Genomic DNA, 71,595 nt, shown 5'->3' with positions numbered 1-71,595 from the left:
GTGAAAATAGTCCACGTCAGCCATAGGATGAATTTGAACCAATGATAGAAGCTCTTATCCTATCTCTTTATCGTTACAAACACTACATACCCATACCCATACAAAATATAGAGTTCCATCTCCGCCTCCAATCAAAGAATCACCACATAATCATGGCAACGTCATCATTACAGGCGGCCGCCACCTTCATGCAGCCCACCAAGGCTGGCCGCAGCGGCCTCCATTTCCGCCCTGCTCAAGGCATCAGCAAGGCCTTCGGAGTCGAAACCTCCGCCGCCAGATTGACTTGCTCTCTCCAAGACTTTGCTCACAAATGCACCGACGCAGCAAAGATCGCTGGCTTCGCCCTCGCTTCCTCCGCCCTCCTTGTCTCGGTATTCATCACACCTCCTTCATCTACGATGTTGTTATAGTTATTGTTGTTTAATGTACCCGTTGCTATATTATTCATTTTTTTCCGTCCAATTATACTGCTTGGTTAATTAAATTTAGCTTATAGTCTGCGATATCATGATAGAAATTTATAGGATTCTATTCTAATTAAAACCAATTTAGCGATATGAACTTATATAGCAGTTTCAGTTCTCTTTTGACATGACATGTGATATGATGTTGGTATACATGTTGTTAGGGAGCAAGTGCTGAAGGTGTGCCGAAGAGGCTAACATTCGACGAGATCCAGAGCAAGACCTACCTAGAAGTGAAAGGCACCGGCACAGCCAACCAGTGCCCCACCATCGACGGCGGCGTTGAGTCGTTCGCCTTCAAGGCGGGCAAATACAACGCCAAGAAATTCTGCCTGGAGCCAACCTCGTTCACCGTGAAAGCGGAGGGCGTGAGCAAGAACTCCCCCGCAGAGTTCCAGAAGACGAAGCTGATGACGAGGCTGACCTACACGCTGGACGAGATCGAGGGACCCTTGGAGGTCTCCCAGGACGGCACGCTCAAGTTCGAGGAGAAGGACGGCATCGACTATGCGGCCGTCACCGTCCAGCTCCCCGGAGGCGAGCGCGTGCCCTTCCTCTTCACCATCAAGAATCTAGTAGCTTCTGGGAAGCCAGAGAGCTTCAGCGGGGAGTTCCTTGTGCCGTCCTACCGGGGCTCCTCCTTCCTCGACCCGAAGGGCCGCGGTGGGTCCACTGGCTACGACAACGCCGTGGCGCTGCCGGCTGGGGGCCGTGGGGACGAGGAGGAGCTGGAGAAGGAGAACAACAAGAATGTGGCGTCGCTGACGGGGAATATTACGCTAAGCGTGACGAAGAGCAAGCCGGAGACGGGGGAGGTGATCGGAGTGTTTGAGAGCATTCAGCCGTCGGATACGGATTTGGGATCAAAGGCGCCCAAAGATGTCAAGATCCAGGGCGTCTGGTATGCCCAGCTTGAATAGTCTTAGTTTTTTATGCTTGCCTACTCTTTTCTTTTTTCGAGTTTTGTTGTAAGTGAAAAGGGATCATCGAACTCCTCGATTTTAAGATGGTGTCATGGACATGGTGTACATTAACAATAATTATCTTCAGTATTATTTGTCACATACAACTTCATGACAATTGGGACCAGTGGCTAAATGTAAAATACTCCTTACGTCCCTTAAAATAAACCAATAAGCCATTTTGGGATATTTCTTAAAAATATATCAATTCTATTTATGAAATTTTTTTCTCTTGATGCGATAAGTCTCGTTCTCTAATAACAATACTCCAATCATGTTTCTATCTATCTTCCTCTTACTTACCGATTATGCGTTAAAAATTCATGTCGTTTTAAATGTTATCTAACTACGACTACGATTTGAACAAAGCCAAATTTAAATTATAAATATAAATTCTATAATTTCAGAATGAAAAAAAATTTGAGGATAATTTACTATTTTTTTAACTCAATTCAACTTTGATAAAATACTCACTATGACTACCATTTAAAGAACATTGTCTATAATTTAAAGAACTATTTACTCTATTTGGTATGCCAACCTCACGTTGTACTAACTTTTTATACTCACGATCTATTACAAAATTAATACTCCCTCCGTCCCCTAATAGGAGTCGTTCTTTGACCGGGCACGAGTTTTAATAAATGTAGAGAAAAATTGGTTGAAAAAGTTGGTTGAATGTGGGACCCACATTTTTATATTGGTTTTATAATAAAATGTGAGTGTAGTGAGTTAGTGGAATGTGGGGCCTACTACCATTTATGGTAAAAATGAAGAGTGACTCTTAATGAGGGACGACCCAAAATGGAAATTAGCGACTCTTATTCGGGGACGGAGGGAGTAATTTTTTAAATGGTACTGAGCTAACCCGGGGCTAAACCTTGTAAATCTTAATGCCATAGAACTACTGAGTATTGTTGATACATTGGCTTGCAGATTGTTACTCGCTTCATATGCGATAATAAAAGTGGATATAGTGAGACATATTTATGTTTAATCGCCAAAATTATGAGGAACATTGAAGAGTAGTACCAATGCTTAAGTTTTCCAAACAACTGACTGTTGTAACATACTTCAAACTTACTTTCCCAACAACTCTACACACTTCCGCCGCGCCAAACTCTTCACTAAACTTGGATTGTTTGATCGAAAAATGCTCGTCGATGAGCCACCTGAAAGCTCTCCAGGCCCAAATCACCACCCGTGGCCTCGCCGGCGACGCCGTCTCGGTTAGCAAGCTAATATCCGTCGCTGCTCTATCAGCCTCTGCCGACCTGCAATACGCGCACTACCTGTTCGACAGAATTCCTCAACCAAATAGGCACATTTACAACACCTTAATAAGGGCCTTTTCCTGTCGGATGCACTCAGATAAGGCGATTTCTCTTTACCTAAAAATGTCGCGTTTCGGTATAACGCCGAATGAGTTCACATTCCCTTTTGTCCTAAAAGCTTGTGCTTTTCAGAAGGCGTGTATGGAAGGGATTTCGGTTCATTTACAAGCTGTCAAATTAGGGTTTTTTGAGTGTTATGTGATGATTCAAAACGGGTTTATAAACTTCTATGGTAATTGTGGGATGATTGACTGTGCCGGGAAAGTCTTTGATTTGATGGAGTTCACGAATCTTGTGTCGTGGAACTCTATGATCAATGGTTATGCAAAGATTGGTCTGTGGGAAGAAGCTTTCTTCCTTTTTAGTGGAATGAGGGAAGATGGGATCCAGCCTGATGGCCACACGTTTGTCAGTTTGCTATCTGTTTGTTCCAGGATTCATGATGTGGAGCTGGGAAAGTTTATTCATTGGTACATTGAGATCAACGGGGCTACGTTCGATATTCATACGAAAAATGCGCTTCTTGATATGTATGCTAAGTGTGGGGATCTGCAGATGGCTGAGGCAATTTTCATACGGATGGCTGACAAGAATGTCGTTTCTTGGACTTCCATGGTCAGTGCATATGCCAAGCATGGCTTGATGGAACCGTCTGAGAGAGTTTTTAACCGCATTCCTGTTAAAAATGTGGTTTCCTGGAACTCGATGATCTCGTGTTATCATCAAAACGGACATTATAAGGAGTCTTTAGAGTTGTTTTACAGAATGTGTGATTCTTGTGTGAAACCTGATGAGACCACTATGATTACTGTTCTTTCATCGTGTAGTCAGCTTGGTGATTTAGTGCAAGGAAAGAAATTGCACGACTGTCTGCGTGATAATGGCAAGCTACCTAGTGCTACTTTGTGCAATGCCCTCATGGACATGTATGCCAAATGTGGTTCTGTGGAAGAAGCGTTGGAAATTTTTCTCAACATGCCGGAGAAGAATATTGTTTCATGGAATACAATCATCAATGCTCTTGCTTCACATGGATCTGGATATCGAGCTATTGAGATTTTCCAAGAGATGGAGGCAAGTGGGATGCAACCTGATGCAGTTACCTTCTCCGGGTTGCTTGCTTCCTGCTGTCACTGCGGTCTGGTTGAGATTGGGAGATACTACTTTAATAATATTAGTCGAGTGTATAAAATACAATATGATATTGAGCATTATGCTTGTATGATTGACATATTTGGGCGGCAAGGGTTGTTGAAGGAGGCAGTTGAGCTGGTTGGGGAAATGTCAGTGAAGCCGGACATAGTTATCTGGGGCACATTGCTTGGCGCTTGCAGAATCCACCAGAATGTTTGGATTGCAAAGCTCGTCTTAAAGCACATACTAGAGGTGGAGTCGTATGTTGGAGGGTTGTATGTGCTGATATCGAACATATTTAGTGAAGCTCGGCAGTGGGAACAAATGAAGAAGATGAGGAGGCTAATCAAGGACTGTGGTCTCAGGAAGACTAATGCGGTTAGCTCCATTAAAGTTGATGGTTGAGTTTGTGAGTTCATGGTTGACGACAAGAAACATGAGGGTGCTGATCTAATCTACGCGATGCTCAACCAGCTAAAGGGTCACTTAGAGTCTGAAAGTGATGTCTGTGGCTCTCTTTTGGAGGCTGTGGAAATTTAGAACAAGATTCGTGTCAATGGCATTCTCCTCACTGCCTCGCAGCAGAGCCAAAACTGGTTCTGTTTTTGGGATCCATGAGACAGTTTTGAAAATCAAGATTGCAATATTGTTCATTTAGGTGACAGTTGGTATGCTAGAGTGTAACATAATGTACAAATTACAGTATTGTTCTTTGACTATATTTATTCTTTTGACTATATTCTTTCGCCCTTCATTTCGAGATATTTAAAATCGGTGTATTTGAACATAATTAATCAGATGTGTACTAGAACAAATAGGATAATTATAATGTTAAATATAAACATTTTCCACTTTTATCATTTATATCATTAATTAGCATAAATATTAAACTATTGATTTTATATTAGTTGTAACTTTCTAGCAACTAAAATAATCGGATTGCCGGTGTGTGGCACATGAAATTTACAAATAACTAGTGTAAGCAGGGGTGGACGCAGAAAAAATTGGCTGTAGGGGCTGGGCTCCACTATATATATATTCCCTACGTCCCATATAAATAAGTCATTTATGATTGACATGGGTTTTAACGCGTAATTAATAAAGTGAGAGACATGGAGAAAAAATAGTTGAAACTGTGTCATAGATAGTGGAACATATAAATAATAAAGCAAAAGAGAAGGAGAAAAAAATCGTCAATCGCAATCCTAACAACTACTGTATAAAAAAATGCATATGTATTTACAAACTAGTCCAAAATATATCTAATAAAAATAACAAAAAGACTATATCATTAACTAAAAAAAATAAAACTCAACTTCAAAATAACCATTGTTATAATTGTTTTACAAGCTTGCAACTATTCTCTCAATTTTTTAAAAATAAGAGATGGAATACAAAATTAACAAGTTTAATAAATTCTTTACCCCACAATTTGTGTAGAATTTGAAATTTAATTCTCTAATGTCTCAAAAGGCTAAAACCCTCCTTTTCACCATTTTGTATGCCGCTGCTCTAAACCCTTTGCTTTTTTTAAATTGCAATATACAAGTAGAGTACTTAAATTTTATTAAGAAGACAAATATAATTGAAAAAGGAACAAAATTGATAGCACTTTATAAGTTTGAAGTCTCTTTTCAAAAATTAAAATACTTGTCAAAGTTATTAATGTGGGTCAATTTGACTTTTTTTTATATTAGTTAATTTAATTTTAAGTTAGTCATCTTCTTCCTCACATCCAGCAGCGCTATTATTATACATTTTCTCTGCAATTTTTCACTTTTTCCTTCTTTAAATTTTCAGCCCCTTACAATCATTCGTTTCAAGAGAATTTGTTCTTCAGTAGCATTATTTGGTAAGGGTTTAACATCAATTTCTAAAATTTTAAAAAATTTAGAAGTAGAAAATTACAAAAAATGAAAATTGGGTAAGGGCTTAAGCCCTACCCTTCTCACCATGTGCGTCCGCCCCTGAGTGTAAGCACCAATGAATTTTTGAAGTATAAATATGAATTGACAAATTTTGAAAAAAATATTATGACAATTAAAGGATCATGGTTCAAGGTTAACAACATTTGTAAATACAAACAACAAATAAAATTAATCATAAAACAAAGATTTGCAATAAATAATAAGTTCATAAGTAACGAAGACAAAAAACAAACACTTTAAAGAGACTTATAAACATTCAATATCATTTTAAATCTCAACTATCAGTTGTATCATGAACTATAAAAATATTTTTGAAATTGCATGATAGTATCTTGGGTCGACTTGTTACAAGCCCAAATCATACTAAATAAACCCAACACTCAAAAGTCCATGTTACTACCATCTTGATAACCAAACCAAAAATAAATCAAGGCCCATAACAATCGATACGTGTACATGAATAAAAAAAAAAAGGTAATTACATATTTCATGCAAAATGTTTTATCTTCGTTTTAATTTATATAAAATGTTTTACCTTTATTTCAATTTAGTATAAAAAGTATTAAGTTTACATATTTTATACAAAAAATTATATTAATGTTTTAAATTAATACATTCAATTAAATATTTTAAACACTGTTAGTTAATTTATAATTTGTCCCATTTATCATCATAATAAAAGAATAATTAGAGATTTAATACAATTAATCACTCAAAAAAAATCTCAATCAATATACTCTATTTTTTATTGTATTCTTTATAGAACACAATATAAAATAAGTCCATATTTCATCTTTACAAAATGGCTAATTTGAGTTTCAAATAGTCAATATTTAATTTTTTTCAAAAAAGATTCAATATCTTTTTAGTTGTATTCTCCATTGTTACATGAGAAAACTTCGACAATAAAATGCAATTCGCAAATTTGATAGTGAAGAGTGGTGGTTTTTTTTCTATGTGTTTTTCATTTTTGCAAGTAATAAAAATAACTGTATTTGAAATAATTAATGGAAAGTTTTAATTATAAACTTTTTGCACAAATTTGAAACATTGATGAAACTTTTTGTATGTATGAAGTAATTGGAAGTAACGGTGTTAGTAGGGACTTAACGGAATGTATTATTTTGTAACACTAAGTAAACTTTTTGTATGAAATATGTAAACTTAATACTTTTTGTACTAAATTGAAACAAAGGTAAAACATTTTGCATGAAATAAGTAATTACCCCAATAAAAAAATGTAGAGTGCAATTAATAAAAAGTGAAATTCGGAAATGAATTACAGAATAGTAATTGAGCCCCAACCCAAATAGGAATTGAGCCTATCCACTCTCAGTCGGTCAGTCTATCTTCCGCCGCTTAACGCCTGAACTGACTCCCACTCCGCCGCAGCGCCGCTTGAATCCTAGAAGGTAAGATCTCAATCTTTATATTCCCCTTTTTTATGGCGTCGTGTGGTTCATGGAAAATTTACGAATGGGTTCATGGTACCGGTCGGTCGCGGAGGGGGATCGCACCTCCTGGACCCCTGATCCACCACTGACGTGTTCAATAATTTTGCGAAAACAACTTTATTTTTGCCATGTAAATTATTTAAACAATTGTTTAATACATTGTGGCAACCCGATATCCAACGTTGCGTGACTTTGTGGTTAAAATTTTCCAAATTTGATGATATATATTTCCTCCTTTCTATGTTATTAGATTCACGTTCTTTTTTAGACGTTATATTTGTATGTTACTAAATTCACATTCCTTTTTGAGACGTTATAATATAATAAATTCATTTTTATATTTGACAAAAAAACACTACACTCTCACACACAGGGGCGGGCGCACGCTAGAAGAGGGTGGGGCTTAAACCCTTACCAAATAATTTTTGTTTTGTTTTTAGTTTGTAATTTTTTTGAAATTTTTGACAATCATCCACTTAGCCCTTACAAAAATAATATCTTTGAAGACTAAATCATTGCAAATTGATTGATGAGTGGAGTTGAATTTAAAATTCTGAAATAGTTGAAGAAAAGCAACAATGGTGTAAATTATTGGAAATTGATTGATGTGTGGAGCTGAATTTAAAATTCTGAAATAGTTGAAGAAAAGCAACCATAGTTGTAATGGTTTGAGGAGGAAGAAAATAATTAAATATTAAATAGTATAATAATTATATACTTAAAAGATATGGACTTGATTCTAGCCTTGTTAAAGAGCCTCCGCAATAGCGGATTAAAACACGGACTAGCGGCTAGGGCGTGGAGACGTCCACTATTGGAGTCGGCTAATGGGCGATGGATGAACAAGACGGACGGGCGGTAGGAAGTCGGTGGGGGCGGTTAGTGGATCGCTCGTCCGCTATTGTGGTGACGCGATCGGCGAGCGATCGGCTAACGCATTTTTTTATTTTTTATTTTTTTTAAAATCTCTATATATACGTTTCGTTGCACTTCATTTCATTCGCACCACTTGTGTTAACGAGTTTCTCTTTCTTATCTCTTTATTTCTCATTTGATCTGTAGATAAAAAATGGCTAGTGGTGGGGATGCTAACGACTCGCGGTGAATTAAAGAAGAGTTGCGGGCCTATACGTACGCGGAGATAAATCGATTGGTGCAAGAGCGCTTGCGCCAGCAGCAGCCGACTGTTTCTCGCCCCATTCATCATCGAACTGTAGTCCTCGGCGACCACCTTGATGCCCACCAATGCTTGTTTGACGACTACTTCGCTGAGCAGCCGCGGTTTGGGGATACTTTTTTCCGGCGGCGTTTTAGGATGCATCGACCGCTATTTATGAGTATCGTGAATGCTTTAGTACGTCGGTACATGTATTTCCAGTTCAGGGATGATGCGAGTGATAGACCCGGTCACTCGCCTATACAGAAGTGCACCGCCGCAATCTACGGAGGCGCGACCGACATGTTCGACGAGTACCTTCACATAGGCGAGACGATTGCCTGCGAGTGTCTGCAGCATTTTTATCAGGGAATCATTCACATATTTGGGGAGAGGTATCATCAAAAGCCTACCCCCGAAGACTGCTAAGGTCTGATGGATATGTAGGGGAGGGTGTATGGGTTTCCCGGAATGTTGGGCAGCATACATTGTATGCATTGGGAATGGAAGAACTACCCCACCGCCTGCAAAGAGATGTACACGACCGGCTTCAAAGGCAAGAATCCCATGATGATCCTCGAAGCCGTAGCTGACTACCGGCTATGGATTTGGCATGCGTATTTTGGGGTAGCCGGGTCGAACAACGACGTCAACGTCCTCCAGTCGTCATCCCTTTTTAACGAGCAGTGCATGGGCGTTGGTCCGTCCATCAGTTTCATCGCCAACGACAACCAACATGATATGAACTACTATTTGGCAGATGAGATATACCCTAGGTGACCCGTCTTTGTGAAGACAATCAGATGCCCAACAGATCCAAAGAAGATTTACTTTGCTCAACGACAGGAGGCGGCGCGCAAGGATGTGGAGCGGACATTTGGTGTGCTCCAGGCTCGATGGGAGGTAGTGAATGGTCCAACACAGTTGTGGTATGACGACTGCATTGTTGATGTCATGGACACATGTATTATCATGCACAACATGATCGTCGAAAATGAAGGTCCAGAACTGACTGATTAGGCTAATGAAGATGCTGCTGGTCCAAACCACGGCGTGGCCACTGCCAATGTACGAATAGGGATACCTCGGGGGGATGCCGAAATGGTCCAAGCATTTGCTGATTTTCAACAAGAAGAAGCCCATATTCGACTCCGGCAAGATATAATTGAAGAGTTATGAACACAGAGTACAGGTTAATATCTATAATGTAATTTGTTTGAATCGTTGTTTTTTTTGTTGAATTGTACTATGTTAATTTTTTTTAATTTAATGAAATTATTATTGCACTTTCTCCGTCTGTATTAGTGTCGAATTTTTAATTCCATATTTGTGAATTTGTTTAATTGGCTAGGGCGTCGCCTAGTACTAGTGTCAGGCTATTATTGTGTTGTGGTTAGTCCTGATGATGTGGCTGACTGTGGTTAGTCTTAGTAATGTGGCATGAGGTGTTTGGGGTTAGTCCTAGTGCTAGGCTATTGGTTAGTCTGCCTTATTGTGGATGCTCTAACGTGCATATATTGTTTGTTCAGATTAAAATATTCAAAATTTCCTGTAGAGTTCTTGTATATGAGAATTAACTTTTAAATATTATACAATTGATTTAGTAAAACTATAAATTTTTCTGATTAGAACTATACAAATACTCCAGAATTGATTATTCAGCTTATCCTTGGCTGACTTTGCTTGGAAATTTTAATTTTTTTTCTTGTTTATTTTTTAATTTAATTATACATAAGTTTGTATGTTTAAAATTATTCATATTTACTTTTCTAAGTGAAATTAATAATAAGAAAGATTAATTTATAAGATTTTTGTATTCATCGAAAATTATTGATTTGAGTTTGAGTCGTTTAGATAGAAAGTTTATCAGATGATTGATACCTAACAAATTCAGAGTGTTTAGTTGTTGTGATTTAATAGAGGGAATATTTTTTTAGTTCGCGAACTTTTCGAAACTATTAATTTTGGTATGTAGACTTTAAAAATATCTTTTGAGGTCCGTCAACTTTGACTTAATATCATTTAAGCCACTTTTTCACTATTTCAAATTTTTTGAGGACAAAAATATACTCAAGACCATAAAGGACAGAGCGGGTATTGTTTACAGTATAGCCCCTACTAACCAAATTTTCTGTGTCCGCCCCTGCTCTTTCCCATCTTACTTTGTTATCTTTTCATTTCTCTTCCTTTATTCTCTCCACTTCACATGCTAAATATCTACTACTATTTCTTAATTTATATGCCGAAAAGAAATGTTTTTATTAACATGAAACGGAGGGAGTAATTGATCATATAAAATTAGTTTTAGGGTTATATAATAAAGTTATTTTATAAGACTTATACGTATGACATGACTGACTAGCCGTGTTAATATTTCGGCGATGAAAATCGACTCGGCTACAAGTAATACTCCTTCATATTTAACGGTTTATGTTAGTATGCCTTGAATTTGTTTCCTAATTGGGATAGGATTATGCTTCCTAATTGGGATATGATTATGTTTCCTAATTAGAATAGGATCTCATGTGTGCCTATTTATATGTGAGTAGAGCACATAATTCTGTGATCGTGATCTTAGATCTGAAATCTGTAACTGCAGTCATAATACAATTTGTTCTTCGTTCCTGCCCGTGGATGTAGCCAATTGGCGAACCACGTAAATTATGTGTCTCCTTACGTTTTGTCGTTTGTCGATTACACAATTACCCTATTTTGTCATAACAAACTGGTATCTAGAGCCTGGTTTTCGGACTAGGGTTTTGAATTCCGCATCTGTTAGGGTTTTCGTGTTAATCGATCAAGATGTCTGCTTTGAACGTGAAGGTCGACAAATTCACCGGGAGAAATAGTTTTAGCCTATGGCAAATCAAGATGTGATCTCTGTTGAAGCAGCAGGGTTTGTGGGCACCGCTCAAAACAAAGAAGGCAATGGAGGATGATGAGGAGTGGACAACCTTAGACGAAAAGGCCCACTCGACCATCATGTTGTGCCTGTCTGATGATGTTTTCATCGAACTTGCTGAGCAGGACACTGCTGCCGCCCTTTGGACGAAGTTGGAGAGTCTATACATGACGAAGTCTTTAACCAACAAGTTGCTACTGAAGCAACATTTGTTTCGATTACGCATGCAGGAAGGTATGCCCCTTCGGGATCATCTGGAAAATTTGAACAAAATTTTGCTGGATTTGCGTAATGTTGATGTTAAAGTAGAAGACAAGCATGCTGCTTTAATTCTGCTAGTTTCTTTGCCTGAGTCGTACGAGAATTTCGTTGAGTCTTTTATGATTGGGAAAGAAACTCTTTCTTTGGAGGATGTTCGATCTGCTCTTCACATCAGAGAGGATCGTCAACAGGCAACGAGTACAACCACAGAAAATCTAGCATCGGCATTATCTGTTACGGGTAAGGGACAGAAGAAATTCGGACAGAAGAAGCAGAACTCCAAAAGTTCAAAAGGTCCTAAAGCCCCTAAGTCAAATGACATTTGCAGATATTGTAAAGAACCAGGGCATTGGAAGATTGATTGTCCACAGATAAAAAAGAAATTGGGCAAGAAAAAGGATGTTAACGGTTCTGCGACTGTGGCAGAAGCTGATGATGCAAACTCGGAAGAAGAACTGGCCTTGGTTGCCGATGAACAACCACACTGTAATGATGTGTGGATTTTGGATTCTGGAGCATCGTATCATCTCTGTCATCACAGGGAGTATTTCACCACTTATGAGCAGATAGATGGAGCCAATGTTACCATGGCCAACAGTGCTGTCTGCAAGGTTGTTGGCATCGGCTCAATCAAGATTAGGACGCATGATGGGGTCTTCTGCACCTTGAACGATGTTAGGCATGTTCCAAAAATGACGAAGAATATGATATCGCTGAGTACTCTTGACAGTAAGGGTCTCAGTTTCTAAGGTGAGAGTGGAGTAATGCGTATTCTGAAAGGTTCGATGGTGGTTCTGAAAGCTCAGAAACGAGGTACCTTGTATGTTCTGAGAGGTTCCATCGTGGCAAATTATGTTGATATTGCATCATCCGAGGTTACAACCAAGGATATGACCAAGCTGTGGCATATGAGGCTCGGTCATATGGGAGAACGTGGCATGAGAATCATGTCAAATCGTGATTTTCTTTCTGGGCATAAAGTGCAGAAACTTGATTTCTGCGAACACTGTGTATTTGGGAAGCTTCATCGCAACAAGTTTCCAAAGAAGGGTGTTCATCGAACGAAGGGGACACTTGACTACATTCATATGGATTGTTGGGGTCCCTCACGTGTTGAATCTGTTGGAGGACACAAGTATTCTGTGTCCATGATTGATGACTACTCGAGGATGACTTGGGTGATTATGATGAAACATAAAGGTGAAACATTCAAGAAGTTCAAAGAGTGGAAGACTCTGATTGAAAACCAGACAGGGAAAAAGATCAAGCGATTGAGAACAGATAACGGTCTGGAATTTTGTTCGTCTGAGTTCAATGAGTTCTGCAGGAGTGAAGGGATTGTTCGACATCACACCGTTAGACATACACCACAGCAGAATGGTGTGGCAGAACGCATGAATCAGACATTGTTGGAGAGAGCAAGATGCATGCTCTTTCATGCTAGTTTGGCTAGGAAGTTTTGGGCAGAGGCAGTAAACACGGCGTGTTATCTAATCAACCGTGGTCCTCACACTGGCATTGACTGTAAGATACCTTACGAGGTATGGTCTAATGATATGCCTGCAGATTATTCTTCGCTTAGAGTTTTTGGTTGTACTATTTATTATCATGTCAGTGAGGGCAAACTAGAACCGAGAGCTAAGAAGGGTATATTTGTTGGTCATGGGAATGGAGTTAAAGGATACAGAATCTGGTCGCCTTCAGAGGATAGAATTATTCTCAGTCGGAATGTGGTGTTTGATGAAAATTCTATGCTTAACTCTACTGTGAAGTCTAGTGCTGTAGAGGATTTGGAAGGTGTTGATAAACAGGTGGAGTTGCAAGTCACTCACGATGAGATTGAATCACAACTCCAAGGTGGAGAAGATCAACACACTACTACTGAAGCTACTACTGATACTACTAGTTCTGATGTTCATCCAGAAGCTCGTCAGAGAAGCATTGCTATTGAGAGAGCTAGGAGGACAGGTGTGAAGCCTCCGTTGAAGTATGGCTTTGAGGACATGATGGCATATGCACTACAAGTTGCCAGTGAGGTGGAAGATGAACCATCTACTGAAGAACCATCCTCCTATATGGAAGCTGTTTCGAGCAGTGAGCGTGCTAAATGGCTCGCTGCAATGGGAGAAGAGATGGAATCACTATGGAAGAATCTGACATGGGAGCTAGTCAAACGATTGTTACTTGCAAATGGATCTTCAAGAAGAAGGAAGGGACCACAGTAGATGAGGGTATTAGATACAAAGCTCGGCTAGTTGCAAAAGGGTTCACATAGAAGGAGGGGGTTGACTATAATTAGATTTTCTCGCCAGTGGTCAGACACACTTCCATCAGAGTGTTACTAGCGATGGTTGCACATTATGATCTGGAGCTTGAGCAACTAGACGTGAAGACAACTTTCCTACACGGATTGCTTGAAGAAGATATCTACATGACTCAGCCAGAGGGATTCGTGGTTCCTGGCAAGGAGGATTATGTTTGCAAGCTGAAGAAGTCCTTGTATGGACTAAAGCAGTCTCCAAGGCAATGGTATAAGAGATTTGACAGCTACATGATCCAGCTGGGATACAACAAGAGTCCGTATGATTGTTGTGTGTATCATAACAAAGTTGATGATGGTTCCGTGATCTATCTCGTTCTGTATGTAGATGATATGCTTATAGCTGCAAAGTCAAAATCTGAAATTCAGAAGTTAAAAGCTCATCTCAGTGCTGAATTTGATATGAAGGATTTGGGTGCTGCAAAGAAATCCTGGGTATGGAGATTTCTAGGGATAGAGAAAAGAAGAAGCTTTCTTTGTCACAGAAGAGCTATATTGAGAAGATTTTGTCAAGATTTGGCATGTCTACGTCAAAGGCTATTGATACTCCAAGTGCCATAAACATTCATCTGTCATCCGATCATGTACCGAAATCTAAAGCTGAGGAGGAGTACATGCCTCGAGTTCCATACTCTAATGCAGTAGGGAGTTTGATGTACGCTATGGTTTGTACTAGACCAGACATAGCACAGGCTGTTAGTGTTGTCAGCAGGTTCATGGGACATCCGGGAAAGGAGCACTGGCAAGCCGTGAAGAGGATTTTTCGCTACTTGAGAGGTGCGTCTGATGTTGGTCTCATTTATGGAGGTGATACTCATTGTTCAGTGACTAGTTATTCTGATTCTGACTATGCTGGAGATGTCGATAGTAAAAGATCTATGACCAATTATGTTTTCACTCTTGGTGGTTCTGTAGTTAGTTGGAAAGCAACTTTGCAGGCTGCTATTACTTTGTCTACGACTGAAGCAGAGTATATGGCGTTGACAGAAGCTGTTAAAGAGGGAATATGGTTGAAAGGGCTAGTTGGTGATCTTAGTTTAAATCAAGATCAAGCTGTTGTGTTCTGCGATAGTCAGAGTGCTATTTGTTTAGCCAAAGATCAAGTCCACCATGAGAGAACTAAACATATTGATGTGAGGTATCATTTTCTGAAGAATGAGAAAAGAATTGAGGTGAAGAAAGTTGACACTGCTGATAATTCTGCCGATATGTTCACCAAGCCGGTCTCGCAGAGCAAGTTTCAACATTGTTTGGACTTACTTAATGTCATGAGCTGTTAGTTGCCCGTGGAGGGCAAATTTGGGGCAAGGATGAAGAAGTTTGTTTGTTTGGTATTATGATGATGTATTTGGAAGGAGGATTCAAGTCAAGGTGGAGATTTGTTAGTATGCCTTGAATTTGTTTCCTAATTGGGATAGGATTATGCTTCCTAATTGGGATATGATTATGTTTCCTAATTAGAATAGGATCTCATGTGTGCCTATTTATATGTGAGTAGAGCACATAATTCTGTGATCGTGATCTTAGATCTGAAATCTGTAACTGCAGTCATAATACAGTTTGTTCTCCGTTCCTGCCCGTGGATGTAGCCAATTGGCGAACCACGTAAATTCTGTGTCTCCTTACGTTTTTTCGTTTGTCAATTACACAATTACCCTATTTTGTCATAACAGTTTACACCACTATACAATGTGCAATAAAAGTTGGAAGAAATTTGAAATTTAAAAGGTAAACTATCAACAAAAAGTAGTACTCCATCGATCTTTTACACCAATACAACCAAATTAAGAAATAAATAGGTAAGATATATATGATGTAGTAAGAGCTATATATAGTTGTATGGGTCTCAATCTCCAACATATTAACCAAGAAATGCTTCCAAAAAAAAGAACTCTAACACATGCATGATCCATCCATTGTTAGACACTTTGAAAAGCAAAATTGAAGAGATACTAAAAGTTTAAAACCAAGTGAGATGAGGCCGGAAGTCAATGAGAAGAGGTAGTCCCCGGCGGCGGCGGACAGTTTTGGCGGCACAAGGGACAGGAATAGATAAGGGTGAGCCATCGCAAAATGCAGTCTTGATGGAAAACATGGCCGCATGGGATCCGCTTCGCTGCCCCGCCAAAGCAGAGCCCCTCCGAGCAAACTGCGCAGGAGCTGTCGCCGCCACATTCCACCGTTGGTACTTGCTCAAGCAGCCGCCAGGCCTTGGATTCCTCACTTTCCTCCTCCCGTTCTTCGTGGCTATCGGTTGCGTCAACAGCCATCGTCAACGCAGCGTCTAGGTCGAACATCGAGATTTGGGTGGCCAACATCTATCTACTTCTTCTAATGAAATGAAATCAATAGGACAACAGATATATAGCAAAATTTATCAGCTGTGTTTGGTCGACTAATTTGTGTGTATTATTATATAACCGGCAAGTCAACTTAAAAAAAGCACTTTTTTGTTTCATGGCACAAGTGTACAACCTCAAGTGGGCAAAAAACATAATTCAATTGATTGTGAATAACACTAGTCAACTTGGAAACCCATAGTTTTATCTTTTATGCGTGTGTTTTAATTTTTAAAGGTGTTGCATTTAATTTATTTCTTGTTTTTTTCTCAATCCCTATCCATTTTACTTCTAATTATCTTTTTTCGTCAACTTTGACGTTTATCTGGTTTAGTATTTATTATGATAAATGCTACACAAGTTTCCTAGAGACATAAAGTGGTGGACTTATATTCCTTAATTACAAATTGAAAATTGTGTGCGCTTTTGCTTTGGCTTCTTTTCTTTTACCAACTAACACTATCGATAAATAAGTCTTTGTTTTCAATACCACAATTGGTGGGAAACATTACTTTTGAAAGAAAATTAATTTATTATGTTACAAATATGTTATCATCGTGAAAAGTAGCAAACATATACACATCAATGTATTTTGCCTAATATACGATAATCATAAAAAAATAATAAAAAGATGTTGAAATATTGCAGTCTTTACACGGGCAAACTCTTGCTATTACAAAAGAACAACAAACTAGAAGGTAAATAAAACGAAGTAAGTACAATAAAAAGAACAAGATGCAAACTATAGTCTTCTTCAAGTCGAGTTGAGGTATCCCTCTCTCCGCAAGACGAGTTACGCCCCGGCTAGTGCTCACGGATTGGCGCAACGTCCCCAAAGATGAAACGACTTTCCTCCTACCGAGTTGAAGCACCTCAAACTCGTAGGCTCCGATGAACTTGAATTGGAGGCGAGAACCGAGCAATGCAATGCTCCTAAGTGCGAACTAGAATGCTTGAGAGCTAGAGAGAGGAGAGAACGATTTGTTGGTGTGTTTTCCATCTCTCAAATCCACACCTATTTATAGGATAGGAGTGGCCATATGAGATGTCTTGGCATTAAGGAACCTCATAAACATTTTGGAGGCTACCCTAGAAGTGAAAAGCCAAAAGACTTAGAAAATGAAAAGCTTAAAGCTCTTCAAATTTCTCACGTTTTTAACAATCCCCCACATTGATTAGAGCGCTGCAAGCTCAAACCAACACCAGACACAAATGCATATATGCAGACTCTTTGCTCAGTTCTCGAGAAACGATACTGTATTTGGAGAGGTAACTTGTGATTTACGGACATACCGGCGGGCTAGTGGACGCGATGCCTTGAACTATTCTTCCTTGGTGTATGCCTAGTCAATAGCTTCAACACAATATTGTCTCAACTCCATCAGTTCTCACGTTTGTGTCCGTTTCGGCCATGGAACACCTCTTAGGAATTCATAAGTGACACACACACGAAGTGGCCTCACTTCTCACTTACATAGGTGATTCTTTCATGAGTATCATGCCATACTGCATCTCCTTGAGATTTCAAGAATCATTAAAAGTCAAAAGACTTAACCTCTTACCACGTGCAGGTTACAACACTCAATGCTTTCTAAAGAATGGGCGAAGATTAAAATCTTGTGAGTGTTACAGCTAGATTTGTATAGCTTCGTTTTCCCATTGAACCAATCCCATGGGATCTCCAATCGTATGGTTGGGTTACCACTATACTCATCTTTTAAGATGTGGTTTTCAGTCCCATTCCTTTTAGCAATTTATGCATTTGATCACGGTTTAAACCTTTTGTTAACAGATCCGCTAAGTTATCCACTGACTTTACATAGTCAACTGAGATAATGCCACTTGTGATCAACTGCCTTACCGTATTATGTCGCCGACGAATATGTCGAGACTTACCATTATAAAAGCCACTTTGTGCTCTACCTATAGCTGCTTTGCTATCACAGTGTATCAATACTGCGGGCACTGGCTTCTTCCAACATGAAATTCATTCTAGGAAATTTCTGAGCCACTCGGCTTCTTCCCCTGCTTTATCCAATGCGATAAACTCAGATTCCATGGTGGAATGAGCAATACACGTCTGTTTCGTTGATTTCCACGAGACAGCACCGCCCCCCACAGTGAACACATACCCACTGTCGAAAATGAGTCTTTTGAATCAGAGATCCAATTTGCATCACAGTACCCTTCAAGTACTTGGGGATATCTTGTGTAATGCGGCCCAAAGTTAATAGTATACTTCAAGTATCTCAAAACTCTACACAGAGCTTTCCAATGTTCCTTGCTAGGATTGCTCGTAAATCGGCTCAACTTGTTTACAGGACAAGCAAGATCAGGTCGAGTACAGTTTGTGATAAACATCAAACTTCCAATGACCTTTGCATACTCTTCTTGAGCAACATAATCACCCATATTCTTGCTCAGATGGACACTGAGCTCCAAAGGAGTCTTTGCTGGCTTACAATAAAACGAGTTGAATTTCTTAAGCATTTTCTCAACATAATGAGATTGCGTTAAGGCAATTCCCTCATTAATCCTCAATATTTTGATTCCGAGAATCACATCAGCTAGACCCATATCTTTCATATCGAAATTTCTTTTCAACATGTTTTTTGTCTCGTTAATAATGACACTATTGCTGCCCATTATCAACATATCATCAACATACAGACACACAATAACAAACCCGTTATCTGTGTTCTTAATGTAAACACACTTATCGCACTCATTGATAGTGAATCCATTTGCCAACATCACGTTGTCAAATTTTAAACCCATATAATGACTTTACTAGTTTGCATACTTTACGCTCTTGCCCAGGCACAACAAACCCTTCGGGTTGTTCCATATATATTTCTTCTTCCAGATCACCATTCAGAAACGCAGTTTTCACATCCATTTGGTGAATCTCAAGATTGTGCAAAGCAGCAATCGCAAGAAGCACCCGAATGGAAGTGATTCTACATAAAGACACACAATAACAAAACCGTTATCTGTGTTCTTAATGTAAACACACTTATCGCACTCATTGATAGTGAATCCATTTGCCAACATCACGTTGTCAAATTTTAAATGCCATTGTAATGGTGCTTGCTTCAACCCATATAATGACTTTACCAGTTTGCATACTTTATGCTCTTGCCCAGGCACAACAAACCCTTCGGGTTGTTCCATATATATTTCTTCTTCCAGATCACCATTCAGAAACGCAGTTTTCACATCCATTTGGTGAATCTCAAGATTGTGCAAAGCAGCAATCGCAAGAAGCACCCGAATGGAAGTGATTCTTGTAACAGGTGAATAGGTATAAAAAAAGTCATGCCCTTCTTTCTGCTTAAAGCCTTGGACAACTAGGCGAGCTTTGTACCTATCTATAGTACCATCGGGCTTATATTTCATTTTCAGAATCCACTTGCACCCTAAAGCCTTACAGCCTTCAGGCAAGTCTACTAACACCCAAGTGTTATTTCTCATTATGGATTCAATTTCACTGTTGATAGCTTCTTGCCACCACGCTGCGTCTGGGCCAGACAAAGCTTCCGCCAATGACTTTGGTTCACCATCCAACATGAAAGTTATGAAGTCTGGACCAAAAGTCTTAGCAACTCTAACTCTTTTACCACGTCTTGGTTCTTCATTCTCAGGACTTGACCTCGTTTCTTTTGGGGAATTAAAACTAGTGGCTTCATCCACCATTCTATCACTAAAACGATCATCTTGCTTCTTGCAAGGAAACACATTCTCAAATAATATAGCATTCCTAGATTCAATTATTGTTCCTTCAGCTACATCAGGTATAGCTGACTTATGAACTAAAAAGCGACATGCGCTACTGTTCAATGCATATCCAACAAAGATACAATCGACTGTTTTAGGGCCAATTGCAACTTGTTTGGGAGGCTGCACTTGTACCTTTGCTAAACACCCCCACACTTTGAGGTATGTATATGAAGATTTCTTTCTCTTCCACAATTCTTAAGGAGTCACATCCCTATTTTTGAGGGGAATTTTGTTCAGGATATGATTCGCTGTTAACACAGCCTCCCCCCACATGTTCTGGGATAAACCAGAATTAATCAACAGAGCATTCATCATCTCTTTAAGTGTTCGATTTTTTCGTTCAGCAACTCCATTTGACTGGGGAGAATATGGAGTCGTTGTTTGGTGAATTATACCACTTGCATGAAATAATTCTGCAAACAGGGCTACATATTCACCACCTCTATCACTTCGAACACACTTAATTCGACAATTAAGTTGATTTTCGGCTTCATTTTTGAAGTCTTTAAATGCTTCAATTGCCTCATCTTTACTTCTTAATAAGTAAAGGAACAATATCTTGTGCAATCATCTATAAATGTGATGAAGTACTTTTTACCACCTCTAGTTTGCACAAATTTTAAATCACATACGTCTGTATGAATTAATTCGAGAGGTTTTGTGCTCCGTTCTACAGAGCGAAACGGTAGCTTGGTCATTTTTGCTTCAACACGGACTTCACATTTCTTTTGTGAGTTAAACTCGTGAACTTTTAGTAAATCAAGATTCACAAATCTTTTTATAGCATTTAGATTTACATGTCCCAATCTATTATGCCATAAAATAGAGTTTTCAAGCAAATAAGAGGATGTGTCATCTTCCTTATTGCTTATTCCTTTTCCACGGTGAATGACCGTAACATTCAGCTCAAAAAGCCCATTCACTAGGTGACCTTCACCTATGAACTTTTCATACTTGGTCAATATAACCTTTTCACACTCAAATTCTAGTGAAAATCCATGATTTACTAGAAGTGAGCCTGACACCAAATTATTTCGGATGTTGGGGACATGCAACACGTCCTTAAGGGTAACGGTCTTTCCAGATCCTAATTTTAGGAACACATTACCCACACCAACCACCTCAGAAGAGGCTTGGTTTCCCATGCATATTTTTCTACCTCCAACAGATTTGTAAGTAGAAAAAACGCTTCTCTCGGAGCACACATGACATGTGGCACCCGTATCAACAAACCATTCATTTGGATTATTACCATGGTCCACGTAGGAGACCATTGCGATCACCTCGTGATCTTTGTTGTTTATAACAACACGTTCAAATAATTTGCTCAGTATTGTTTCCAACAATAAGTACACAATTATATTGAACCAAATGTGCATTGATATATTCATCAACCCATGCATCCCAATTACTACTACCAAATCTAAATTGGTCTTGCTTGTCAGATGACAAACGATAAACACCATTCTCAAGAGAATAGATCTCAACGAATTAACCACTCCATAGCGCATCGACATGATTTTAGCAAGAGTACAATATCTCGTCTTGCGATTATTGGAAATATTGCAGCCTTTACATGGGCAAACTCTTGCTATTACAAAAGAACAACAAACTAGAAGGTAAATAAAACAAAGTAAGTACAATAAAAAGAACAAGATGCAAACTATAGTCTTCTTCAAGTCGAGTCGATGTATCCCTCTCTCCGCAAGACGAGATACGCCCTGACTAGTGCTCACAGATTGGCGCAACATCCCCAAAGATGAAACGACTTTCCTCCTACCGAGTTGAAGCACCTCAAACCCGTAAGCTCCGGCGAACTTGAATTGGATGCGAGAACTGAGCAATGCAATGCTCCTAAGTGCGGACTAGAATGGTTGAGAGCTAGAGAGAGGAGAGAATGATTTGTTGGTGTGTTTTCCATCTCTCAAATCCACACCTATTTATAGGATATGAGTGACCATATGAAAGGTCTTGGCATTAAGGGACCTCATAAACATTTTAGAGGTTACTCTAAAAGTGAAAAGCCAAAAAACTTAGAAAATAAAAGGGTTAAAGCTCTTCAAATTTGTCACGTTTTCAAAAGAAACATGTAAAATCAAGTTGAAAGAAGTCCGAAGGGACAACATTACATAGGTGAGGTCACATAAAATCCGATAATCATAAAAATACTACTGTAATAAAAATTGGAAAACTGTAAAATCGTGTAGAAAGAAAGGCAGCGGCTAGAAATCATGCCTCACCCACAGCTAAAGTCGGGCGGATGACGGAATTGTGGCACAGATCAACGCCACTCACTTTGTCAAATTAGAAGCGACTTTGTAACCCAAAAAAATAATAGAAGCGAATTTCCACATACAATTTGCACATTTGCAACCTAACATTCACTAACTTTCTTAAAATGTTCATCACCACTTGCTTTTATAATTCAAAAGGTTCCACCTGCATCAATCAATGACCTTCGTCTATCTATTCCAATTATAATTTTTATACTATCTCCGTCCCATAGAAATAGATTCCCATAGAAATAGAATGAATTTCTTTTTTCACTTGTTTCATAGAAATAGTTCATATCCATTTATGAAAACTTTTTCTCATTCTCTTTTACTTTATTATTTATGGGTTTCACCATCTACTACAATATTTCTACTATTTTTTCTCATTCTCTCCTACTTTACTAATTACACATTAAAATCTGTGTCATCCCTAACATGCAATCTAGATAAAAGTAATAAACTAACCATGGGTATCAGATCTACATATGATATGATGCTAACTAAATATTTCCTCTGTCTCGGAGAAGATGTCACACTTTTCTTTTTATTTTATCCCATAAAAAAAGGAGTAGGACATTTTTCTTGCATAAAAGTTTCTCTCACATCAATATATAAAAATATATTTTATCTATTTATTTAACGCACAAAATAACATCTCTTAAAATTATTATTTAAGTGTCATTAGCTAAATGTGACATGTTTTATAGGTAGAAGAGAGTATTTAACTCCGTTAGTTGCATGCGCTTTAAGATAGAAAGTCAACCATCAGAGAGTCGATTTTACACTCCAATTTTGACTTGTGATAATAGAATTGTTTAGTTTTTGGTGCACTGACATGTCTTCTTCGTCCAATCAAGATTAAACTCAAGAAAAATAATACTACTCCTTCTACAAAATATATAAACAAATAAAGAAAGTTCACAACAAATTCTATAAAACTTAAACTTCATATATTATTAAGGCAAAAATAGTAAAATAAAATAAAATAAATTAGAAACCAAATTCAACTTGGGTATTATTCGTATATATTTATAGGTAATTAATAAGGAAATATCGTGTTTATTTTTTTATACTACGTAATAAATATTACTCCATTATGACCGACCGAGAATTGCCCGTCCACAGCGACTCTGAGGAAGAGAAATGGTGATATCGATTTGTAGGAGTTTGCGCCGGAGGTGGATAGTTATAACACTTTCTTGGCAAAGGCAATTATAAGCGGAGGCATCAGCCACATTGTTCTTCAAGTGCAACAATGCAGAAATTACGATTATGTTGCGAGTCCACATACAAATTAAATACTCCCTTCATCCGTCAATAAAAACCACTGTCTTTATTTGACACTGATTTGACCTTATAAACAAAATGGGTACATGCCATTAATAGAATGTGTCCCATTTTTATATAGCAATGTTACGTCTTTTATTCATGGACAGAAGAAGTAATAGACGCGGTTGAAGCTGCTGAAAAGCAAACAATGAGAGCAACCTCAGGTGCCCTTAAAACGGCCGTCACCAATGTCCAATACGTAAGCCAATGCTAACTTTTGAACGGCATTCGGGATCTTCTATTCTGAACTGTGTTACGCCTTCGGTTTATGGTAAAATGGGTATGGAGAGCGCGGTTGAGCACTCGTTTGCAACTGCAGGGCATTGTCCAGGAATGTACAGGAAATATATCAACCCCTGATACTGTAACATCGACACAAGTGCTCAAGAATGCTTCTAAATCTATTATGGAATATTTATATGTAAAGACAAAGAAATAGTAGATGGAGTTACTAGCTATACAACTACTACCTCAATCGGTCCCTGAAAAGTATGAACTTTCTAATTTTGAAAAATTCAAACAACACATTGCCCCTACACATCATTTTATTTACGACTTATACTATTACCATTAACAACTTATACCGTTCCAATAATGTAGGCCCCATTCTCCACTACCATTATTTCCACTACCCTCTCTCTCTCTCTCACTTACTTTTCCCCTTATTTATTAAAACCCGTGCCGAATCCATTGTTCATACTCTCTGGGGACGGAAGGAGTAGTATTTACAAGAAACTTATCCCATTCAATATTATGTATAGTTGTATTGGTGTTTAATACCTGATGTTAATTCCATCATGATAAGTCTCTTCCAAAAAGAATCCCAGTGCAGATAATAGCTCCAAACCATTTATTGGATACAAATCTGATGATAAGAAAAAACACAAGAGAAAGAGAGAGCATTACAAGCACTTCAGAGAGCATACCCAAAAAAAGATCTGACTAGTTTGAAATTTGCAGAGAATACATGCATCAATTTCCATTATATTTTCTATTCAAAGTCCAATAGTTTCAGAGATGTAGAAGATAATAGATAAGAATATGCGCATTTACAAACATAAACAACGGAAATCATGAATTGCGGTACGCACTTTCTGTAGCAATCAGCACGGCTTGAAAGGTCCACTGTGAATATCTGCCAAGCTAATTGTGTCGATCCAGCAGCTAAGAATACGTAATATGGCCATTCTATACCAACCATCACAATCAAAGAGATGAAGGAAGAGACATGTAAATATGGAGAGCCATTAGTAGCAGAGAAGCACAAATATGTACTGGAAGAGATAAGAATAAACATGGCATACCAAGATTTGCATTATGTCCACTAAGAGCAAGGCTACTGATACATGCTGCCCCAAACCCAGAAATCCATACTTTTGTTGAATCTCCAAACCTCAATGCCGTTGATTTCACACCCACTCGCATATCGTCTTCCTTGTCCTGCATGTACAATTGTTATTTACTTGCACTATAACCACATATTCTGTAAAAACGGAAATACATAATATTCACAAGCACTTATTTGTTTCATATAGAGGTTTAACATTCAGCACCAAAATGTTCAAATTAAAACAACAAAATAGTCATTGTTATGGAAGAACTGATATTATGGAAATTATTAATGGCGGATGTAGAATGAAGGACACTAAGTATCAATTCTTATTTATGGTGACAAGTTTTATCATATACTACTTGAACTTAGGATGGAATCATGGAAATATGAGCAAGCCAAAATAAAAATAAAAAAAAAACAGGCTAACTTTTCCCCAAAACTTTTTGTGGGAGCTAAATGATACCCATAAGATATAACTCCAAAGGAAAGAACCAAATTCTTAAAAGCCCTAAAGATATTAGATTTCCTAAATCACAATGACATACAAATCCAGTTAGGAAATTTATATCAAGAACCACACTGCATGAATCGAAGATAAGCCAATACCTGATGCGCATAAATCGTATCATAAACTAGGGTCCAAAATACACCAGAAGCATAAAGTGGGATCACTACAGACAGATCAAGGCTTCCTCTAACAGCAGCCCAACCAAGTAAAGCACCCCAGTTAAATGTCAAATCCAAGATAGGCCTGAGGCTGCACGACATAGATACACATCGAAAGATATATTAGATAATTGTATGAAAGAGCTTGTCGAAGTACAGAAGCAGACATAAGTTCATTGGTGTATGCGTGCATGACTGCATATGTGTGGTGTGCAGTGCCTCCACTCACCTTGCCCCCTCTCAAGATAAAAAGACGAATGCAAGGATGAAAAAGGATCGAGATCATAATTCAATACCCAATATGTCAGTCTCTTCATCAGAGGGTATGAAAAGACGAGCAGCAGAGATGAAGCTCCAAGAACGCGGCTGCAAAATGTTTTATGAGTCGAGCAATAAACAAGCAACATACACACTTAATCAACATTCAACATATATTCCAAATTTCTACATAATACAGAATTTGGAAATCATTCCTACTTCCAAAGAAGAATGACATCTAACAAGTGTAAGAGCTCCCTTATACCCTCAAAATATTCCTTATTGAATCATACATGCAACAAATTCCAGTAGTTGGATACATTTTCTCGACATAGTCCATTATATGTTAATTGTTAATACATCATAATCACTGTACTTTCTGCGATCCTGGTTCCTAGAATTATTTAATAAAGATTAGCAATTCAGAGCTTCTGTTACATAGTATGCAAGTTGATTGAATCCCTCTAGAAATGCTAGCTGTGGATGAGATTGAGTACTAGGTAAAACTTATATACTTAAGGTGTTCTTTTCATATATTCTGTATCTTCTAAGAGCTTCTAAGAGATCAGCACTACAGTATATCCATTAATGCTAAGCTCTTAAGCCAGCACGCCAATTCAAGGAAATAAACAGCAGCAATTAAAAGGTACTCCGTAAGAATGAGTACAAACCTATAATTGTTCAGTTGCAGAAGAATTTCCAACCCTAAAAGCAATTGAAAACCAAGAAAACAAAGCCCTCGAAATGGTGATAGTACACCACTTGCTATGGGCCTTGACCTTGTCCTTGCTACCTACACCATGTTAAACTATCAAAAGCAGAAGTAATACAATCAATAGAAAGAAGAAGGATGCACAGTAAACATGAAGACAAATCATATGATGCGATGCAATCGCTAAAGATATAATGAAATAGCTAAAAGTATTAAGATTTGTTCTCTCTTGGTGCCATCCCTGACCCACAGTATTAGACACTAAAGCACACCCGGTGATTCGTTAAAAATCTTGAACACATACAGCCAATAATGTACTCCCTCCGTTCCATTAGAGTTGGAGCATTTCTTTTGGATACGAAGATTAAGGAATACATATTTAAAAAGTTAAGTGGAGTGAGACTTAGAATAAAGTAGAAAAGAGTAAAATAAGAGAGATAATAAAATAAGAGTAATAAGTGTGGTGTATTTTGCCAAAAAAAAGAAATGACTCTGACTCAATTGAAACATATCAAAAAAGGAATACGATCATGAAACAAAGGGAGTACAATTTTAGACTGATATCTACCTTGGTGTCAATATCTCGATCTACTAGATCATTAATAGTGCACCCTGCGCCACGCAACAGCAACGCCCCTGTACCAAAAAGTATCATCATCTTAAGGGCACCCGCAATGCGTGCCGCCGGCGTTCCGCGTGCCGTTCCGCCGGAACGGTTTCGCCGCGGAACGCGTTGCGGCGCACCGTTCCGCTCCCATTCCGTTCCGCGTGCCGACGGCACGGAACGCGGCACGGCTTGTGCCGCCACGCGCTCGGGCGACGTGGCGCTCCCCGCTTCGTGCGTGCTTCCCACTCGCCGGCCCGCGAGTGGGACACGTCAGCGATGACGCAATAATTAATTTTTTTTTTAAAAAAATATATTTTTATAAATTTTTTTTAAACGGTCATATTACCGTTTTTTTAACTTTTTTTTAATTTTTTTTATTTTTATTTTTATTTTCTTATTCTATAAATACACCTAATTTATTACATTTCACACACAACTACACATCTACTCTTCCTAAACCAACATCAATTCCTCTCCAATTTTCTATTTCAATCTCCTTCACAAAATGTCCGGCGACGGGAATTACGGCGGTGGCGGCTCCGGTGGGTGGGATCTCAACGCGTTCGGCGATTGGGAGACCATGTACAACACACTAGGTGGTTCCGGGTCGTCGACGTCGGGCACCCAGGGGTCGGCGACGCCGGGTGGGTACCAACCACCCACTTTCGATGTGGATGCCTACGCTCGACCACCCGGCTCGCGGCTTTCTCAGGGTTTGTCCCAGATTCGGGAGGATATCCCTGTAGAACCCACCCAGGGAGGAAGCCGAGGCGGTGGAAGCTCTAGGGTTGCGTCTGAGGCACCCGAGGAGGAGGAGGAGGAGGAACTGGAGGATCTGGGCCGGCATCCGTACAACAACGAAGAAACTAAGGCGGTGTACACCGCCTGGCTCACCGTCTCGTACGATCCCATCGTCGGGAACCAACAAGCCGCCAAGTGCTTCTGGGAAAAGGTCCGTGATGTCTACCACCAGACTAAGCCGAAAGGGGCCCGGAAGCGCAAATATACAATGCTCCGTGCTCACTTTGGCCGAGTCGACGCACAGGTCAAAAAATTTTGCGGCATCTACGCGGCCGAAGCGGCGAACTACCAAAGCGGAGCTTCGGGCGCCGACATTCTGAGGGCGGCTTTGCGCGTCTTCTACCAGGACACAGGCCTACAGTTCAAATATGTTGATATTTGGCAGCTCGTCAAGGACTAGGAAAGGTGGGCCGGCGGTGTCCGCTCGAGCTCGGGCTCAACCTCAAAGCGCACGAAGCACACGGCGAGCGGCCGCTACTCGTCTGGTGACACCGGTGAGGCCAGCGAGGGTACACCGCAGGTGTTTGGGGTACTGGGGATCCAACGCCCGACGAATACGGGGGATCCAGCCGTGGGCGCCGTCGGCCGCAAGGGACGAAGGCGGCGAAGACGGCTAGAGCGAGGAAGGGCCTAGGCGAATCAAGCCAGTCGGCCTCGGGATCGGGCTCGCGGGGAGGCTCGGACACACTTACGGTGGCGTACATGACCGCCACAATGGCGGACACTTCCCGCTTCTCGTACGCCCAATTCACGGCCTGGTGGAACGGAATTGTGTATATGGCAGCACAACTTGGCCTTCCGACTCCCCCTCAACCTCGACCGCCTCCGGAGGATGATTCGCCGGCGGAGTAGTTTTTTTATTTTCCCACGTTTAATTGTGTGTTTTTTATTTTGTGTTTTTTATGTTTTTAGGATTTTAATTGTGTGCTTTTTTTATTTTTTTTAAGTTTAAGTTTAATTTTTTTTAATGTTGTGTGTTTTTTAATAAAGTGTGTTTGTTTTTTATTAAAGTGTGTTTATTTAAATTGAATTGGGTTGGAAATAAAAAAAATGAAATTGAATGAATAGTAATTTAAGGAACGGTTAAGGAACGGTTAAGGAACGAAGGATTGCAGGTTCCGTTCCTTAGTTAAGGAATGGAGTAAAAAAGTACAGTGGGGCCCTCAAATAGTGGTTTAAGGAACGGTATAGGAACGGTATAGGAACAGCGTTGTGGATGGCCTAATATCCGGAAGGCTCTCTGGAGCTGCCGCCATCGTAATTGACCTTTAAACCCAAAATATCACCTCAGTAAACTTCCGAATCATCACAATTATCTTCTTTCATTCTTTGGGTGTGCATTCTCAGGGTGAATACAACTAAGAAAAACAGTCATCTATGGTTAGTGCTTGAAGCAATTATCAAGGAACATGCTCGAGCAAACATGATCCAACACCTAGCACAAAATGCTGTAAGTGGGATTCAAACGCACTAGCACAAAATGCTGCATGAACTTAAGTCTGTCAACTAAACCACTTAGATCAAACTCAACATTATGCCTAAAACTGCTTCTTTACACATGCCAACCGAGTTGGCGTTTTCCCATTTTCAAGGCCAGGCCAGGCCAGGAGCCAAGTTCCAATCGGCTTGTCCAGCCGCGCCAGCTGAGCATAGTGGCCGCACCTTTTCCGGTAAATAAACATCTATCCACGGCCGATCACATTCATTAACCTTGGAAATTTTTTACTCTTCTCGTTTCCCATCGGATGACGCAGTTGAAAAGCTTGAATACTGGAGAAGACGGTGATAGGCTCCAATTGACCGTAATGAATTGCAGTCGTTGTTAAATTTATTTTCCGAGTGAAAAGTTCCGGAGACTTGGAAGCGACGACACGATTGCCGGCCTGAGTCGGCGGAGGGTGGAGGCGAGTGGAAATAAATTTGCGCGGCGGAGAGAGAACAGTGACGGTGGCGGAGCTGGAGGCTCCGAGCAGTTCGTGAGAGGCAATAAAATGCCATTGCTGAGACGGCGCCGATTTCACCTCCCAGCTTCAGGCACCAATCATAAATTTATCTTCAAATTTCTTTGTAACTTCCCAATGTCAATTTTCCAGGAAGAAAGCGAAGAAGTCGGAGCAGAAAGAGAAGAAGAGGCCAAAGTGGAGGCGGTGATCTGTTGTCGCCGGCATTGGAAGGAGGAGAGAGAGAAGGGGTTTTTTCTTTTTTTTGTTCTAGCCTACAATTAACATTCCTCGAGTATACTGGATTTTTTTTATTTCGCAACACGCATGAGGGACCCTTATGCGTCTCTTTTTAAACGCATGACAATTATGCGTCTTTTATAGAGACGCATCTTAATTTTTTCCGAATTTTTTTAAAGACGCATAAGCGTCATGCGTCACAAAGAGAGACGCATAAGAGTCATGCGTCGCTATTTTTTAAAATTTTATTAGACGACGTATGAGCGTCATGCGTCTTAGGGAGATGCGCATGAGCCTCATGCGTCTCTAATTCGCATAATTCAGACGAGGGAGAGGCAGTAGCCTTATTCAGAAGCAACAGAAAGAGAGAAAGGTGATTTCTTGGCAATTTTTCATTGGCAATTTCGATGATTTCCCCTCGTATTCCGGCAAGTTTCATTCAATCTTTCAACATTCCTCCCTTATTTGTTGTTAATTTGCATATTTTGTTTAGATTTCTCTCAATTTTGTAAATTAGGGTTTACAACAAATTGCTCAATTTTAGCCGATGTTTTGTTGTTTTGTTAATTGTTATGGATATTATTGGTGAAATTCATTCTATTGTATAGTTCTTGATATGTTTGAGATGCTTGGTGTTGTGATTTTGGTTGTTATTAGATAATAGAGTATGGTTTGAAATGTATCTTTTAATTTAACATTCTAATTTAGTAGTTATATTATGCATTATAAATCATGAATTGTGTTGAATTGGAGTGAATCATTTGGTTTATGATGTGTTCTTATTTTGCCGATGAATTTGAAAGTATATGTTATTTGTATTGTAAATGTGAGTTTGTAATTGTTGTTTTGTGAATATGTACTTAGATTAGATGGAGATTTCAAGTTCAAGCGGACAATTATTATATGGACCCGAAGACCCGTCCGGCTATATCTGCAGAAACATCACATTTCAAATAAACTAATGAAAGAGGGCACAACACAAGTATTTAAAGTCCGAAGGACAGAAAGTAAGACTTGGGACGTCGACATTCATGAGAATGTGAGGTATTGGGTTGACGCCTTTGGTTTCAAAGGCGTGATGCATTGTGGGAGGTCGATGAAGGTCGACAATGAGCTGATCACGGCTTTGATTGAGCGTTGGAGGCCGGAGACACACACTTTCCATCTACCGATCGGAGAGGCGACGATGACCTTGGAAGATGTGCAAGCCATTTGGGGCTTGAGGGCGGACGATCACGTTTTCACAGGGCGTGACTATCATGTCAACTATCCAGATTGGACCAACAAGTGCCGCGATCTGTTGGGATGGATACCAGATACTTCCACAGAGACAAAGCAAGACGGTTTGCTGATGACCGCGCTGATCAACCAGACGAGGATGCCTCCGGGTGATGACCTACCTACGTACGTATACACCCAAAGGGCACGTATCCAAGCCCTAATTTTGTTAGGAGGTCTCATTCTACCAGACACCACGGGGTGTAAGGTTCCATTTATGTGGTTGAATGCGCTTGAGGATCCGGAAGAGGTGAAGACTATTAGTTGGGGAAGTGCGGCTTTGTCCTACCATTATCATTATCTGTGCGAGGCTTCCATGGATAAGAGGAAAGAGTTGGGCGGGCCCATGATCCTTCTGCAGCTATGTGTGTGGGAAAGAATGCCCACATTGAGGCCTTCGTTCATAGGTTTAGTCGTGCACGAGCCATATACACCATGTGGCGCCAGATATATATCTAAATATTTATTTATTTATGCATCTTGGGTTATTTTCTTACATCAATTTTATGCATCTTGGGTTATTTTCTTACATCAATTTTATGTATAGGTGGAAAAGAACAACGCAGATAGGAAATGCTCCTAGACACTCGGTTGAGCATTACCGTGACCAAATATCTCTGATTAGACCTGGCCAGGTGAATATTATTTCAATTTAGACTTCATTTATGAATTTATTATAAAGTTAATTTGACGTATGCCTGACTACTGCAGTGATGTGAATGGATGCTCTTTGTGCGATACCTACTTGGTGTGTTGGGCCTATGTCGAGGCACATGAGTCTAGACGAGTGCGCCGACAGTTCAATCGGTATCATGATATACCTCAATATGTAGACAGGATGCTAAAGAATGCCGATCATTTGGGAAAAAATGACTGGCGTGGGCAACAACTGGGAAAACACGCATCAGTTCTACATTGGGGAGTGGGACCTGAGGTATGAGAGGTTTCAGGCTACCGAAGACGCCGCACCGATGTCAATGAATATTCCTATGAGCCCGAGGTATATGGCGTGGTATAACAGGATTACAGTGACGTACCTGACTCAGCCTAGGGCACAGTCCACTGCTGGGATGAACGAGTCGACTGCTTCGATGAGACTATTTGTAAGTTTGTTATATTAAACTATATGCTGTCATGTGTTATAGATTGTTTCGTATTGATATTTGTATCATTTTTTTTTCTAGGTTTAGGGTTTTCAACAGGTTTTCCATTTAACCACTGAAGACGAAATGGACCCACGAATGCGCCAGATTCGAGAAATTGTTAGGAATGTCCTCCAATCTACAAACAACACTAATGTCATGGAGTACCCGGCTTCTCAACATCAAGATGTGGTCATGCCTTATCAACCAGAAGTAGTTCCACGGCGTCGTGGAGTGCCTGGTGTTCGGAATGGGGGACACGGCTTCACAAAACAGTTTAGGATGTCGTAGCCGCATCCCGATTATGTAGTACCAGAGCCGCTGAATCCAGAGCATGACCCACTCCAGTGGTCTTCATACCCGGTGCATGAGTCTAAGTCACAGTGGGACCGTCCCCCGTATTCTCCAAGCCAGCCTGAGCCTGATTGGAATCGTCGCCCATACTCACAAAGCCAAGATGAGTCGCAATCGACGCTTATGCGTCGTCTAATAAAATTAAAAAAAATTGCGACGCATGACGCTTATGCGTCTCTTTCTGTGACGCATGACTCTTATGCATCGTTAAAAAAACCGAAAAAATTGAGAGACGCATGACCCTTACCCTTCTCCCTTAAAGACACATAATTGTCATGTGTTTCATTAAAAGGAGACGCATGGAGGTCATGTGTCTCTCTCAAAGGCAGAATAAAAAAAAATCCAGTACAATCGAGGAATGTTATTTGTAGCCTAGAACTAAAAAAGAAAAAGCCCGAGAGAGAAGGGTCATGCGTCTCTCAATTTTTTCGATTTTTTTTTTTTTGCTTTAAAAGTGAAAACAGTACTATTCCATAATTTTGAGTCTATAAACCAGCGATTGGAGTCGCAGTCAACTCAGGACTGAGTAGCAATGGAGGAGGAGGAGCAGAGACGAAGCCAAAACATATACAAAATCTGTCGGAGCATAAAGCGCAGAGACAGCAGCCTGTACAACGCCCTGCGCTCCATCTACGAGGACTCCATCTTCGTTGGAGAAATCGCGCAGCTATGGCCGGAACTCCCGCTCCTCTCCCATATCTGTTGCTTTTACATTGAATTATAATCCCAAATGCGTTATTTGAAGTTAATTGAGTGCTGATAATACATAAACTCATCAATTGGCGAAGAACGAGTCTGCATTTCGTTGTGGCCTTCATAGCATAGCACACAACCATGAGTAGTTTGAAAATTGATGCAATACCTTAGGTTTGTGCTTGTTTAAAATATTAGTTTCTGTTTAAAATTTAGTAAACTACAACAGAATGTGTGGGGTTATAATGTTGGCAGTGATCTCCAAGCTCATTTGGCGATTAATTTCTAGTGGAAATTCAGTAGACCCGTGGCAGCAATTTTATAATTGCTGTTGATGTGTGTAGGTCCTCAATGTAAATGTAGAACTTTTTGAACCTTGCTTGGTTCCTTGTTGATGACGAGCAACACATATGATTTCGTTTATTGAGTGACTTGAGTCTAGTCAGAACATATTTTTTTAGATAAAGTGGCTAACTTTACCAAGAATGAATTGTGTTTTATGTGTCTTATTATGCTTTTAAGTCAGTTGCAGCAGTTTACAAAGTATATTGACTTGTCTATGTGCTTTTTGGTGGGTAGCACAGAAGGGAGGATGTATCATTGTTGATTCAACACGGAAAGGGAAGAGGTTTCCTGATAGCATGTCAAAGACTATTCCAATTTGGACTTGTGTCTTAAATCGTGCAATTTTCAATTATAAGAAAAGACTGGACAGATGTGATTGTCCGCAGAATCTAAGTATAGATATTGTTTTTTTGGCCTGCATGTATTACTATTTACTCTTGAAGTTTATCCTTGACCTAGTAAAACTTGTTTGTCTTGAAAAAATGTGACAAAATGTGACAAAATTTAAGGGACGGAGGGAGTAATTTACTTCTGTTATGCGTCAACTATTTGGGATGCACAAAGCTCTTTGATCATCGCCTCTGGTCTTAAACAGACTGTGGCATATAATGATCAGTTATAACTCTGAACTTCACATGTGCTGTTTTTTGAGTTTGGAAATTAGAAAAGTAGAACTATAAACAGATTACCGATGGTGAAGTTGTTAAGAATTTTATTGCAATGGCAATAGGGCTCTCTAACCTTATTGTTGAAAAACAGAATATAACTCAAAAATAGGAAAACTTGGGAGTTGAGATATACTGAAGGGTTGTAGTGAAAAATTTAATGTTTGAATGGTTAACTATCATAAAAGGGGATTAGGTTGCAAAATGTAACAATTTGTGTAAGTCAAGACACAAAAGCATTTATGTCATAAGAATTTAGTGTTCTAATTGATATGTTGAAAGATCAATGGTTTTTAGTTATATCATAAGTGAAGATTTTGGTTTTTCCCGTGTTAAACTCATTGTCAATAAAAAAATACATTTTGTGTTGCAACATCATGGATCGGTTATAACATCACTTGGTTTGGCTTGGGTCCAAGTTTAATGAAAGTTGAGTCTTTTTTGTTCTGTAAAATTGAAGGTTTCAGTTTTCTGGGTGCTCACTGCCACTCCCCAACATTTAGGGGATATGGCTCATCCCTAGGAATGAGATATGGAATGAAATTATTAGTTATACGACATTTCCTTCTAAGACCACCATATTCTTTTCCATTTCCTTCCCCCAATTCTGCAAGCATCCCCCCAGTGTTTTTTTACAAGAAATGAAGGGAAGAAACCAATTGTGACGTGAAGTGCATTCAAAAGAATAAAAAAAATACACATCTTATAGTTCTTTTATTTAGAAATATTTTTGTGTCTTAGAAAGTAGGAACTAATAATCTATCGCAAGTGTAAACCAGCCTCTTGATATTCTTGCATTTACCGACTTGTATGCTTGTGCTGCCTCATATTCAATTAACTAGGGCACAAACTATGAGTTTTATTGTGTTTCATTCTTGGCAAACTCTTGAATGAAAATATTTTGCAGTTCTGCTATTAAGTTTAGTTTGCTTAAACTTCATTTCTTTTGAGTTTGCCCATGCATTAGATTCTACCTTCAGCCAGATGTAATCTGATATGAGCTCAAGTTTTGGATGTAGCTTGTAAATATAAAGTGAAGGTTGCAACTTGCAAGTATTAGTAGTGACTCATTGCACACTTGTATGTTGTTGAATTTTGCAGCAATTGCCATCTCTCTTTGATATCCTGCATGCTGATGAGCCCCTGACGTCCCTTCTCATTCATTTGTTGGATAATAAGTTTATAACAGTTTCCAATTTTGCCCATTTTATCTTGCTGTCCTTTTGAATATTCTCGTTAGCTTGAATACGTGCTTCTAATATTCACATGCATCAGTGTTGACCTCCATTTCTTTGTTTCAATAGCAATCAGGCATCTTAAATGAGCCAGTGAATCCTGACCAATGCCCATTTTATCAGGGATTGTTCCTTGTATCTTCCCCTTTGGGTTTCTCAAACTGAGAAAGAAATGATTGAAAAGCGTTTGGAAGGTTGGGACATGGAATTAGAGGCTAGTGGAGCTGATATTGCCTCTATTGCATTAGCTTTGAGGAAACCTCTAAGACCCTTATGGATTTCACAAAAACTGTTATCTGGTTAAATGAAGTACCTGAATATGATTCTTGGGATTTCACACCTATCATACTTGTTTCGACATCATCTTTAAGTGGCTCTCAGAAGCGAACTACATCCGAATTTAGTTGGAATTATATTGCTGGAGCTGGAGATGATGAGGAGAGTTGGGCTAGAGGCTTATCGCCAGATCTTTTCTGGAAACATGTGAATGATATAATAAGATCAGGTCCTGACACATGTAATCAAAAGATTGCAAATATTGTTGAAAAAGACCGTGTTTGTCGTGCACACAGGGGAGAACATGCACCGCAATTGTCTGTCAGAGCTTCTAAGTGCCCTGGGAGCGCAAATGAGTTTCTGATAGAAGAGTCATTACAGTTGGATAGCGGAACAATTCCTGAGGATGATAAATCAAGTTACCATCATCGCATATCGTTTTTGGGCTCAACCAACATTGCAGTTTGCAAATCTCTACTTGGTATTACTCGTACAGCATCTTTGACTTGGAAAAATTGTTGATTTTTCCTTTCTGATCTAAAATATTTGTCCTTAAGTGAGGAAAAAATATTCAGTTTGAACCATTTTTATCCTAACTTAGTAAATGAGTTCTAAACTATGAATGTAATAGATCATCCTAGAATTGTACAGATGAAGTTGGGAGTAAGCAGGATGAGAAAAACCTAAATTTTTGTTGTGATTTTGTGGGGTTGTAAAAAATTGATTTTTTTTACAAGATGTGCTTTGTGGATTTGTGAATATAGATCTCAAACCCATTTTAATGATGTCCTAATTTGCAGCCATGGAAGCCCCTCCGACCTGCTGCATATTGAACTGTGATAGGGAATCATTTTCTGTGTCTCTCCACAATCCTGGGATGTATTTGCACTTGCCAATTCTGGTTTGTATTATTATCAATTGTTTTTATAGATTTTGATATCCTGCATTTCCTTATCTTTCTTTTGGCCACCACCAATATATGCTCCAGCTTGAGGGGGAGTGTTGTAGAGTAAATGTTTTAAGGTTTCCTTATATATATATTTGTAACCTAGTTTGAACTTTTCCCTATATATATGTGTAGGTCTCTTGTATACTATACTGAATAATAGTATCATATTCTACTCCTATCTTGACATTAACAGTTTTCCCTTTGCTCTTTTTTTGACAGGACTCTAAACTTGACCGTTTTAGTTTGTTAAGGAATCTTCCGTCTGCTCTGACCTTTGCCCAGTCTCAGTTAAGACAGGGGAATACACTCCTCATCTGCTGTTGCAATGGTAAGCGCTCTCATGTTGCATTCAATGTAAAAGATGTAACGATGGTAATATATCATTATGTCTTGTACTGTTATGCATCTCTTCTTCCTATATTTGACTTGTTTATTTCTATCTAGTTGCCAGTCTATCTCTGTTTGGCTTCTCAACATAAATGCATTTGCAGTTCCTTCTTTCTCTCCATATTCCTTAATGACATTGTTTATGCATGATAATTTAATACATTGTGATTTGGACAGAATTTCATCGACTGCTAAAGCATTTGCTTACATCTTTTTTCATTTACATTTTTGCAGGAGAGGATATTAGTGTATGCGTTTGTCTGGCTGTTTTTACATCATTTTTTGATGAAGCAGGTAGGATTAAGATATTTTACTACTCTCTGCATGTGTTATAAGTTTCTGCATTTAAGGTTATGCGCTCTTATTAGAATGTTCAATGTGATACAATAGTGCCTAGATTAATGAAATCATTCGTATTTATTTAAACTTTGAGCTCATATGTACAAGTTGCTCGGAGTCCACATGGATTTATGTGATTGGTTGAATACCAAATTGTGCAACGAGTATTAAAAATGAAAAAAAGTCCACTGGTATACTGGCGCAAGTTTTTTAGGTTTTGAGTAATTTTGTTTGGAAGTGATTCAAAGATCTCTGACTGTGAAATGCTCCAACAGGAAACTTTGATGATGGAAGGTCGTTCGCTAAGAGAGAACTCACGAAGCTGGAGTTGCGGAGACGGTTAGTTTTTCTAAGCAAGCACATTATAAATGCGCGGCCTTCAAGGGGAAACTTGAAACAAGTGTTTGCGTGCCTTGGTGGAGAATCTATCCCCTCTGTTTCATAAGACATTGTTCCATTATGCAACACAAAGTATGTCAGTATCGGATGCTGAAGGTTAAGCCGACACACCAGTAATAGACAGACCCAGTCCGTGTATGAGATGCAAGTCTGCCTAATTTCTGACTTGTGGTACATATCCGAGTGTAGTTTAAAGCTTTTGAGAGTTGATATATTGGGGTATTGTGCCCCGTGATAAATAATTAGATTAGTTTACAATGATCATTGTATTCTCTTCCAATAGACATGGATTATAGATCAGTGGACTGTTGAAAGATATGTAAGATTCTTGTTTATTCAGAAATCAAAAGAAAAAGAAGAGACATGTTGAAGAGAAATCTTCAACTTTTTAGTAAACTACAGATATTTATGGGTCCGCCTTGGATGCTCTTTTTAATTTTTCTTATGTGATTATGTGTTCAGGATGTTTGATAAATTAATTATATCGATTCAAAAAAATCAGCTAACAGTTAAGTTTTTAAAATTCCCAGCAAACTTAGCCAGATTACCACAAATGGTAAATATCAAGTTGTTCACCAACAATCTATCAGGTGTATTACCAACAAAGTTTGGGAGGTACTCGAAGCTGCAAACATTTGAGGTGTCTGAAAACCACTTTGAATGTGAAGTGCCCAGAGATTTGTGTGCAAATAAGGTACTTAGAGGGGTGGTTGTCTTTGATAACAAATTGACAGGCGGGTTGCCAGATTCTTTAGGTGATTGCAACAGTTTGGAGATAGTTCGAGTTCATGACAAGAAGTTTTCTGGTAGAATCCCTGATGGCATATGGACATTAGAGAATCTAACTGAGCTGATGGTAGGAAACAACTTGTTTTTTGGTGAGCTACCAGACAAACTAGGCTCTAAGGGCATCAATAACCCCGGCCCGGTTTCAGGCCCCAAGTCCCCTCCACGTCATCATTCCTCTACAGTTGCGGCCCAGGCCCCAACTGCTCTAACCCTGCAGGCCACAACCCGGGCCGCAACTAATAAATGACACTATTCACGATTTCAACATATTTAACTCGTAAATGCAATTCGTTGAACAATTGAAACCGGGAAAATGCATTGTTATTGTTCATTAGAAATTAACATTACATTTCCTAGACGAAGCAAATTAAAAATACTAGAAATCCGGGCCACAACTACTACTTCTTCATTTGGGCGCGAAGGTAGGCGATCATCTCACGGTGCAACTCGATATCGAACTCCGACATCGTCGAGGTATCCCACGATGTCAACTCCGTCAGCTGGCTCATCTGCCATGTAATACTCATCTCCGACAAAGAGTCGGACATCTTATCCAGAGACGGATTGATCGGCGGTGGCACCATGGCGGAGTTGCTCGCAGTTGCATTCCCCTTTGCTGTCCTCTTTGCCGCCTTTGTTCCCATCGGGTGGCTCTGAATGCTAGGAGAGGAGCCGAAGACGTCGTCGTCCGTCACGTTGAGGTCGATCGTCGGACCTCCTTCGCTCGAAGAGTAGTTTCCGGAGGTGGAAACTTTGGTTCTCTTCGCCGCCCCAGTTGCTGTCGGCTCGGCACCGCTGGTGAACTTCAGGCTCTTCTCGACGAGCTTTCAAACATCGAAGTACTTGAAGGTCTTCTTCCCGTCAGCGAAGAACGCCTCCTTCGCCTTCTCGACGAGGTCCGCCTCGCTGTGCCTGCTCGGCCACATCCGGACTACGTTGGCCCACTTTCCATTCCACTTGCTCATATCCGCCTGGACCCGACCCCAATGCTTGCGCAGCTTCACGTAGCTACGCTCAATCGACCCTTTAGGACGCCCAGCGTTATACCTCTCAGCAATCCGCTCCCAGAAAACCTTGCCGGATTGCTGGTTGCCGATTATAGGATCCTCGACGACGACGATGTAGTTCCTCGCAAGCCACATTGTCTCTTGCGGACTGTACTTCTTCGGCCCATCCTCCTCGCCGACCTTGCCCTTGCCCCGCCCTTGAGCGGGCTCCATCTCACTGATCTCGAACTCTTCGGTGTTGACCGGCGATGTTACGTCGGCGTTGCTACCGACTCCCGGACTAGGCGTCGGCTGCGATGGTGGCGACGCCGGCATGTACCAATTGTTCGAGTTTCGTCCATCTGACATCGCTGTTGAACCAATCCATTGACGTCGAAACAAATGGTATAATAGAGGATTGAAATGGATAATGCACGTAAGAATGATGCAAACAAGTCTCGTATTTATAGCCAAAAAATCGAAAAAAAAAATAATTTTTGGAGACTTGTGGCCCGGCCCGAAGAGCATGTAACGCTGGGCCGGGACTCGCGGGATGTGGCCCGGCCCCAATTAACGCTGGCCAGGCCGGGCCGCGGGACCGTCACCGAGCCGTAAATGCGGCCCCGGGACCGGCCTGGGCCGTGACTCCCCTCCGATTAACGCTTGTGACTGGCCGGGACTCGCGATTTGCGGCCCGGCCCAGTGCATTACCGATGCTCTAAAGTGGAATTGCTCGAGCTGATGAACAACCATTTTTCAGGATACCACAAGAATTGACTGCTCTTGCATCTCTGTCAATTCCTAGCAGTCTTTCTTTACACAATGTATGTTTGCAGAAGTTACATAAAGCGAAAGCAGGTTTCAGGCTCAACTTGGAAGCTCACTCCATTCCAGAGGCTAAATTTCACAGAAGCAATCATATTGTCGAGCTCAAGAGACAGAGAATAAAATTGGAAGTGGAGAGTATTCCGTGTACCCATAAGCCGCTCAGGAGAATATGTGGCTGTTAAGAGGATCTGGGACAAGTTAAATTAGAGGAGATATTTGAGAAACAATTCCTAGCTGAAATTCGGATACTGGGCACTATTCGGCACTCTAACATAGTGAAACTACTTTGCTGCATTTCAAGCGAGACCTCAAAGCTTCTCGTCTACGAGTATATGGAGAGTCGTAGTCTAGATAGATGGCTTCATAGCACAAACAGATCGTGCAACATCTCAGGTTCAGTCCACCATGTTGCAGTTGGAGCTGCTCAAGGTCTCACCTATTTGCACCATCACTGCTCAACACCAACTATCCATTGAGATGTAAAATCAAGCAACATCCTGCTAGATTCTAAATTCAATGCAATGATCACAGATTTTGGCCTAGCAAGAAAGTTGATCAAACACTGAGAGCCTAATACCATGTCGGTAGTAGCTGGCTCCTTTGGATATATGGCTCCAGGTAAGTATTATATTAGTATGATTTTCTGAATCTCATTTGATTCCCTGAACTTATTAACCACATACATTTCAGAATATGCTCAAACAAGAAGAGTGAGTGAGAAGATTGATGGTGTGGTCCTTTTTGAATTGATAACAGGAAAAGAGGGTCATTACGGTAACGAGAGTTTTGGTGTGGTGCCATATTCAAGAAGGCAAATAAATAGATGACATTATGGAAGAGGATCTAAAGGATCCCCTCTACTTGGAAGCTTGGATTGAAGTGTACCAGGCTACCAGCACATTCCCTTCGAGCAGACCAGCAATGAAAGACTCGCTGTGGCCAAAGGCTGCCCATCAGTGAGAAGACAAATGGAAACGAATATGATGCTTCTCTCCTCCAAAGTTGTAAGTCAGAGAGGTGTGCGGAAACTATTTTCACTTGGTATGAGTTACATCTAGTACATGTGTAGAGCTTAACTAGTAAGCCTAGAGATCTTCAAATAAATTAGCTAGAGGTGTATTTTTATGTAGTTGTCACCATTTCCTACTACTTACAACTATAAAGCTTCAGTACTGCAAACATAAATTTCGAGTTGTGTTATCCATTCTCAAGCTAAAAGATTAGGCACGAGCAAAGAATCTAATATGGTTATATTGAATTAGGCCTACTAGTATTCAAGACAATATCCTAAGAAATCTACACCTTTGTGCACGAGTTGGAATGACAGGAACTACATAGTTTTCAAATGGGGAGTCGATTACTCTAAAGTTTCCAGTACAACCATCTTGCTGCGCTTGGGCAACTGCATAGTCCCTTGCCTGTTGAATCCTGATATCACACACATAACACACTGTCAACTAACCAAAAATAAACAAAACCATGTTTGTGGCTCAAAAGCAAATAGTAGCTGGAATTGCACAACAATTTGTTCCCATCATAAATTTTAGCAAAAGGGGCCGACAAAATGTAAATCGATAATCAATTAACTCCTTATTTGTCTGCAGTCCAAAATCAAATTCTACAATATTACCTGGAAGAAATTGAGGGGTCGGTTTTTATTCGCTTCGAGGGAGGCTTAAATTTCGTCATAATTTGGGGATTGGTATTCTGCAATCTGCTGTGTTGAAGTGATCTTAAATAGTGGGTGAGTTTAGTAGAGATTAATGTTAGCAGAAAGTTGCGACATTATTATGTATGCATATATTTAATTTTAAATATGAATAAATTTTGAAATAAGTTAATTAACGAAGTATATTACATGAACATTTTTGTAAATAATAGTTGTAGAAAAAAAACATCAAAAAATAGCTCAAAATTTGAAATTATCAATTATGTGGAGTATAAATTTTGAAATAAGTTATTAGCGAAGTACTATAAAAAATTAATTTTTTGTGTATAATTGATGTAAGAGAATAAAAAAATATTATAAGAAATAGTAATAACACAAATAAAATGATAAAAGCCCAAATTGATCTTGCTGGATTCAAACACGGTTTTGGTAGTTCCTATGCTAAGAAACTTACCGCTTGTGCTGAGTGACTATTTATTTCTTTTGAATATAAAATATATACTAAACGGTTGAATTGTTGGGGGTTTCATGGGACCCCAACTGCATCCGTCGGTCCGCCCCTGGATTTATATAAACTTTAAACTTTTTGTATTAATATGAAACAAAGATTAAACATTATGTATGAGTATGTATTTACCCCGAAATTTGTTGGAATTTAAAATGACTTTCAATTTCAATTTGTCCATATATTAGTTCAAAGCTAAGGGTTTATTGATCAAACTTGAAATTAAATAATGTCGTTAAATTTTGAACCTATAGACTAACGTAGCAAAAAAAATTTATGGCTTTGCGTTACTCCAAAAAAAGGGGCAAAGCTAGAAGGAAGTAGAAAATTTGTATTGCTATCTTTGTAAAAACAAAATAAATGTTACTATTGGCCAGTAAACCGCTAGCCTTAAATTGCGTAGACAATGACAATGTTTGTTCATTGTCAAATTACAAGTCATCAAACTCATATAACTATATGCTAGTTATAACTTCTTCACTTGGACTCTCCAATGGTACACATCACATAATCATGCACTCATCGACGAAATCGAAATTGCACTTAAAAATTGACATAAAAATAATGTATTATTGTATGCCTATTATGCTATGCAGATTCAGTCAAGGTTGTGCAAAGAAGATTGATGGCAAAGAATTAACAAAAAAATTGTGTGTGCAAAGAATAAAAAAATTACTACTAGTAATCTGCGTTATCTTTTTGTCCCGTATGGACAAAAATTCGTGAGTAACGATGAACAATAGTTTATACATAGGTAGGGGTTTTATAGATATCCATAAAAAATGATATGTATAGGTGAAAAAATGAGAATCATATAGTGATCCACTCAGTGCCATCAATGAAGTTTAGAGAGATAAAAGGCTTGGCCTCTTCATCAGTTAGTTCTCTTGACCATGCCACTCTTCCTGCAAACCTTGCCCCTTCTCCTGTGCATTTGTATTGCCCATAAAACACAGTCCTGCAAATCAAATCAATCAATACTACTCCAATTAATCACTTCATTTACAAGAAGATCAGAAGAATTGAGTGAGAGAGAGAGAGAGAGAGAGAGATACATTTCTCTAGAGGGATCACCCCAGTTGTACCAGCCTTTAGGGATGATGATATTGTCCATGTAGGTGTAAGAGAAAACAACCCTTGAAAATGGGCCCCACGCCCTCCCAAGGTAGAGAGCCCCCGACCCCGTCACCTTGCACTTGACAAACGAAAATCCACTCTCATCTAATATACTGCTTCTCCCCTGCGCTGTCACTGCCCCCACCCTCGATGCTATAGCATGCACATGACAATTCTGCCATTTTTAGATGAGTCGGGATCACCAATTTATTAGTTTTATAGTGGTAATAAAATATGAGCGTGAAAAAAGAAAAGGAAACCAGTGACAAGTAATGTCGGAAGGAAAAAAGGGAGTACCTTACCTCAAACAGGGAGAGGCCACTGCCGAAGATGAAGTCGACCGACCCCTCGATGTAGCAATCCCTGTAGTAGTGTCTCCCGAGTTGGTCGTACAGAGTGTCCTGGGCCCCCAGGAACTTGCACCCCACCAGCACTGCCGTGTCGGCCGATATCCGGAACGCCACCGCCTGCTTCCCCACCGCTCCCGGCTCCGGCACCGGTGCGGTGTTCTTGAATGTGATGTTCTTGGCGATGAAGAATGGGGAGTTCACGGCGAACGTGGCCGAACCGTACGTCCCCAGAGGCTGCGATTGGGCTGTGTCGCCCCATTGCACTACCGTTGCATCTGCTCCCGCACCTTCGATCGTTACGTATGATTTCAATGGAGGTATTTCCACCTTCTCCCTGCCAGCTTAATTTTTCAGACTTCATCAAAAATAACAAAAATCACAACACATCACATACGTTCATTCATTCCCGTGAACCTCTACCTTTTGTTATTTAGCCCAAATAGATCACAACACTAGTCATGGATGGATGGACTCATTCACATGTTACATTTTGTAATTACACCAATTTCTTTTTTCTTCTTATTCAACATCTTGTCAAACCAAAGTACACATATTGCATAGTCCAAAAAGAATTAAGTGCTAAGTTACAAATTACTCACTCTGTCCACCAAATGTTGTCTACATTTCACTTGGCAAAAATATGAAGAAAGGAGAGTTTAAAAAATTAATGGAATATGATTCCACTTTTATATATTAATTTTATTAGTTTTATAATAGAATATAAGTGTAATGAGTTAGTGTAAAATGAGATCCACTAACTAAAAATGAAAAAAAAAACAAAGTGAACAATATTTTGTGGACGGACTGAAATGGCAAAAGAGCACTAACGTGTAAAGGCCTGCATGGACCTTGATGACGACTCTGACGAGATTGATGGTAGGGAGAGAGTGAATTGCATCCTGAATGGAAGTGAAGTCTCCATATATGGGGTTTTTGTGGACTGTGATGATGCGAGATGGTGAGACTTTGTTGGTGGCTGTCTTGAAGAGGGAATGCTTTAAGCTTCCCACAAAATCAACCCATTTCATGAACTGCTGCTCCGAGTTGGCCGCTCTCTCAGGCCTAATGCCTTTGGTGTGGCATCTTGTGCCCATCGAATTCAGCAGCACTACCACCACTGTCATATGGAAAATCACAAGTCTGCCACAAGGAGACATTGTGTTAGAAATTGTAGCTAGTGGAATGGGAGAGTGGTGGATTAGGAAATGGCATGTATGGTTACTTTATATGTTCAGTTTGGGAGGAAAGAAAATACTATAGGAATTAATTAATAATTGTATAGTGTGTTAGTTTTGGATTTGGTGGGGTGTATGAGAGAGAGGTGTCACGGGCAGAATATATATATATATATATATATATATATATATATATATATGTATATATTTGGTGGATTCACAGGCGGAAAAGTAGGTTCGCAGGAGTGCGGTTTTAGAGAGTAAGAGAAGGCACCCGTGAGTTAGTCATTTGTTTGTTTCTCAACATCAATACTATATTCCTCTCCCCCCAACCTAATCTTACATGATTGCTACACTACACGATCACAACTCTTTTCAACACATATACATAGGCATGCACAAGGGTCATGAACCGCCGGTTCCGGTTCATGAACCGGCGGTTCAAGGTTCAAGAAATGCTTGAACCTGAACCGGCCCGCCTAGCTCCCGGCGGTTCCGGTTCAGGTTCAAAAAACCGCCGGTTCATGAGGCGGTTCAAAACCGCCGGTTTTTTGCCTGAACCGCCGGTTCCGGTTCATGAACCGGCGGTTCAACCGAAATTTAAAAAAAAAAAATTTATTTATAAAAATTGATTTTTATATTTAAAAACAATTTTTACAAATAAATGAATACTAGAAATTCATAATTGCCCATATATTTTTGATGGGCTTACGAATTTATGAAACCATTCTTGGTTGTTTCTCTTTTATAGAGACATCCTAGAATGTTTTATGTTTCACTTTCGATGTGGGACAAAATCATTCTTGGTTGTTTCTCTTTTATAGAGACATCCTTGAATGTTTTATGTTTCACTTTCGATGTGGGACAAAATCATTCTTGGTTGTTTCTCTTTTATAGAGACAACCTTGAATGTTTTATGTTTCACTTTCGATGTGGGACAAAATATGTTGAAGTATTTTCTTTTATAACTACATGTTTAGAGCATTCATTCATCTTTTTCCAATGTGGGATACACAACTTTCTTTTGTCTTCTACTTTCTTCATGTTTTGTGTGATGTATATAAACAAAATTATAATTCAAATATATTCTTGATTGATAAAAATAAAGAATTATTGAGAAATATGATTTGTACATAGAAAATATTTATTTGTATAATAATTATTGTTAGGTTTATACAATTTGTATAAGAATTATTCTTTCAATGTATAATATTATTTATTAGTTAACATATACATAAATTTATAAACATAAGCAAATCATTAATGATAAAGAACTAATGAATAATAGTTTATGAAATAATATTTGTTGTTAAGTTATAATAATAGAAGATAGAGTATTAATATAGACGAAAAATGATGGACGATCTATTATAAACTTACAAATAATGACTTTTATTCCACATTGAAAGAAAGAGTAACACATCCAAGAATGTGTAACTATAAAAGAGAATAATACAATATACTATCTTCCAAATTAAATCAAATCCAATATACTCTCATCCAAGTATTGACATTTAAAAATCAAATCCAACTTTAAGTATGGAGTATTTTTTTTTTGTCTTTTTAGTCTTTATTATGTATAAAATGTGCTTAAACAAATTTCAAACAATAAGGTGAAAAATTACAATTTTATTGATAATAAATTTGAATAAGACTAAAAATTACAACTTATAATGAATATATTTTATTTATAAAAATTAATACACACTACTTAAAGTTAAACCTTTTGATTTTTAAAATATCAATACTTAATATTGGACTTGAGCATTTAAATTGGAGGAGAGTGTATTGGATTATTCTTTTTTATAGTTACACATTCTTGGATGTGTTACTCTTTCTTTCAATGTGGAATAAAAGTCATTATTTATAAGTATATGATAGATCGTCCATCATTTTTCGTCTATATTAATACTCTATCATCTATTATTATAAATTAATAACAAATATTATTACATAAACTATTATTCATTAGTTATTTATCATTAATGATTTGCTTATGTTTATAAATTTATGTATATGTTAACTAATAAATAATATTATACACATTAAAAGAATAATTCTTATACAAATTGTATAAACCTAACAATAATTATTATACAAATAAATATTTTATATGTACAAATCATATTTCTCAATAATTCTTTATTTTTATCAATCAAGAATATATTTGAATTATAATTTTGTTTATATACATCACACAAAACATGAAGAAAGTAGAAGACAAAAGAAAGTTGTGTATCCCACATTGGAAAAAGATGAATGAATGCTCTAAACATGTAGTTATAAAAGAAAATACTTCAACATATTTTGTCCCACATTGAAAGTGAAACATAAAACATTCAAGGTTGTCTCTATAAAAGAGAAACAACCAAGAATGATTTTGTCCCACATCGAAAGTGAAACATAAAACATTCAAGGATGTCTCTATAAAAGAGAAACAACCAAGAATGATTTTGTCCCACATCGAAAGTGAAACATAAAACATTCTAGGATGTCTCTATAAAAGAGAAACAACCAAGAATGGTTTCATAAATTCGTAAGCCCATCAAATATATATGGGCAATTATGAATTTCTAGTATTCATTTATTTGTTAAAATTGTTTTTAAATATAAAAACAATTTTTATAAATAATATTTTTTTTAAATTCGGTTGAACCGGCGGTTCAAACCGGCGAACCGCCGGTTCACGGTTCAAGAAGGCCCTGACCCTGAACCGGCCCGTTGGAACCGGCAACCCGCCGGACGGTTCAAACCGCCGGTTCCGGTTCCGGTTCCGGTTCATGAACCGGCGGGCCTGAACCGGCGGTTAACCGCCGGGCCGGTTCGGTTTGTGCACACCTACATATACATATATAATGACAATAATAAAGTCTACCAACATTTATTTAGACCTGGGCAAGGGCGGATCGTCCACTACAAACAGTGAGGCAGGTCACGGGCCGTGGATTGGGCTCCAGTGCTAACTGTGGAGCCATCCAGGCCGCATGGTCAACTACTCTAGGTGAGCCGGTCAATTGAAAATTTAGAATTTAGATTCTTATTCTTTATATATTTAAATTGTTTGGTAATCGCATAAAATATTTTTTTAATACTCCCTCCGTTCCATGTTATTTGAGACGTTTCTTTTCGGCACGAGATTTAAGAAAGTTGTGTTTAGTGAGTTAAATAAAGTAGATGAGAGAATAAAGTAAAGTAAAAGAAAGAATAAAGTAATTAAGATTAGATATTTTGTTTTTAGCCGAATAGAGAAATGACTCAAGTAACTTGAGACAACAAAAAAAGAATATGACTCAAGTAACTTGGGACAAAGGGAGTAGTTACTAGTGGCCTTACAAATCTTATATTCCCTCCCTCCCTATCAATATGCAACGTTTCCTTTTGGGCACAAGATTTTATGCAAGATGGTTTAGTGAATTTAAGTGGAGAGAGAATAAAGTAGATGGGTGATTGAAGGAGAGAGAAAAGTAAGAAATAGAAAAAGTTAATGATTAAAGAAGGAAAAAGTAGGTGGATGTTTTAAAGGATAGAGAAAAGTAAGAGAGAAAATAAATTGTTGGATGTTTTAAAGGAGAGAGAAAAAATGAGTATATTGACTTGAATTATTAATTCTATTTTGTTGACTTGAATAAATTTGACATTTGGTTGTCAAATTTGCCGTCCATACTTAAGCATTTCATATTAATATTATTGGTAATTTTAATTTGACATTTCTAAACAATGATCTAAAAAATGATTATAATAATCATAATAAAAAATGATAAACAAAACATATGCCAAAATAATTAGAACAACCACATTTCTAAAATTTCGAAGTCTAATTTTCAAAATTGGCTGCTAGTCTTAAAATTATGGCACCTCAAACAATTTCCAAAATGGCGCCACATCAGTAAACCAAAGTCTATAAAATGAGGATCAAGCCTTATGTCTTGAGTTTTTTTTATCATTGTACAACAACACAGAAAGTACAATGGTGGGAAAGAAAAATTTAACAACACCAGTATAAAGATAAAACTAACGCGGCGAATCAGACAACGAAGAGGGATAATCGGGCGACGAAGGTTAGAAAATCGGGAATCAGTGAGTGAAGAGTGGAATTCTGGAGGCAAACGAGGAAATCAAGCGGCGAGAAAGGTGAATCAGACATCGTGAAGCGTTCCCGTCTTCGGAGGTGCATGGGAAAGCGGGTAGCTTTGTCATCGTCGGATGCCTGGCGGCGCAGGGTCGTCGGAGGCTTGGCGGCGGAGAAATTAGCCTAGGAGAAATGAGGGTAGACGGAAAACGATTGTAGAGTAAGTAGGGTCTGCTAGGGTTTTTTTAGTTTTTTAATGCTTAATGAACTTAATTAGTGAGCCCTAATTAGTGATTAAAATTCCCTGATTTTTTCTTTTTAAGGAAACGTTGCATTTTTAGTGGGACATCAAAAAAACGTTGCATTTCTAATAGGACAAAGGGAGTATTATACTACCATATAACTTTTTAAATTTTAGTTATGCAATTTTTAAATTTTTTAGTTTATTTTAATTTCATAAATATGAAGTGCAATTTGTCCCTTGTTTTTAGTATATATTTAGATTGATTCTGATGCCTAACATTGAATTTTGGTGCGCAACATGGCACCAACTGAGAAAAATTTAGAATTTTATTGTTTTCTGTTTCCTAAAATTTAACATTTATATTTAGTTTTGTAAATAGTAGTGGTACTTATTTTTGCAAAATAAAATAATTCATTATTCAATAAATAAATATCTCATTTTAAAAATAAAAGTATGGTGAAAAAGGTTCCATGAAATGTGTCACAGTAACACCACTATACTCCACTATGCTAGATAACAAGGACTACTTCGACTCTGATGGCCATCAAAAGTTATTAGTTGGATTTGCGTTATTGGGCCGGAACGAATAGGTTGGGCTAAGGAATTGTATTGTTTTAATTTCCTTTACTTTTTCAAATAAATAGGATTAGATAAATAAATTTTAGATTAGCTGCAGGACTCATATTTCATAAATATTCTATTAAAAATAAAAATCATTTCTATTTTAGTTGGTCACTAAAATCATGCATTTTCTAATTTAGAATTTTTTTTCTCATATTTCAATCATTTATTCTTTCTATTTCTCTTATTTTACAAATTTTATAATAAAAATTTGTGTGAAATTATATTTTTAAGAAACGGATAGAGTAGTATATTTATTTTGCTTTTGAATTAGTTCAAAATTCTTATGTTCCCCGAATTTTTGAAAAATGGAGTATTTTTAAAGCTTCACCTTTATTTGCAAAAGAAAGTAGAACATAGAATTGTCTGTATAACAGGGAATGCAGATTTCATGCCTGTTTGTGGCATAATATACTGTGAAGTGTGAAACAAACTAAACAAACGGTTGAAGATATTCGCCAAATTCTAAAACAAAGAAAGGAAAGCAGAAAAGAAAGCTAAACGATGGCAGAAAATCAGTGTGTATTGATAACTTCCAAGTACAGCATATATATAGGCAACTACTTAACAAATTCCTAAAAACTCTCTACCACTCTTCCCATATCTGCCACTAACAAAAGGAAAATAACTGAAATTAAATTGACTACTAAATCACTCTACACGATGAGTGACTCCTAAAAACTAGAACAAAATGAGAGTAATAACAAACTAAATAAATCAGCCACTAAGCATAACAGCAGTTAGTGGTTCCTAAAGTTTAGCACTAATTTTAACACTCCCCCTTAGTGCAAACTTCTGATCAATGACACCTAAGGCAGCACGAAAAAACTCAACTTAGATTTCGCCAAGGCCTTAGTGAAAATATCAGCCACTTGATCATTGGTGCAGACTCCCTCTAGCTGGACCTCTTGATTTAGAACCTTCTCACGAATAAAGTGATGTCTGACTTCAATATGCTTCGTACGAGCATGAAAAACTGGATTTGAAGCCAACTTTATAGCACTCTCATTGTCGCACTTGATCTGCACAGGATAGTCGACATTGCTTAGCATATCTCCAATCAATCTCTTCAGCCAAACACATTCTTGTGCAGCCATGGTTGCTGCAACATACTCTGCTTCACTACTTGATAAGACCACAGTATCTTGTTTCTTCGAACACCATGAAACGACCGCTGAACCAATATCAAAACAGTAGCCCGTAGTTGACCGACGATCATTTGAGTCTCCAGCCCAATCTGCATCAACAAATCCACTCAACAAGAAGTTATCACAATTCTTGTATAGTAGCCCGTAGCTTATAGTTCCTTTCACATAGCGCAAGATCCTCTTCGCAGCATCTAAATGATGACTCCTTGGATTTTGCATAAATTGTGCAACAACGCCAACAGAGTAAGAGATCTCGGGCTTTGTGATGGTCAAGTAAATCAGACTACCAACAAGCTGCCGAAACCTCTTAGCATCTTTCAGTAGCTTTCCTTCATCTTTCTTCAACTTGAGATTCAATTCCATAGGTGTAGCCATTTCTTTCGACTCCCCCATGTTGAAACGCTCCAAGAGACTCTTTGCATAGCCTCTTTGAGAGACAAAATATCCTTGATCTGCTCTCTCCACTTCTAAGCCAAGGAAACATTCAACCTCTCCCAAATTTTTCATCTCAAAACGAACCGACAGATCAGCCATCAATTTAACAATTTCTGACTCATTTCCTCCCGTTATTATCATGTCATCAACATACAATAATACTAGAAGATGCACTTGTGGTTCTATTTTGACGAACAAACTGGAATCTGAGGTAGATACTCTAAAACCACAAAAGAGAAGGTATTGAGCAACTTTACCATACCAAGCTCGAGGTGCTTGCTTCAAGCCATATAGAGCCTTCTTCAAATGACACACATGGGCTGGAAACTTTGTTGAGACGAAGCCTTCGGGCTGCTCCATAAACACCGGGCGATCTAACTCACCGTAAAGAAATGCATTCTTTACATCGAGTTGCCACAACTTCCAACCTTTGAATGCAGCAATAGAGAATATAGATCTTACTGTCACCATTTTTGCTACTGGGCTGAAAGTCTCTTCATAGTCGATTCCATAACTTTGAGAAAACCCGCGAGCAACTAAACGAGCTTTAAACCTATCAATGGTTCCATCCGACTTCTTTTTGATGCGGAACACCCATTTGCACGAGACGATTTGACAGTTTTCAGGCCTGGACACCAGCTCCCATGTCTCGTTTCTATCTAAGGCTTCGATCTCCTCTCGCATAGCTTTTTCCCAATTTGGACAACCCTTTGCTTCTTCATAGCTTATTGGATCTTCAACATTCATCTCTCCTGTAAAGAAACACGATACGACCGAACAATGATTGATATCTACCTCATAATGTTTGAGATAATCTGGTTGTCGTATCTCTCTTCTCGGCCTTCCCGAAACCTGCTGCACATCATTATTTTCTGCACTTGCAATCTGACCAGAAACTGGAGAAGCATCAGCAATCTGTTCTGTAATTGGTGAATCATTTTCAGCTTCTTCACGGCTAGAAGCTTGTACATCTATGTCAGGAAATAGTGGCTCCAAATTATCTTGATCCCCATCAAGAGCTGCAAATTCTTGAGCAGCATAAAGAGATGATATTTCATCAAATACCACTTCTCTAGACGTAGTATACTTCATCGTCTTTGGATCCATGCACCTCCAGCCCTTTCTATAACAGTCATATCCAACAAATATGCACTTCTTTGCTTTCGGGTCAAGCCTGGTTCTATTAGACTTAGTAACATGTACGTAACAAATAGAACCAAAGACCCTAAAGTAACTGACATCTGGAACTTCACCATATACAATCTCAAAAGGTGATTTTTGAGTACCTAGCCAGGGAGGCAGCCTGTTCGTCACATGACAGGCACATTGAACAGCTTCAGCCCAAAGTTCTCGTGGAAGATTCTTGTCATGCAGCCATGAAAGACAAACTGAGGTGAGATGAGCTAGTTTTCTTTCCGCTACACCGTTCTGCTGAGGAGTGTCTGGACAAGTCATTTGTCGTTGAATGCCATTGTCTTCACAATATTTAAAGAAAGCATCTGACATGTATTCTCCACCATTATCACTGCGGAGGCACTTTATCTTCTTCCGAACTCCTTTTCAACAGCATCTCTAAACTCCATAAACTTGGACAGAGCCTCACTCTTTTCTTTCAAAAATTTCACCCAAGTGAACCTTGAGTGATCATCCACCAACACCATAACATAGTGATGACTGCTGCAGCTTGGTGTTCTAGTCGGCCCCATCAAATCTGTGTGAACTAACTCGAACAACGTAGATCTACGATTTGAGGACTTTTTAAAAGGAAGTCTATGTGATTTACCATATTGACATCCTTGGCAAATCACATCTTCGCGCACATTCACCAGAGTAGGCATACCAGCGACCAGCTTTTTAGACGACATTTGCTGCAGTAGCTGATAGCCTACATGCCCTAACCGAGCATGCCAGATCGATGTATTGTCGGTTTGACTAGTTTTCTTGACATAAGCTTCACCTGCTGACATAACAAACAAAGAACCCTTCTTCTCTCCAATATACGTTACATCAGCAGAAATATTCTTCACATTATCAAGCACCTTCACATCATTGGGACCAAACAAGACATACTTTCCAGATTCTGTAATTTGAGTGACCGAAACTAGATTTCGTTTCAAACCTGGAACGTGGTAAACATCATGCAGCTTGACACTTTTGGCTGATGGATTTCCGACAACGTCAATGGTCACGTCACCTTCTTTGGCTACTGGATGAGTTGAGTTGTCTGCAGTGACAACAACTCTCTCTCCATGGTGATCACGCATCTCCGAGAACAAAGTGTCATTTCCGGTTGCATGATGAGAGCAACCAGAATCGATGATCCATTCCTCCTTGTCGTTGATGTAGTTGACATGGGCATCACCTGCCTTTTCTTTGATTGCTTCAACGGTGAAGCACTGGTCCCATTCAATTTTATCATCTCCATCATTTGTGCAGGCAACGTTAGCTTTAGTAAGCTTAACACGACAGTTCTTCTTAATATGCCTAAGTTTTCCACACCTGAAACAAGTGATAGGTTTCTTACTTGGAGATTTACCTTTGTCTGCACTCGTTTCTTCATCCTTTCCTTTGTTTGAAGTCCAAGCATTCTTCTTGTTTGATTTCCCCTTTGAGAAAAGAACAGCATCAGAATCAAGATTTTTCGCCATTTGTTTCGCCAAGGCTTCTTGATTACAAAGAAGATTCTCCAACTCCTCTACTGAAGGCTGATTTGACCACCCTTGGATCGAGGTAACGAAGGGCCCATATTCCTTCCTCAGACCACGAATAAGATAGCGACGCAGACGTGCTTCACTGATCTTTTCGTTCGTGTCTATCTCTGATATTTCAGCACAACAACTTTTAATCCGTAAAAAATATTCGGAAACTGACTTACCTCCTTGAGTTAACATTGCTAACTCATTTTCTAAAAGTTGCAGCCTTGCGGTGTTTTTCTTGGTACAAACACTTTCAAGTGTTTGCCAAACTTCTTTTGGAGAGCTCACATCACGAACATGATCAATGAACTCCTTGCTGATTGATGTCCTCAACGCAAAGAGCGCTTTACCGCACTTGATCTTCCACTTCCTTTGTGATTCGGCATTTTCAGGAACATCTCTGGGGACCTCCGTTTCAGCACCAGCGACCAGCTCCCACAGATCCTTACCTTGAAGATATGCCTCCATACACATCCTCCAGAACTTGTAGTTGTTATGGCCTACAAGTTTCTCCATCCCGAACTGATTATTTCCACCATTTGAGGCTTCCATCGTATTGATGACAAGAGCTTTCCCAAGAGCACAACTTGGCTCTGGTACCATAAAACAATGAAAGGAAAGCAGAAAAGAAAGCTAAACGATGGCAGAAAATCAGTGTGTATTTATAACTTCCAAGTACAGCATATATATAGGCAACTACTTAACAAATTCCTAAAAACTCTCTACCACTCTTCCCATATCTGCCACTAACAAAAGGAAAATAACTGAAATTAAATTGACTACTAAATCACTCTACACGATGAGTGACTACTAAAAACTAAAACAAAATGAGAGTAATAACAAACTAAATAAATCAGCCACTAAGCATAACAGCAGTTAGTGGTTCCTAAAGTTTAGCACTAATTTTAACAAATTCGATACTTTGGCTAGAAACGTTAACTGTATGTCTTAAACCACATTTCCATCAAAATTTCTATATTTTGACAAATAAGAGCAATTCAAATCGAAGTCCACTTCAGAGTAGTATCCAATAAAAGTTCTATATTCAGTTTATTAATTTCCCCCTTATATTATACTCTAAATAAGTGTCCTAACTAAAATGAAGAATATGCCTCAAATAATTTTTTTCAAAATGGGGCAGCGGTGACCGTTGATATTGGCGTATAGCAAAGCATTCGAGATTTGCGAAAGCGGAAACAGTGTTTGGGGCAGAGGATTTTTGTAGGGAATAGAATCAGACAAGCTCAAATATACCCCGCACCGCAATAAATAAAAACCTCTAGGATTCAACAACTATTTCTCAATTCAATTCATAAAATTTTCAAGTCCGCATATCCCCAGACTCCACCTTGCTGACACACTCCACCCGACACGCACAGACGCTCAGTGATCACCTCTCTCTCTCTCTCACTCACTCACTCACTCGGAGCTCGAGAGAGAGACCCTTTTCCTTGTGAGAAGAGAGACGTTGGAAAAAAGAACGTTGCAAGAGTGGTACATTTACTCAGCAGAAAAAGTTAAAATCAAGCATTAAGTTTTGAGAGTCAATTATTCAAAACCTTGTGGAGTTTTGAATCGTCTTTCCCTTTCTCTACGCTTACATAGCAACTGGGATTCAAATGGGGAGCGCGTTTCTCTTCGCAACTCTTCAGCTGCTTACGCTCTTTGGTAATGTGCTCACATTACACTCTCTAAATTAACATCATCTCTATCTAACTTGCTAATTCTGCTGTGATTCCATTTTGGGACACTTCTTGTAAATGTTTTCTTCAAGAACTCGTTTTTTATTGGTTAAATCAGGGCATGTCTTTCTTTATTTGGTTGGTATGTTGCTTCAATAATTAGTCAAAGATTAATACTTTCTGTGGAATCTTGATGTCAGCAACTATCATGTGCACCCTTGTATTCTTATAAGTAGGCCATCCCATGATATATTTAGTTTAGAGATTATATGTCATTGAAATATGGCAGATGCATATTTTGTGCTTCTCCAAAATTAATGTGTTATACCACAAAATTACTGGTAAAGTATTGTTCAAGTAGCAAGAATTGACCTTTATGGCATTTCTAAATATGGTTATGTAATTCCCTTATATCTGAACGCTGCATTCATGAGTTGTTGATGATGGCATTTAGTTCTTTGTTGGAGCATCTCCATGGTTCATACGTCGGCTAGCTCGTTGATCGGTTGTTAATGAAAGAAGCATCACTACCAATCTAGTTCTAATATATGAAACTTTTTTGTCTTGTTAGCCGAGGCAGAGAGAATGTATCTATATGTTCATGAAGTTGTTTTGTTTTTTCATGATACATAGATCTAGATTTTCGGAGGTAGGACTTATAGTTGCGTGTGTTCCCTGCTTATTGTTAGTTTTCATATGGGTTGGTTAATTGATTTTGCAGTTTTCTAGCTTATCTAATAGGAGTTATCATTCCTATATAGAGAGAGATTCGAGAATGTGTGGAAATACATCCATGCTTGAGTGTTGTAAACCAATTTTGATACGAATTCACACGAGTTTTGCTCACTAGAGTTGTTGCAAATAGGTTTAGAAATTTCCCATGCTTCTTAGGTTCAGTTTTGCTTCTCAAAATGTGGCAGAATGACTGTAGTATGGTTTGACATACGAGGGATTCGTGTTATTCTTTGATGCTTATAATGCCTATTTTGATGATAGGCGTATGCAGAGGTGGTAAAATCGGAATATGCTATGGGAGAAATGCAGATGATCTACCCACCCCAGATAAAGCTGTGCAGCTGATCAAACTTCACAATATCAAATATGTAAGGATATACGACTCCAATATCCAAGTCCTCAAGACATTCGCAAATACAGGAATTGAGCTCATGATCGGGATCCCCAATGCCGACTTGCTAGCCTTCTCTCAGTTCCAATCCAATGCTGATACATGGTTGAAAAACAGCATTCTCCCATACTATCCGGCCACAAAAATCACTTACATAACTGTTGGTGCTGAAGTAACTGAAGCTCCCAGTAATATATCTGCCATGGTAGTTCCTGCAATGCAAAATGTCCTAACTTCTCTCAAGAAAGCCGGGCTTCATAAGAAGATTAAAGTCTCCAGCACTCATTCCTTGGGTGTTTTGTCCCGCTCGTTCCCACCTTCTGCAGGGGCTTTCAGCAGTAAATTTGCGCTGTTTCTGAAACCGATGTTGGAATTTCTTGCTGAGAATCAGTCTCCCTTTATGGTTAATATATATCCTTACTATGCCTATAGAGACTCCTCGAGCAATGTGTCCCTCGACTATGCTCTTTTTGAGTCCTCGTCTGAAGTTATTGATCCAAACACTGGATTGTTATACACAAATATGTTTGATGCTCAGATTGATGCAATCAACTTTGCACTCATGGCTTTGAATTTCCGAACTATTCAGATTATGGTTACCGAGACAGGATGGCCTTCTAAAGGATCCCCAAAGGAGACTGCTGCCACTCCAGATAACGCGCAAACATACAACACGAATCTGATCCGTCATCTCATCAATGACACCGGAACTCCTGCGAAGCCAGGAGGGGAGATAGATACATACATCTTCTCATTGTTCAATGAGAATAGGAAGCCTGGTTTGGAATCAGAGAGAAATTGGGGCTTGTTTTTTCCTGACCAGACAAGCGTGTACAATCTGGATTTCACTGGGAAAAGTACCGTGGATATCAATCCAGACACAAACGTGACAACCAGTTCAAATGGAACGTGGTGCATTGCATCAGCCAATGCCTCGGAACCTGATCTTAGGAATGGTCTAGACTGGGCCTGTGGTTCAGGAAACGTTGACTGCTCGGCTATTCAGCCGAGTCAGCCTTGCTTCGAGCCTGATAACTTGGTATCTCATGCTTCTTATGCCTTCAACAGTTACTACCAGCAGAATGGGGCTACAGATATCGCTTGCAGTTTTGGCGGAGCAGGAGTCAGAACGAACCAGAACCCGAGTATGTATTGATTAACTGATTTGGTGTAGTATATGATTTCTTCCCTTATTTCGCTCTTGATGCCCTCTATTCAAACTCAAGAGATGTGCCTTTTGGCATTACTTTCGTTCGGGATTTTGAGGATCAAGGATATACTCCTCGACAATTAACATGCCATTTTTTCTGAATTTCGCAGGTTATGACAACTGCCTCTATATGACACTCGGGTGCGCAAACATCCGTTCATTAGTAGTTCCAAAATATTAGCATTGGCATTATATATCTGTGACTGAACTTTTCTTGGATTTGCAGGGCCAACAAAACTGCGTCCGCAAATGCAACAGCGAATCCTTTGGCAAAAGCATCGTCATCATATGCGCAAGCAGCCTCAATGCTGCTCCTTGGCTGCTCGGTGATGGCTTCATTCGTGTTGCTACAAGTTTCGTGCTAGTATCTTGGTTGCTGGCGAAAAAATTTGTCTCAAGGATGGTCTCCCAAGGGCGTTCAATTATTTTGTTGTATCATAATTTTCAAGGAATCCTCTCCCTCTTGTAGTTGTAGATCATCTTGGATCATGTATGTGACAAGACACCCTTGTAGTTGTAGATCATCTTGGATATTTTAGACCAAACATGCTTACTTCTTTCTATTATAGCGGAATATGTTATTTTAAATAAAAGTTGATAATATAAATGTAATTAGAATAAATTTGAAAAAAGCATGTATTTGACTAAGCAAAATCGGGTGGTTGTTAAGGTTAATTAGAGAGAAAAAGTCGGAGGTGAGAAGCCGAGACGCGCGAGCATCCATTCACTAATTTTGAATTACTTTTCAAGCACTGCATTGCAGTATAAAACATACAACAGCATCATCATCATATTTCGATCGAGCAGTGATTCGAAATACTAACGGGATAAACATTTGCAGAGAGCAATATGTCGTGGCAAACTTACGTGGATGAGCACTTGATGTGCGATATCGAAGGACAGGCAGGGCTGAAACTGGCCGCGGCCGCTATCCTCGGCCATGATGGCGCTGTCTGGGCTCAGAGCGCCACCTTCCCTCAGGTCAGGTTAACGTTAATTATTTGAATTTGTAATTGTATTATGATGTTTGCGTAATGCAGATGAAGCCAGAGGAGATAAAAGGAATATTGAACGATTTCGAGGAACCCGGGTCCCTGGCCCCCACTGGCTTGTTCTTTGGTGGGGCTAAGTATATGGTCATTCAAGGCGAGCCCGGCGCTGTCATTCGTGGAAAGAAGGTTTGGCAAATTATATCGTGGCTTATTCCTTATTGTATCTTGTTTAACAAACTGAACGCCACCAATAGGGATCTGGAGGCATAACTATCAAGAAGTCTGGGCAAGCACTGGTGTTCGGAGTGTACGAGGAGCCGGTGACTCCAGGGCAATGCAACATGGTTGTTGAGAGGCTGGCTGATTACCTAATCGATCAGGGCATGTAGACCTTCATAAATCTACTTAGCCCCCATTTTCATTTCTTGCTTCTACTTGGTTTCTCATAAAGGCCTCCATTTTTCATTTCCAATATCAACTCCTTCATTTCCAGGCCATCGACTTTTCTTAGTTTTTTCTTTTGTTTCTCATACAAGTTGGTATGTTCAGTTGTTGCCTAAATTTCAGGCAAATTTTAATATAATTATTTTCCATTTTTTTTGAAATATTTGTTACCTATTCATACTCTATATAGTTAGTATAAGGTACTGAAGAATATTCTGATATGTTTCTAAAATCTAGATAGATGTAGTCCAAGTCTATCGATCCGGATTACATCCAAATCTGAAATATACTCCCATCGTGACCGGACACGAGTTTTAAGAAATGTAATGAAAAGTGAATTGAAAAAATTGATAGGATGTGGGTCTTACTTTTAAAGTATTTTATAATAAGATGTGAGTGAGTGGAATGTGGGGTCCACTAAAAAAATGGTAAAAAGTGAAATGTGATAAATTTTGTGGAATGGAAATAGAAAAATGTAACAAAATTTCAGGGATGAAGGGAGCAATATAATTTCCTCTCACTTGCAAAAAAAGGTTCTATATACATAGGTTATAGTACTGTTATAGTATTAAAAATTAGTAGTAGTAATTAATTAGATAGCAATTTTAGATATTTTATGTACTACTACTTACTAACTTGGCAATCTATTAATGATCGTGTTTGTCAATACGAAATCGGATAATACCAAGCTTAAAAATGATTCATACGCTTAAAAGCTCGAACGAGATTAAATCGGACCTATATTTGAAAAGCCAACCAGAATTTTAATTCAATCACTACATATATAACCTTGTAGTGGTACTATTTGATTAAATTACGTGAAAAAAATTGAATAAAAATTTGGTTCAACAAGACGTGGGAGCGCCACATGGCCCTGGCGCGTGTCCCGAAATAAGGGCGCAACCCCTCAGCACGGGAGGCCCTCAGGGACGAGACACCCACAACGGCAAACCCGTCACCGTCCCCTCCAAAGGGCTAACTGTTGTGGATGCTCTTATAAGTCCCAACCAAAAACACTATTCTTAGAATATTTGATATTTTGCGTAAATCATTAAAACGAAATTCTATGTTTGCACCTGAAAACTGCAATGATTTTTTGAAAAATCTTTTGCAACAAGACTAGTATAGTAAACCTTTTTGTTGTTGTTTGCTTATTATCATGTTTATATCGTGTATGAATTCTTGTCGCATATGTGATGATCAATCTTTGCATATCAAAAGTTTATTTCAAAGTGCAATATAGACAAAATACAATTGGTCATATGCTGGGTAAGTGGGTATAGAATTTGCTTCTCTGCCTCTCGCCGTTTCGCGAAATATCTCATCCCCCATACAAATCCAAAAGGCATATTCCAGCATGTGCGAAATATGAATAGTTGTGGTTTGCCGTCGTCACCCTCCAATTTTATAAGTACTCTAGTAGTATCACACAATCTAATATTACAAAATCCATCTAAAATCATTCTATTTCTTCTCTAACTAAACTTTTATTTTTCATGTGACTTTTATAATATCTACATCATTATGGAATTATATATATGGTTGCGTTAAAAAAATGTGTACTACATATATTGTGTTTACTACTTTACTACTCCATCTGTTATAAAAAAAAATATGCATTATGAATTCAGCAGAGTTTTAATGTAAAATTGGTAAAATGAGAGAAAGGTAGAAGAGATAATTAAAGTATAGTAGAGAATATATCTCAATAGAGATTAAAAAGTTTTTAAACTGAGAAGTTCATAAGTGTGTCAGAACTAATCCAATATTTTTCTCATTGGCCCAACTAAAATTATATCGGATAATAACAAGTGGAGTTTCTTTCCGATTAATACGTTACCTTTAAATTTACAATTATTGGCCTAAAGTCCCAAATCAGGTGAAATAATATAGATTAAATTAAACAATCGCAATCATAACACATTAAACTTAACCAATGATCGCAAATAAAAGATTTAATATTCCAAATTTCAACTTACGTAAACATTGATTCGCGTCACTAGAGTTATAAGTTTAAAATACTATAGATTTAAAATTTTATATAATAAAGAAAATTAGATAGCTATCCATCGTCGGATCCACTACGTCCACATCACTGCCATTTCAAATTTTCAGTAAAAAAAGAAATCAGGCGGCGGAGCGATCGGTGAAGTCGGAGGCTAGCCGGGAGTTATACATGGTCTCATGGAACGAGGCCGCATCGCAAGTCATCTTCCGTAACTTCCTGGCTTTCTCCTCCGTGAAAGAGCCGGGAGCGAACCGGTTTTTTGGAGGCTTCCGATCCGCCTCGGCTGGCTTGATATAGTCCGGTTCGGAGGAGAAACCAAAAAGCGGAGCCCACCAGTTGGGAGATTTGTTGGCGTCGGCGGGTTGCATCTGCGCCTGCACCACCACAGGTCGGATCGGTAGCATGTTGGAGGTCATTTTTTGATGGAAGGGGTCAAGGGGAAGAGAGAGTGATGTATGGTTAAATGGAAATGGGCATGAGGGTTAATTTAAGAAGGTTGGACCCTCACGTGAGAACAAAAGTGCTTACGCGTTGTTATCAATTTTATTTATTAAAATTATGTAAAAATATTAATAAATTTATAAAATTTTAATGATGAAAGTAGAAATAATATTCCACCACTCCTCTATCGAGTGGCGAATCATTAAGGAACAACACCGAGCTTAAGTTTGTCTAGCCATCCTTGTCACATCCACAATTAACCTATCCAATTTTTTTTTATTTTTTTTTAATTTAATGAACATGTTGAGGTGGAACTTGGACCTCATGAAAAAATGAAATTTGAGAAATACTCCATATTTTGGTGCAATTTTAACTCCGTTTCCTATTGAAAGTGAATTCATTGTGTATGTGAACAGTAAATTTGCATTCTACATCTGTTATACTACCATTAGTTTCAATTGGCAGAAAACTCCAGCTATAAATTTATCTTCCATAAGCCTAACATGTGGGATGTGGCATTGCTCACTATGTCAAGAGACAATGATTTAGAAGTTGACTTTGCTTAATTCTGAGACATGAGACACTATATCTAGAATGCTAAACGTATGAATGTTGAAAATGGGACCTTATATCAAACAAGGCCTGAGTAAAGAGCCAACGTTCTAATCATTTAATTATTAACTTATTTTATTTGTCTAGTTATAATTGATAATGGACAAGTACAAATAAAAGTTTGTTTATAGAAAGAGGGAATGCCTAAAACTCATTTATTTAAAAAATTATCATACTATATATTTTAAAATATTTTAAAAGTACTTTGATATTAGTTGATTCAGTTATTTTGATCCATTATTACCGGACACAAAACTATTTCCAGTTATAGAGCTATATATTCGGGAAAAAAAGGATATATAAATTCTTGAATCCAACCGGAAAGCTCCAAATCATCCCAACCGGAAAACCTGGAAAAGCGCTTTTCTTGAAGCAGGAAAAGAGATTTTCTTCAATCGGTTTTTCCGGCATGGCGTTTATCCAATGGGTCCTGATTGCGCTCGTCGTGATCCTCAGCGCTGGGCCCACTTGGTCGGTCCCTTCCATCATTCAGATGAGGCCGGAAAAGGACACCCTTTTGGACGCCGACGTCCGCCGGAAATCCGACCACCTCTTCTGCAGCAGCTGGCGCTTCACGGTCGAGACCAACGACGCCGGCGCCTGGACGCGCGTGCCGGCGAGGTGCGTCGATTTCGTGAAGGAGTACATCACCGGCGACCTCTACGCCTCCGAGCTGGAGGCCGTCGCGGCCAATGCAGCCGAGTACGCCAGGGCCATCGGGGTCTCCGGCGACGGCAGAGACGCCTGGGTTTTCGACATCGACGAGACCTTGCTCTCCAATGTCCACTACTACGCCGTCAACGGATTCGGGTAACCAATCATTTCCCTTTTTTTTCTCATCATTTCATCTATTCAAATACACTAGAATACACTCCCTCCGTTTAGTTAAAATAGTATTTGGACCCACATTATTATAGTTTATAGTGTTTAATGGTAGGTCCTAGCTAGTGGTATAAATTGTAAATAAATTGATGTGTATGAGTAATGAGTTTGAGAACTTTCCATAAATGGAGTTTATGGAAGGGACGAAAAAGGAAAGAGTCCTTATTTTTATGGGTTGGAAGGAGTATACATAAATTAAAAAAAAACCATAAAACATGGATTATCAAGCATGTAGCCTGTCGGTCTTGATTTAGAATAATTTTGATAATGAAGATGGTATGTTTGTATTGGAAACAGATCACAGATATTTGATGAATATTCTTTCAACGAATGGGTAGAGTTGAGGGAGGCTCCTGCAATAATCCCTGGGCTGAGATTGTACAAGGAGCTACAGAAGCTAGGCTTCACATTATTCCTGTTGACCGGACGGGGTGAATATCAGAGGCATGCTACGGAGCGTAACCTAATGTACGCTGGATTCGCCAACTGGGAAAAGCTTATCGTCAGGGGAAACACTGATAAAGGTAAGCCGGCATCAGTTTTCAAATCAGAGAAGAGGAAGGAGATAGAGGATGCAGGTTACATAATCCACGGGAGCTCCGGAGATCAGTGGAGCGACTTGATGGGATTCGCTCTCGCAAGACGCTCCTTCAAACTACCCAACCCCTTATACTACATTGCCTAGTATGGACATAGCATTACTACTTACTAGTCTTGCATATATATAGTTCTAGTTTTTTTTATGGAATTTTCTCGATTCAAAAAATATGGATGGATTCGCAGTTTGAGGTCACGGAAGGTCAGTTCAAGTCTCTTTTACCTATCTGCATTTTCATGTTTTTAGGCTGCTGTAAATATTCTTGATTTTTATGAAGATAATTTTTCGTCACCGCATATTTCTTCTCAAATGCTGCGCTATCTTTTGGTTTTGTTAGTTCTATTTTTTTAACTAATTTTAAACTCTAAGCTAATATTCAAAGTAGTACAATTATTCCCAGTTAAAACTAATATTTGGAGTCGTTTAATACCAGTGAATAAAAAGTGTCATAGGTTTAAATTCTCCTATGAAAGCATAAAGAATATACTAGTACAAAATTGGTATTGTAAAATGTCGAAATACAAAATTACGACTAAAATATTACTACTAATAACTAATAAGATCCTAAAATTTATACTATAACGGGTAATTACAATCTCAGTTCTGAAAGTATTAGTGTAATGGAGTAACTATATTTTTGATAAACAAACAGAAATTTTAATAATCTGGCATACTTATCATTTTTTAATAAATAAACAATAAATTAAATTTTTTAAAATATTTTTTACTATTCTATCACCAAAATCAACAAGCACCCACATAATTACCAGTCTTAACTGCACTTTATATCCATTAGCTATGTTTTGCATAAGATAATGAGATTTATCTTGACTTTATATGTTGTTTGGTATACAAGATAAATGAAATATAGGCCCGTATTATCTTACCCGCCCAGTTAAGCCCATACTGTTTTTCATGTATGATTTAGATTAATTTAACCCACCAAAAAGGTAGGTTTATTTATCTACGTATATTAAAATTCCAAGCTAGTTAATAGTACTCCCTCCATCTTTTAAAAATTGAAAATATTAGAAACGAGACGAGTTTTAATGTGGAATTAGTAAAGTAAGAGAGAAATAGAAAAAAAATTGATTGGAGTATTGTCAATGGAGAATGTGACCCACCTTATTAGATAGAAAAAAATTCCTTATATAAAATTGGTCTATTTTTTACGGACATCCCCAAATGATGAATATGATCTATTTTTAAGGAACGAAGAGGATATTAAACTACGTACCCTCCATCGTCTGTTTGTTGCCCTATATAAACAAAGGGTTAATAGGCATTTAAATTATGAAATTTGGTCAAATTCTGGTTTGTCTTATAAACTTTAAAATTGGAATATTAAATCAACAAGTTGCAATTTTTCTCAATTGTCCCATCTATGAACTAATTGTCGTCTTCTAACGACATTCAAAACAACATGTTTCATTAAAATAAGTATTTTTTTCTTTTATATTCCTTTATTTTCCTGTTTTCCTTCACATTTATCCAAATATTGTCGTTTTTAACATCACAAAAGGATGTCGATTTGTGCATGATTGAGAATAATTGAAACTTTTGATTTATTATTCAAATTTTAAAGTTATGGGACTGACTAAAATTTGATCAAATATGATTTAAACCCTTAAGGCCACAAATAAATCATCATCCGTTTCCATACTCGCTAAGAAGTGTGCACTAGATTCTCGTAGCTGACGACTATTTGAGCAGCCGGCTCCGATCTATTTCGACATTTGGTGTGTATTTGAGCATGATCTATATTTAAAGATTTGTATCTGTGTTTGAATTCTAGTAGTCTCGCTTAGCATCATTGTATGCGTCTTTATTACGTAGTTGGCTCAATTTTGTCTCCCAAATTTCATATCCACAAAGTCATAGGCAATATTATAAAACTGGACCGGTGAGCGAACATGCAAAGCTAGCGGTTCCTGGTTCAACTGGTTGGAAACAAGTTGAAGTGTGCCGAAATTGAAAATGGTGCTCAAATTGTAAGAAAGAAGCTTTAAAAACCATGGCCTCAAATAAATGATAACCTCAACCACCGATTACATAACACCCCAAATTTGTAGAAACAGAATAAAGACAATTACTTAGTGTAACAAGTGCCCAAGATTTAACTACCAATGTTGACACTACATCATTAATAATACCAACCGACTTATGTCTTACAACAATAAATGACTTTCTCAAAAGAAAACCGTAATAAACTTTTTCTTCATTTAGCCATTATTTCTTAAATCAATTAAATATAGTGTAAATCAAATCCACTGCTTCCTTGATTTGGATCTGACGGTTATGTGAGCTGCAAGTACTCACACGTTAAACTTAGAATTAGGGCAGGGGAAAAATATCGAAAAAATGATATATCGCTCGTATCGTATTGAAAAATATTGAAAAATTATCAAATTTTCGATATATCGTAATTTTCGAAACGATACGATACAATACGATACGATACCGTATCGTAAGTTTTCGATACGATAACGATATGAATTTGCTTATATCGCGATATATCGTTTTATATCGAATATACGATATATATCGATATTTTCGATATATCGTTTTATATCGAATATACGATACATATCGTATATATCGAAACATATTGAAATTCAATACATATTAAAATTTAAAATTATAAATATATATAAATCCATTTAATTGTACTTGGTTGTGTTGTATTTTGATTATGGAGAACACTATTAATTTTATTGTTTTGAAGTTTTATTAATTTTTGTGTAAATTTTAAGTTTTGAAATTATAATTTTCGATATACAGGTATTCGATACGATATCGATATTGATATTATCCATATCGAAAGTTCGATATATCGAAATTCGATATATCGAAACTTTCGATACGATAACGATATGAAATTCTTTCATATCGATATTTTCGATACGATATACGATACAACGTTTTCGATACGATATCTCGTATCGACCCACCCCTACTTAGAATAATGGCCTTAAATATTTGTACAAACAATGTTATTTGGCTTAATGGTTATTGTTAGGATATTTTGAGATGGTGAAACACGTAGAATGAATCGAGACTTGATCAAGGTAGCGGTTAGCGGTTGACGGAAGTTGACGGCGGTTACAACCGATTGATAGTTATCAAGAATCGGTTATTGGTGATCTTGAAGCATTGAGCATGGATTACTCTTCCTATAAGTAGTGTGTGCAGCGAGCTTAGCAAGAGGAGAGAGAAAAGCTTCATATCAGAGAGAATACAATTGCAATCTATGCTATGTGCTCTCGAAACTGGGTCGTGTTTCGAGCGAGATTGAGGGAGAGGAATGAGTGTTCATAGTTCCCGTTTGTATTCGATATGAGAGTGTTCTTCTTCATTGTATCCATAGATCATCAATGAATTCCTTTCTCGATTTGTCCGTGGACGTAGGCTTACGCCAAACCACGTTATATCCTCGTGTTCTTGAATCGTTTTGATCTTGCTCCGATCTTGATTCTGACAAATGGCGCCGTCTGTGGGAATGAGGAGAATCATTGGAAGAAGTCGGAGATCAATTCGAAAATGATGCGCAACGGTCTTGGAGAAGCTGGGGGTGGTGTGCTACACACGTGCCTCGAGAAAACACTGATTTGAAGAACACGCGTAGATGCTTTGTTGCTGGAAGCAGTTAGAGATGTTGTTGACAGAAGTGTGTTGAATCAGAAGCGGTGGATCGCGTTTCTTGATCGAGGTTATTTCTGGATCGCAGTTGAAGTCGCACTCTGCATCTAGGGATGTCAAGTGGGCCAACCCGTTCGGGTTCGGGCCAACCCGTTCGGGTTGTCGGGCCATTCGGGTACGGGCTATTCGGGTTATGATTTTTTCGGGTTATAAAAGTTCGACCCTAACCCTAACCCTTCGGGTTTCGGTCTAACCCACCGGGTTATTCGGGCCAATGCATATTTTTAATTCTTTTAATATTTTCAAAAAATAATACGTATTTTAAATTTTCTTTAATTATATACATATTTTTAATTAATCATTCAATAATGAAATACAAATTTTTAATTTTCTTTAATATTTTTAAAAAAGATTAAGTTATTTAAATTTAAATAACTCATTCATTACATAATTATTTACAAAATATCTATCAATAGTATGTTTATGTTTATGTATTTAAAACATAAATCAACACTTTGTTTCAAAATTCAAACATAAATCAATTCGTAGAAAATTAAATAAAATTTTCATAACGTGAGAGGTGCATCGTAGATGTAACAAAAATATTTTGAATTGTTAAAGAGTGAATTATCAAGATGCTAGCTAATTGGAGTAACTCTAAGTTTTCTTGAATTATAATTGGTCAAATTTAATTTATTCCAGCTGTAAATAAGTCAAATAATAATTTATCTTTGTTTTAAGAATCATCAAAGTACGCATAATTCAATGACGAAGCATCGTCAAAACACTTTACACTATTATATTGGAAATATAGTAAAAGAAAGCTTTTATATACGCGTATTTATGAATCCATGAATCACATGGTGATTTTTTTTTGTGATCTTATATAGTCGGTTGACGTATTTGGATTTTGCATGGTTTTAGAGGGTTGTCTTGGATGATTTTGATTATATTTCTATATTTTGGTATGTTTACATGTTTGTTGAGAAATGATAGAAAATTGATTAGAAAATGTACACAAAATATGTGGATGTGCAGCAGCCTTGTTTGAGTCAATGTTTCTCGCGATTTTGAAGTCTGATAAACCTCTAATACATATCATTCTCTTCGTCTTCGAAAGAGCTTCGCGTGGATATATTGCACGCCTCAATCGGAGCTTTGTAGAGAAAGTTATGACCGTTACAAAAACTGCTCGCTGTGCAGAAGCCTTCAACCCGACGGGCCGACCCGTAACCCGAACGGGTCAGCCCGCCTAACCCGACAACCCGAACGGGTCAGCCCGAATGGCCCGATTTTAAATTCGGGCTGCGAAATTACAACCCTAACCCTGTATTTTTATCGGGTTATTCAGGCCGGCCCACGGGTTCGGGTTACATTGACATCCCTATCTGCATCGATCGGTTTCTGGAGCGAGTTGCAGATTCGAAGAAGATGAGCACGATAAGGCTTGACGTTGAGAAGTTCTCAGGGAAGAAACGGAGTTTCCAAGAAGGAAAGAAAGGCGCAAGATCTTGGCTACAACAAGAAAGGAGATGAAGAGCGGAGGAGCAGAGGGAGATGCTGAAAATAGCGTCTCAGAATGCGGAGGTGATGTCGTCATTGTCTATGGCTTCGTCGCCTAAATCTCCCGGGCCGAAGTCTCCCGGTCAGAACTCGTGTGTGGTGTTCGAGCACAACCATGTCAAGGCTCCTGGAGGAGGATGCAGCAGGTGGAGGCGAGGCGCGTGCGCCGTTCGCACTCGGGAAAAGTTGTTAGAATGAAGAAGGATGGTTTCGATTCCAGAAGGGGAAAGAAGATTCACGCGCAGCTGGTGTTGAGCGGATTGTCCGCGAATTTGTACGCCATGACTAGTTTGATGAACCTCTACGCAAATGCGGTGCGGTTCAGGATGCGTATAAGCTGTTCGATAGAATGCCTCTGAGGAATTTGGTGTGCTGGAACACTGTGATTGCTTGTTTTGCGCAGAATGGGATGCCGAGAAGGGTGTTGGATTTAGTGGCTGGGGTGAAGGAGAAAAGGTCTAGAGCCTGATGTTATCACTTGGAATGTGTTAATCTCGAGCAATAGTCAGCTGAGGAAGTGTGATGTTGCAAGGGAGTTGATGTTACTGAGATGGTGTTCGACAAAATGCCTGAGAGAATTGTCATTTCTTGGACTGTGCTTTTGTGGGGTGTGTTGAAATGGGAAGGGCTGGAGAGCTTCTTGATTGAGATCACATCCGACATCTTTGAGGTGGAAGTTTTATTATCCGGTGGAGGCGTTGGCGATACGCGGACATGGGATCGACAAAGTTCAAGATGATCGAAGGAGTGGTCGGACAGAGGTCATAGAAGAGAAGGAAGTGTTTGAATCATCTCAAAAGGTGGAGGATTGTTAGGATATTTTGAGATGGTGAAACACGTAGAATGAATCGAGACTTGATCAAGGTAGCGGTTAGCGGTTGACGGAAATTGACGGCGGTTACAACCGATTGATAGTTATCAAGAATCGGTTATTGGTGATCTTGAAGCATTGAGCATGGATTACTCTTCCTATAAGTAGTGTGTGCAGCGAGATTAGCAAGAGGAGATAGAGAAGATTTATATCGGAGAGAATACAATTGCAATCTATGCTATGTGCTCTCGAAACCGGGTCGTGTTTCGAGCGAGATTGAGGGAGAGGAATGAGTGTTCATAGTTCCCGTTTGTATTCGATATGAGAGTGTTCTTCTTCATTGTATCCATAGATCATCAATGAATTCCTTTCTCGATTTGTCCGTGGACGTAGGCTTAAGCCGAACCACGTTATATCCTCGTGTTCTTGAATCGTGTTGATCTTGCTCCGATCTTGATTCCGACAAAGAAGGTTTGGTGATTTTTGACTCATAATATACGTCATATAACGTATTAGTGTTAAGAATTTCAATTTATTTTTTATTTAATGTCTAAATAATTCATATTTGGTGGTGCTGGATATTAATACATCTCATATTAGCGCTAATACGTACTCCCCCGTCCGCCATTAGGAATCTCATTTATTGACGACACGAGTTTTAAGAAATGTTAAGAAAAGTGGGTGGAAAAAAGTTAGTG

The 71,595-nt window shown here is 38.6% G+C and overlaps 6 protein-coding genes and 3 pseudogenes across 6 annotated transcripts; 7 read left to right on the top strand and 2 right to left on the bottom strand.

The window, feature by feature from the left end:
- The first annotated feature begins 100 nt into the window (after positions 1–100).
- LOC121747185 (oxygen-evolving enhancer protein 1, chloroplastic-like) lies at positions 101–1,529 on the top strand. Its single transcript, XM_042141184.1, has 2 exons — positions 101–374; positions 632–1,529. Exons 1-2 carry the CDS (start codon positions 153–155, stop codon positions 1,385–1,387), a joined length of 978 nt encoding a protein of 325 aa, XP_041997118.1. The 5' UTR covers positions 101–152; the 3' UTR covers positions 1,388–1,529.
- Positions 1,530–2,381: 852 nt separating this feature from the next.
- LOC121747088 (pentatricopeptide repeat-containing protein At2g22410, mitochondrial-like) lies at positions 2,382–4,634 on the top strand. Its single transcript, XM_042141070.1, has one exon. The coding sequence runs from the start codon at positions 2,464–2,466 to the stop codon at positions 4,300–4,302; it is 1,839 nt and encodes a 612-aa protein (XP_041997004.1). The 5' UTR covers positions 2,382–2,463; the 3' UTR covers positions 4,303–4,634.
- Positions 4,635–23,552: 18,918 nt separating this feature from the next.
- LOC121749295 lies at positions 23,553–27,266 on the bottom strand (annotated as a pseudogene).
- Positions 27,267–36,005: 8,739 nt separating this feature from the next.
- Positions 36,006–38,616, top strand: LOC121749294 (annotated as a pseudogene).
- A 195-nt stretch (positions 38,617–38,811) lies between these two features.
- Positions 38,812–41,688, top strand: LOC121749293 (annotated as a pseudogene).
- Positions 41,689–43,434: 1,746 nt separating this feature from the next.
- LOC121747050 (probable pectinesterase 53) lies at positions 43,435–45,776 on the bottom strand. Its single transcript, XM_042141033.1, has 4 exons — positions 45,330–45,776; positions 44,454–44,835; positions 44,091–44,326; positions 43,435–43,993 (listed from the first exon to the last, which is right to left on the bottom strand). The coding sequence occupies exons 1-4, from the start codon at positions 45,656–45,658 to the stop codon at positions 43,846–43,848; spliced, it is 1,095 nt and encodes a 364-aa protein (XP_041996967.1). The 5' UTR covers positions 45,659–45,776; the 3' UTR covers positions 43,435–43,845.
- A 10,409-nt stretch (positions 45,777–56,185) lies between these two features.
- LOC121748245 (glucan endo-1,3-beta-glucosidase 13-like) lies at positions 56,186–59,495 on the top strand. Its single transcript, XM_042142475.1, has 4 exons — positions 56,186–56,557; positions 57,568–58,842; positions 59,018–59,048; positions 59,134–59,495. Exons 1-4 carry the CDS (start codon positions 56,509–56,511, stop codon positions 59,270–59,272), a joined length of 1,494 nt encoding a protein of 497 aa, XP_041998409.1. The 5' UTR covers positions 56,186–56,508; the 3' UTR covers positions 59,273–59,495.
- Positions 59,496–59,586: 91 nt separating this feature from the next.
- LOC121748246 (profilin-3-like) lies at positions 59,587–60,504 on the top strand. Its single transcript, XM_042142476.1, has 3 exons — positions 59,587–59,888; positions 59,948–60,085; positions 60,154–60,504. The coding sequence occupies exons 1-3, from the start codon at positions 59,757–59,759 to the stop codon at positions 60,286–60,288; spliced, it is 405 nt and encodes a 134-aa protein (XP_041998410.1). The 5' UTR covers positions 59,587–59,756; the 3' UTR covers positions 60,289–60,504.
- A 3,248-nt stretch (positions 60,505–63,752) lies between these two features.
- LOC121747620 (acid phosphatase 1-like) lies at positions 63,753–65,175 on the top strand. Its single transcript, XM_042141690.1, has 2 exons — positions 63,753–64,214; positions 64,584–65,175. Exons 1-2 carry the CDS (start codon positions 63,814–63,816, stop codon positions 64,969–64,971), a joined length of 789 nt encoding a protein of 262 aa, XP_041997624.1. The 5' UTR covers positions 63,753–63,813; the 3' UTR covers positions 64,972–65,175.
- The last annotated feature ends 6,420 nt before the right edge of the window (positions 65,176–71,595 follow it).

The sequence above is a fragment of the Salvia splendens genome, chromosome 9 (assembly GCF_004379255.2).
Source record: "Salvia splendens isolate huo1 chromosome 9, SspV2, whole genome shotgun sequence".
In the NCBI taxonomy this organism is placed as follows: domain Eukaryota; kingdom Viridiplantae; phylum Streptophyta; class Magnoliopsida; order Lamiales; family Lamiaceae; genus Salvia; species Salvia splendens.
The sequence above is the reverse complement of the archived record's forward strand: the minus strand, read 5'-3'. Positions and strand labels throughout refer to the sequence as shown.

What these genes read in the sequence shown, in the direction of transcription:
- LOC121747185 (XM_042141184.1), top strand. Translation starts at nt 153, where the DNA reads ATGGCAACGTCATCATTACAGGCGGCCGCCACCTTCATGCAGCCCACC. An exon ending in CCTCCGCCCTCCTTGTCTCG is followed by an intron (nt 375 to 631) that starts GTATTCATCACA and finishes ACATGTTGTTAG; the next exon opens with GGAGCAAGTGCTGAAGGTGT.
- LOC121747620 (XM_042141690.1), top strand. Translation starts at nt 63,814, where the DNA reads ATGGCGTTTATCCAATGGGTCCTGATTGCGCTCGTCGTGATCCTCAGC. An exon ending in TACGCCGTCAACGGATTCGG is followed by an intron (nt 64,215 to 64,583) that starts GTAACCAATCAT and finishes TATTGGAAACAG; the next exon opens with ATCACAGATATTTGATGAAT.
- LOC121747050 (XM_042141033.1), bottom strand. Translation starts at nt 45,658, where the DNA reads ATGTCTCCTTGTGGCAGACTTGTGATTTTCCATATGACAGTGGTGGTA. An exon ending in GTCCATGCAGGCCTTTACAC is followed by an intron (nt 44,836 to 45,329) that starts GTTAGTGCTCTT and finishes TTAAGCTGGCAG; the next exon opens with GGAGAAGGTGGAAATACCTC. An exon ending in GGTGATCCCTCTAGAGAAAT is followed by an intron (nt 43,994 to 44,090) that starts GTATCTCTCTCT and finishes TTTGATTTGCAG; the next exon opens with GACTGTGTTTTATGGGCAAT.
- LOC121748245 (XM_042142475.1), top strand. Translation starts at nt 56,509, where the DNA reads ATGGGGAGCGCGTTTCTCTTCGCAACTCTTCAGCTGCTTACGCTCTTT. An exon ending in TCAGCTGCTTACGCTCTTTG is followed by an intron (nt 56,558 to 57,567) that starts GTAATGTGCTCA and finishes TTTTGATGATAG; the next exon opens with GCGTATGCAGAGGTGGTAAA. An exon ending in TGCCTCTATATGACACTCGG is followed by an intron (nt 59,049 to 59,133) that starts GTGCGCAAACAT and finishes TTGGATTTGCAG; the next exon opens with GGCCAACAAAACTGCGTCCG.
- LOC121747088 (XM_042141070.1), top strand. Translation starts at nt 2,464, where the DNA reads ATGCTTAAGTTTTCCAAACAACTGACTGTTGTAACATACTTCAAACTT.
- LOC121748246 (XM_042142476.1), top strand. Translation starts at nt 59,757, where the DNA reads ATGTCGTGGCAAACTTACGTGGATGAGCACTTGATGTGCGATATCGAA. An exon ending in AGAGCGCCACCTTCCCTCAG is followed by an intron (nt 59,889 to 59,947) that starts GTCAGGTTAACG and finishes TGCGTAATGCAG; the next exon opens with ATGAAGCCAGAGGAGATAAA. An exon ending in CTGTCATTCGTGGAAAGAAG is followed by an intron (nt 60,086 to 60,153) that starts GTTTGGCAAATT and finishes CGCCACCAATAG; the next exon opens with GGATCTGGAGGCATAACTAT.